Source organism: Lissotriton helveticus, chromosome 2_1 (assembly GCF_964261635.1).
Source record: "Lissotriton helveticus chromosome 2_1, aLisHel1.1, whole genome shotgun sequence".
NCBI lineage: Eukaryota > Metazoa > Chordata > Amphibia > Caudata > Salamandridae > Lissotriton > Lissotriton helveticus.
Window position 1 is genome coordinate 451046389 of NC_136059.1, and position 72089 is coordinate 451118477.

At 48.1% G+C, this 72089-nt stretch overlaps 1 protein-coding gene across 2 annotated transcripts; it reads right to left on the reverse strand.

Moving 5' to 3' along the window:
• Nucleotides 1-6571: 6571 nt before the first annotated feature.
• Nucleotides 6572-44399, reverse strand: MCIDAS (multiciliate differentiation and DNA synthesis associated cell cycle protein). 2 transcript variants are annotated; one of them, XM_078675084.1, is made up of 7 exons: nucleotides 44254-44399; nucleotides 43745-43829; nucleotides 42728-42813; nucleotides 28442-28514; nucleotides 17051-17262; nucleotides 13524-13634; nucleotides 6572-12287 (listed from the first exon to the last, which is right to left on the reverse strand). In XM_078675084.1, exons 1-7 carry the CDS (start codon nucleotides 44350-44352, stop codon nucleotides 11823-11825), a joined length of 1131 nt encoding a protein of 376 aa, XP_078531210.1. In that variant the 5' UTR covers nucleotides 44353-44399; the 3' UTR covers nucleotides 6572-11822. The 2 variants fall into 2 exon arrangements, with proteins under 2 accessions (XP_078531210.1, XP_078531209.1); XM_078675083.1 differs by lacking the exons at nucleotides 42728-42813; nucleotides 43745-43829; nucleotides 44254-44399 and adding an exon at nucleotides 34497-34609.
• Nucleotides 44400-72089: the final 27690 nt, after the last annotated feature.

Here is a 72089-nt window from a genome sequence, read left to right on the forward strand (position 1 = left end):
AACGTATTGTTTGTTAAGGTTGCTTAATTTTATGGATGGAAAGGATAATGTAGTGTTCTAAGGCATGATGTCCTGGTATTCCTTACTAAAATGCTAGGGGTCAGTTGTCTGAGCAACTGCAGTTGTGGTTGAGCAGTTGCCAGATCCAGTCCTTCCTCCTTGTGTTGTCTGTATTTACAGTAAATTGTACGTAAATCATCAAAGGGGCTCTTCATGCTTACTACAGCATCCTTAATATATTCTGGCATCATTAACATTTTGGGGGCGATTCCTGCCATAATGTTGGGTCCTGGCAATACGCTGACTATCCATGGCATACTGAGGACACCTTTGATATTATGGGCTCCATCCCTCACATAATCCAAGTGCTCACGTGATTGGTGTCACTCTGAGTATACAGTGCGGTTCCATGACATGAGGGTGCTTATACCTGGCATAATGCTGGTCATACTTGACATATTGTGGGTATCAAGGCCTGATTGAACTCAACCCTATCATAATGGTGGGCATGGTGTAACTATGTCTATCCTTGGGCTTTTGTGGCCATTTTTGGGATAGTTTGGCTACCCCCAGTAAAATAGTAGTGAATTATATATAATCCCATACGGCGTGGTTGTATATGGACATGAAAGGCAGAATCTGCCCATAGCTGACAGTAGTGCACATGCGTACTTAATGAAAAAGACATGCTAATATTGGAGGGAAAATGTATATAAATTAAAATTTATAAACTTGTATTTTGAAACAAAGATTGAATCCTTTTTGGCCCAAAAATCAGCATAATTTTGATATCGAATACAAGCTTTCATTTTGAATAAATAAACTCGAATCTCTTAAAGAAAAGCTTATTTTTAGGAAAAACGAAGTATATCTCAAAATGCCAGGTTTTCGTTTTTAAGGTCAATTAAGTTGTAACTCATAATGCTATTTGATAAAATAGATGCAATGCACTAAAATAGATTTTTATTGTGTTGGAAACATGAGGGTTCCTCCATGAGAGCCCCAACTTCAATGGCTCTGCAATGGCCAAATAACGGATTAATCAATCCTTTCATGGTAAAGACCACAATGATGCTTTATTGATTCACATTTCCTGCCAATAGTTGCCGTAACAATTGCAGCTTTAGGTATGTGGTAATCTGGTAAATCATACCTTCAATGCAGGTAATCAACTGAAAATCGGACTATTGAATGCTAAGAAAATAATTCTTCGTATTGCTCTAAGTGCATCTTAGAAATCTGGTCATATGCTAAGGGAGAACCAAGCCATGACCCTAAGCCCTGGACAGGAGCATTCCTTCTCTGATATTTAATCACCATATGTGGGCCTAGATATACTATGATTTTGCACCAGGGTTGCGTCATTTTTGTGATGCAGCCCGAAGCAAAATACTTATTGGCATTTACTAATCCATGCAAAGCTATGCTGCCTTGCTCTTGCATCGGATAAATGTTACATAGGTGGGGCACAGGAGTTCCCATGCATCTACCTATATATTTTGATGTAAACCCAGATTTACAAAGAATTGCAAACCTAGGTGTGCGGCAAAGTGGTATGACTATCCAACTGAGGTGTAATGAGGGGAAATATCTTTGGGGCACATTATCAAGGGGGTTTATCTCCGCTTTTTTTGGCTTTAAAAGCCAAGAAAGCGGAGATAAAATTATCTCCCTATTACCTAGCTGTCGCTAACACCAGTTAGCGACACCTAGTAGGAGATAGCGACCATCTTGGGCCCCACTTTGCATGTCAGTGATATTGATCACTAATGATATGCAAAGTGGGAGTGCCAAGATGTTAGCGACTGGAAACAGTCGCTAACATCGCTATCTCCTATTACCAACTTTTGGAGATATTCACGCTAGGCGCGAATATCTCCAAAAGCTAACACCTGCCCTGAGTAGTTCTTAGCCATGTTATCCAATGGGAGGTGGATAACATGGCTAAGAGCATTAGCTCGGTAATGCATGAATATTGCTGACTTTTCAGCGATATTCATGCATTGCGGCCGTTTTTTATCGCATTTGCGATAAACCTTGGTAATACCAAGGTTTATCTGCGGTAAAAATCGCCGTAGCTCAGCGGTAAAATTTTCTCTCTAACCAAGCAATAGCGATAATTATCGCTATTGCTTGGTAATATGCCCCTTTATTTCTCCAATTTTCTTTCTATTTCTATGTGTGATGCATTGGGCAGCACACATAGAAAGAGATATATGCCTCTATGGATTGTTTTTGTGCAGGAAATCATCCCTTTCTCTAAACAAGCATTGGCATAGCCAATAGGTCTCGCCTTTGGGACCTTATAGTGTTTAGTTATGCAGCACAATATCCTTGGTGCAACAACATTAACTGTTGCATGGCTAAGCACTTATAAGGTTACAAAGGCAAGACCTATTGGCTAAGCCAATGCTTGTGTTTGTTTGTCTGGCAGACTTGCCGCAATACTGCAGAAAGTACAGAGGGGCATATTATCAACAACTAGCGATAATTATTGCTATGTTGGTTTAGCGGCGATATTTTTATCGCCGAGCTGCGGCGATTTTTATCGCTTAGGAACCTTGCTATTATCAAGGTTTATCTCCTAAGCGATAAAAATTGGCCGAAATGCATGAATATCGCTGAAAAGTCAGCGATATTCATGCATTACCGAGCTAATGCTCTTAGCCATGTTATCCACCTACCATTGGATAACATGACTAAGAACTGCTCAGGGGCAGGTGTTAGCTTTTGGAGATATTTGCGGTTAGTGCGAATATCTCCAAAAGTTGGTAATAGGAGATAGCGATGTTAGCGACTGTTTCCAGTCGCTAACATCTTGGCACGCCCACTTTGCATGTCATTAGTGATAAATATCACTGACATGCAAAGCGGGGCCCAAGTTGGTCGCTATCTCCTACTAGCTGTCGCTAACTGGTGTTAGCGACAGCTAGGTAATAGGGAGATAATTTTATCTCCGCTTTCTTGGCTTTTAAAGCCAAAAAAGCGGAGATAAACCCCCTTGATAATATGCCCCATAGTTTCCCACCGAAGCTGGGCTCGTGTAAACTAAGAAATATCACCTTTGCAGATAATCTCCTCCTAATCTCAACGACCTGCATCGAACTGCAAAGGCCGTTAGAGAATTTACAGGCATACAACTGACAACATTTTGTCGATACACCGCCCTAAAACTAAGGGGTATATTATCAAGGGGTTTTATCTCCGCTTTTTTGGCTTTAAAAGCCAAGAAAGCGGAGATAAAATTATCTCCCTATTACCAAGCTGTCGCTAACACCAGTTAGCGACAGCTAATAGGAGATAGCGACCATCATGGGCCCCACTTTGCATGTCAGTGATATTTATCACTAATGATATGCAAAGTGGGCGTGCCAAGATGTTAGCGACTGGAAACAGTCGCTAACATCGCTATCTCCTATTACCAACTTTTGGAGATATTTGCGCTAAGGGCGAATATCTCCAAAAGCTAACACCTGCCCTGAGCAGTTCTTAGCCATGTTATCCAATGGGAGGTGGATAACATGGCTAAGAGCATTTGCTCGATAATGCATGAATATCGCAGACTTTTCAGCGATATTCATGCATTGCGGGCGTTTTTTATCGCATTTGCGATAAACCTTGCTAATAGCAAGGTTTATCTGCGATAAAAATCGCCGATGTGCGGCGATAATTTTTGTCTCTAAACAAGTTAGAGACAAACATTATCGCTAGTTGTTGATAATATACCCCTAAAATAATAGCTTTCTCTAGGTCATTGTCTATGTTTATATGCGCCATTAACAATGTGGAAACAGATGTTGTTACGGAATGTCTTCATCTTGGGGAAGTGATCACCATGAAGGTGGACTAGCCAGCAGATTTTGCACCAGTAACAACGTGCTGTATTGGTGTAGTTGCTGGTTTGAAAAATGTTTTGTCCATTTATCAAGGAAGAGCTTATAGAGGAAACTTTTGGAAAATTCATTAACGGACTAGACCTCTTAAACATATATAGTATGTGCTTATATGTGTGACCCTGTGCCTCCTATAGTATAATCATACTACAATTTATCCTTGTGGCTTTATCTAAATCTACAACTAAATACCTTTTGATATACGCATACACCCAAATCAGTTCTTAAACAGATAAATCAGATTTGTAATAACAAACATGGGTTTATATTTAAAATCTAAATTGCAAAACTCTAAATTTGACTTGTGTGGTATGTTATGCTCACTAACTTGCAATTGATTCTTCCCCCCTTTAAAATTACTTTTTGGGACTGGTAATTTACAGAAGACGAATAGAATGCAAGTTACACTAATGAATCTTCTAGTGCAAGCTACACTGAAGTACGGATTTCAGCTCATCTTTGACCTTATACTTAGGTTTGGGTAGCAGGGAGTCGCACCCTAAATAAGGACCATGCTTGCTGACTCTTTGGCCTATATGCCATACCCTGTTGGATATATTCAGTGTGCTTGTCCTAAGTTGTATGGCTTTCATTTGAAGAGTCTGTGGTCAGTTTTTAACAAGGCTAGGTGCAATTTGCAATCTATAGACCATGTTAGTAAATTGTATTTCTATACAGAGACTCCTGAAGTGATCATTTTTGTACTTTCGTAAAGAAGGAACAACTGCTTCTACTAGTTGTTTTAAGGGAAGAGACTTTCTACCCAACAAGTGAATCCATGCTGGAATTTGTTGGCAGCTTCCCGTTTGATGAAATTGATATCCGTTTTTAAATACCTGTTAATTTCTTTGTTGTCCATTATTGCTTGAGCTAAGGTCATTGTATTGTGACTATCTTAAATATTCTACATGGATAGCTTCACAAGCATTAGATATTAACTAAACAAACATAAAATGCATGTATTTGGGAGGTCTCTAACTACGAGGACGCCCGACCTTTAGAATGGGTGAAAACAGTAAGTGGGCAATTCACCTTTTCATAAAATATTAGGCACCGGCAAGGACTGAAGAAAACTCGAGTGACTCTACTGCATGCGATGGTTGAGGGGTGGTGGTCTGGGTTTGACTGTCCTCATACTCCAGACCTTTGTGCTGCATGCTGCACTCGAATGAACTGAAGTACACATGTGCTAGGCCAGTAATGTCGATGTTAATCTGCTAACTTCACAAAAGCATTGCAGTTGTTTGCGTGGTAACTTCAAATATCTCTCCCAATATACGGAGCTCATCAGTGTTAGTGTGTTATCCGAATACTTCAGTACCTGTGCTGCGAGGTGCAGTCTCCCCTGCAGCCTACCCGAAGCAGAGACTGCAATCCGTGTGTGTTGTGACTGCACTTCAGAAACTAAGGTGGCCTTCTGTGCTGCACCAGCGCGCGGGCAGCAGGGGCGCATGGGAACAGTAGCAGAGCCCTGCAGCCATCCTCTCTGCCAGACCCTGATGCCAGGCCCTGTAATCAGATTGTGGTAAGCGCCAGTCGTCAGTTCAGCTAAAAGGAAAAACAAAACGAGTACTTAAAGGGAAGCGTGTGGGAAGGGCAAGGCCGGGCTTCAGCTTGGGCAGCTCTGGAAACAAGCATTGGCGGTGGCGAAATAAACAAAAACCAAAAAGAGTACTTAAAGGGAAGCGTGTGGGAAGGGCAAGGCCGGGCTTCAGCGTGGGCAGCTCTGGAAACAAGCATTGGCGGTGGCGAAATTAAATAAAAAATAAAAGAAACGAGTGGTGACGCTCGTGGTGTGCACGCACGTCACCGCAAGTGCTCCTTTCCCGGCGATCAGCTTGCTATTACCTGCGCGCTCTTGTGCGCGTTCTAGCGAGCTGATCGCCGGCAAAGTAGCATTTCCCAGAGCCCCAAAATGTCTCGGCAGATCAGCGCATGCGCTGGATCCGGCCGAGACCTAAAAACAATCCTGCTGTAATACAGTCACCCGTCCACTATGGTGCAAGTGTGTCTGCGTTGCACAAAATGCACCAGGGCAAGGAGAGAGAAGAAATGCTACATATCTTTGTAAGTATAGAGCATTTCTGTTCTCTCCCTTTCATGCAAAACAGTGCAGCAAGTTACCATGCTGCGCCGCATTGCGTGAAATAATAGTAAATTTCCCCTTAGTTATTCTGTGATGACTGGTGCTGCCTAACATTAATCCACGTAAATCACCCCATTTTGTGTTCATAGACAGAGACAAAATACTGCCTCTTAGCACAACTGTAAATGAAAGAGGAGGAGTTGGGTTTGGTGCCCTCCCCATAACGTATGCTAACTCTGGCCTAGCACATGAAACATGCACTATTATGAAAGAGAGGTAGGGCCGGAAGGAAGCTGTAATAAAGGGAGTTATGCAAAGATTTGAAGCTTTTTCTAGATGACAGCGTGGCATCACAGAGCGGACTAAGAGACGGTCAAGACATGGCCCAATGTTTCTCAATATAAAAGGACTCAGTACAGAAACCTGTGAATACCAGATTAGGATCAGGTATAAGTAGTGTTTTTACTGTGTTAAAGGTGAACACAGATTACTTCAACCACATGAGAAGAAACAGGGTTCCTCATACACTTCCAGAACCATCTGCTAACATAATCCCACAAATAAAGTGAACGACACAGAGTTTAGCCAAATAGAAATCTTTAAATTACATATTTTAAGAAACATTCAACATATTTACATAATGTGCGGAAATATTTTGTTATTTACAGTGAGGTTAACAGAAAACAACATAACCTACAAATTTTAGATGGTATTAACTTATGCCATTTCGTGCCATTGTAGCATTGTTGTTCGGTAATAATCTCAAGTCTCCACGTACCCATTTACTTCATTCCAGCTTCTCTTTCAAAACATGCAAAACTTTTTCGACTGGCCTATTTTCGATTAACTTGCAGGTTTCATTTTTGTTGTATCAAATTACATTATTTCGTTGATGTTCCTGTTTTTTTTAAACACAATAGAGGGTAATCCATCAGTGTGAGGGTCTGTGCCTGCATTAAGAAATACACCAGTCCCACCCTCATTTTGAACTTTTTGAACCATAAAACACTTCCTGGTTGGTTTGAACAATACATACACTTCCTGGTTGAAAATACAGCCTGAAAACTACACGCTCATCACCTGGAAGTATTGTGCAGTAATGAGTGGTAGTAGCATGGATCCTCAAGTTGTCCAAGGTGTGAACTATTCCTTCCGTTTCAGCTTCTAGATCATATTACTTTGTACGCTAGTAATTTCAGTTTTACTTTTCCTCTGGAAGTAATTGATTAATAAAAGTACCAGAATACACCGGAGCTCATTGTGAGTTCCAAAGTAATAATTATGCGATAATATCACATGGGGAATTATTTGTACCATAGAGTGCAGAATGTCCTCAGTGCAATATTGCAGCATCATTACGGATTTGGTAGGTCTGTACTTGGCAGTATATGCGATCTAGGAGTAAACAACCCCGATTACTGCATTTTTTGCCTCTTTCAAATCGCTTCCACAAATTTTACTAGGTTTTTACTGGTGAAATGTGCGAAGTAAAAACGAAACAGAATCGGGATTTGAACAGGACTCAGAATAAAATGAAAGTGATACAAACAACTAAGCTGGGACTGTGTGTACCTTTAAAACCTGGTATGGCGCTTGATAGATCTACATTCATAGGGCCTCGTTTACAAGTCCATTGCACCGCCGGTGCGTCACTTTTTTAGAAGCACCGGTGGCGTTGTGTGCCTGCCCATATTTTTATAGGCCATGTAAAGGAACGCAGCTTGACTTTTGATGGCCTTGTAATTATGGACCCCTTTTACGCATTACTCTGCGTGAAAGCGGCTTTCTATGGGTGTTGCTGTGGGGGGCATATTTACAAGGGCATTGTGCCACCAGAGCATCACTTTTTACGTCGCCCTGGTTGCACAATGCCCTGCTCCATATTTACAATGCAGTGCAAAGCCACTTAGCGCAGCTTAACTCTGCATTGTAAATATTGTACCCTTGCGCGCAGTTTTCTGCATCAAAAGGGACGTGCAATAGGCGCTGCTGTGGTTGTTCCCCCATAACCCCATTGCTTTTTGACGCTGCCTCAGATTTACAAGGATCTGTAAATCTGAGGCAGCGCCAAAAACTAACACCATTGAGGAGTAGGCATTAGAGTGGTGCAACAAGGAGAAATACTTTTATTTCTCCTTGTTTTTGCTCTTTCTGTGTGTACTTCATTCTGCAGCACACATAGAAGGAGCAAATTGCCTTTCATGATTGTTTATGTGCAGGAAGGTGTTCCTTCCTGCACATAAAACAATCATCTCTGTAACGCAGGCACCTTTGCACCATGGTGCAAGGGTGTCTGCATTGACGCTAGGCAGCTTTTTTAGCGTCGGTGCAAGGGAAAATACAGGGGTGTGGCGTATTCTTGTGAATACGGTGCATCCCTGTTTTTTAAATGGCGCGGCACTGCTAAATTACTTGCAGCACCACACTGCGTCATTTCTTTGTAAATGTGCCCCTGGGTGTTCCCATGCAACATCCATGTACTCTGGCACATTCCCAGATTTACAAAGTGTCGTAAACCTGGGAATGCCTCAGAATCCTACGCCTCCCCAGGGGAGGCATGGTAGTGGCTTAACGAGGAGAAATACTTTTTTTCTCCTCGTTTTTTGCTCATTTGCAGCACACATAGAAGGAGCAAAGTGCCATTAATGATTGTTTTTGTGCAGGAAGGTGTCCTGATGTTGCTCTTGCTTACCCTTGTCTGAGGGGTCATGAAGGTATCAGCAGAAATGGGAAGTACACCAGGGTTAGAAAGATGTGTTTAATTTCTTCAATGTTCACCCTAGCACGTCCACAGCACACAGGGGGCTGCTGAGGGGGCTAATGGTTGGATAAGAGTTAACCTTGTAATGCCAGCATGGGTCAAATGAAATTGTGATGAGGAGACAATATTATAATATCACCAGGTATCAGAGTGGGCACACAGTCACATCAGCTGAACCTGGCATTTTGGTACATCAACATTCAAGGACAGTACTGCTCTTCCCACCAAACCTACTATAATATTATGGGACAGTAACGCCACTTCTGAGCGTCTCTGTGGGTTTGATGCGACAGTGCCAGCTCTTATCGGATGGTCTGTTATACATTTAATGGGGCAGTCATGGCATTTCTTAGAAGATCTGACATACTGTTAATGGGACAGCACCAGCACTTTTTGGACGGTTATACTTTTAATGGCACTTCTTACCAGATCACCTGTATTTTGATTCTGACTGCACTAGGTCTTGCTAACAGGTCTGCTATACTTCTAATAGGACAATGCTGACCAGTGTATTTTAAAGGGACAGAACCAGCACTTCTCAAATGGCATTTAATACTTTTAATGGGACAATATTGGCACTCTTTAGCAGATCAGCTGAATAAGGAATTGGACTTAATTTGCATTTGCTATCAGGTCTGCTATACCTTTTTTGGGACAGTAATGGCACTTCAATGCAGATTATCTGTATGTTGAATAACTTGTTACAATGTCTGGTATACTTTTACTTCATCAGCACCATGATGCAAGGGTGTCTGCGTTGGCGCTAGGCAGCTTTTTTTAGCACTGATGCAAGGGAAAACACAGGGGTGCGCTGTATTCTTGTGAATACGGTGCATCCCTCTGTTTTTCAAATGGTGCGGAGCTGCTAAATTACTTGCAGCACCGGACTGCATCATTTCTTTGTAAATGTGCCCCTGGGTGTTCACATGCAACATCCATGGAACCTGACACATTCCCAGATTTACAAAGTGTTGTAAACCTGGGAATGCGTCAGAATCCTACGCCTCCCCAGGGGAAGCATGGTAGTGGCGCATCGAGGAGAAAGACTTTTTTTTCATCCTTTTTTGCTCCTTCTATGTGAGGATGACTATTTTAATGGACAGAACCAGCACTAAACAGTACGTGTGATCAAATATAATAGAGCATAAGTGCAAATCTCAATGCAAAGTGGCAAGTCCTGAGAAATGCAGAGTACACTGCTTGCCCTTCTAGTTTCCGACTCCTCATTCAGTTTTTGACGTTACCTGCCTGTTCGTTTATTTCTGTTTGGCACCTGCTGCCAGGCCCGGACTGGCCGTTGTGGGCACCGGGCAATCCCCCGGTCGGCCGCAAGCGTGGGGGCCGGTTTTGGGCCCTGGGGGCCGTTTTTCTTGCAGAGCCGTTTTCGGCCCTGTAACAAAATTGGCTGAAAAGCGGACCTGGCAAAGCGCTCGCCCCCCTCCCGCCGGGGGGCGGGGGGGCGGCCGAGCACTTTGCCAGGGCCGGTTTTGGTTCCCAGTCCGGCCCTGCCTGCTGCCCTTATCTCCTCCCTTTGTTAACCTCCAGCAACAAAGGCAAGGGTTAACAAAGGGCCACCTCTCGTAGATTATAGCTCAATTCTCTAGTATAAAGTGCACACGCCCTGGAAGGGTGACACAGCATAAGTCATAGCCTTATATTCTGCTAGAGATGGTAGACCTACGCAGAGTTGTCTGGGCTGTTTTGCTGAAGGCTGGACTCTCTTTAATACTGATTTCTGTTTGAGATGGCTGAAAACAGCTGAAATGGCTGCCCTATGTTGGAGGCTGCAGAACTCTGTTGTTGGTGTGGGATCTCTATTAGACATGAGTGCGGACAGGCTGTTCCAGAGATCACTTAGCTCTGTCCAAGGTGGCCGAGTTTTCTTGAAGAGTGTTGTACTCTGATGGAGATGGCTTATGTCTGATGGTAGTGGCTGGGTTATGTTAGGAATGGAGGAACTCTGTTGTTGGCTGAATTCTGTTAGTGGCAGCATAACTACTCTAGAAATTGGAGAGATCAGTTAAATGTGCACAGGTAATTGTGGAGATAGTTATGTTATTTCCACGGCGGCAGAACAGAATTAGAAATGCCTGAGTGCCTTTGGAAATGACGAACTTCTGTGGTTGGCAGTTGAGTAAACAGGAGGTAGTTGAGGCATGGGGGAGGTGGAGGGGCGCTGTTGTAGATGATTGAACATTGTTGGTGATGGATGAACTCTTTTGGAAGTGGCTGAGGTCAGTTAAAGATGTTCGAGTAATAAGAGGCTGACAAATTCTGTTTAAGGTGACTCAGTGAGACCTAGGTGTGCTCTGTTTGAGATAACTGGGCCCTACTGGCGATGGCAGAGCCTGTTAAAGAAAGCTGATCTTTGCTGGTGGCTGTGTGGGCTCGGTCACAATGTTCAGAAAGAGTGAGGTAGATGGTAAGGGGCATATTTATGAAATTGTAAGACAACGCAGCAAGTCGCCTCACTGTGCTTTATTACAGGGAAAGGGCACGAATGACCGGCATTTATTACAATGCGGAACATTCCTGTCCTTTCCCAGCGTTGGTGCACAATGGGCTGCCTAGCGCCAACGCAGGCAGCCTTGCACCATCTTGCAAGCGTGCCTGTGTTGCATGCAGGATTGTTTTGGGGCAGTAAGTGGCACCTTTCTGCATACAAAAAACAATCCTGAGAGGCTTACACCAACACAACACCTATGGAATGCTTTCCCAGGGCAGAGTAACACAACGCAGTGATTCGCGCTGGGTTGCGTCACTGCCCATTCATGAAGCCACTCCGGCTTCATCAATCGAATTTTGGACTTGTGTCGCGGAAGAGCGACGCAACTCCCCTTATAAATAAGCACTTCACTGTTTAGTTTAGCTGAGCTGTACTTTTGCACCGAAGGCCTCATGACCCTCTCCGCAGGGGCTGGCGGAGGCCTCTAGCAGTGGACTGGCCGAGTGGCTCCACGAGGTGGTGGCGGCCTGCCTCCGAGGGCAGTGAAGCTACAGTTCATGGAGTCCTCCGCCGGCCCGGTTTGGAGGCCCACACGGGTAGGCATGGCTAGTGTAGTTAGCTGAACCTACATCTGGCTCAGCTGGGGACCCACCGGAACTTGTACCCGCCCGTGGGCGTCCTAAAGGTGAAGGCGTTGCCCTGGGGGAAGGCAAGTGTCCGGATGGTGCAGTGCTCCCTGATGGAGGTCCGGAAGCACATGCCCTCCTCCTGCAGGGCGCTGCCGCTCATGGCCAGCGCGCGCTGCCCGGTGCAGGTCTGCAGCCCGTGGAAGGCCCCGTGCAGGCTGACGCCTGGGCCCTGGCCCTCGGCGGCTCCCCGCTCCTCCTGCTGAGGCTTGAAGCGCTTGTGCTCGCTGCTCGGGTCCATGGTCTGCAGGGCCGCGTTGCACTTTTCAGAAATGTCCCGCAGTATCTCATCGACCTGGGGGTCATCCGTGCTGCTGGCCCCGTACAGTGCTTCCAGGTTTCTTTTGGCCGAGGTTCTAGGGGGAAAGCCGTCAACTAAAAGGCCGTCTTCAGTTGATCGATGAATCATCAGCTTCTGTAAAGAAAACAAAAAGAACACACTTTTCAATCCAATGTTATGCCACTAAAATGTTGACATGCCGGCCGGTCCCCTGAAATAGCGGCTTGTTATAGTTTAAGAAAAGCAGTGCAGACAGACTTGTGAAATACCGCCATCTAGCGGCAGATAAAATGCATGTTCAATCGTGCAACAGTGTTATTTCAAAAGAATTTTATTGTTATAAAGAAGCAAATGAAGATACAGAATACAAGTATAAGTGTTATGAGACTTTATTAAGTACGAGTTTAAGCTTGCAATTATGGAAATGTGTTTGGTGGTCTAGATGCCTGCTGTGGGTGACTGTGTCTGTGTATAAGTGCGTGCCCTATCGAAAAATATTCACTCCACCAAAATGGTGCAAATGGAACACCGCGCCTGCATTTCTCAAGCACCCTGATATGGTGTTGCAGGGACAGAAAGAACGCTTCTTAACTCATCTACTAGTCTTTTATGTATAAACTGGGTCTATAAGGAGGAGGTATCAGGTACTGAGGTTTACACATTACCTCAGTTACCCAATGCTTATGTTTTTCGGCCGTTGCCTGGTACAGCCCCGTGGTTACACTGGCTCATATAAGGGGACGGTACGCCCCAGGAATGCTTTATGTTTGCCCAATTATGTGTGCCTCAGTGAGACATACGCCCCAGCTCGGGATTGGCGCCATAAATATGAGAAGGAGCCTAATATTTCATCAGAAAATAGACGGCTTTTGTAAACAAGCACAAACACAAGCAGACTTGCGGGGGAGATAACTTTATTAGTCTGTAACCCTTCTGGATGGGCAGCTTTTCGAACTACAAGGAGCCGCATCCAGGTGATTTGACATAGCAGTGAAGGAGACTGGGCAGTCGCCGCGCTAAAGTCAGTTCATATATGAACCTGCTTGTGCAACTTACTTGTAACTCTCAACTCTTCCACCTTTTTTAGGAAACCCCTCATTCCCCCACTTGCTGAAGATGTATTGTTTTCTTCTCAATATTAAGGGATTCTTATTTTCCAGAAATGTTATTCGTCAGTTGCATTTTAATGGCGTCAGTGTGTACCTGATACTGCATACAACCTCTCTGGGTGCAGTGCTCCCTGATGGGCTGCCGGTCACCCTCCCCTGGGTGCCTCCCCCGTGATGTGTATGGGCGTGGGTGGGTCCAGGTCCAGGTCCCCTGGGATCCAGTGTCCCAGGGTCAGAGGGCACCCGGAGGTGCAGTACTCACATCAAGCACGGAGGCCAGGTGCTTGGCCTGGCTCGCCAGCTCCTTCAGTTGGATGTTCCTCTCCTTGAGCGTCGAGATCTCCTCTTGCTTCTCGTTCAGCGTCATGTGCAGCTGCCGGGGTTAAAAACAAGCCCTGCTGGTCAGAGATGAGCGTGGCAGTGAATGGTCAGCGCCCTAAGCCTGGCAGTAACACTGCTTCCCGTGGGGACAATAGGGCTGCCTCGTGGCAAAGATGAGAGGCATCTGAGACCACCAGGGATTCAGGAAGCAGTAAAGACCCTGCCTTTCCCCAACAGATGAGACCCCTGCCGCAAAGAACCGCCAGCCCCCATCTAATCCACGCAGTACATTCAGCCACCCTCAGAAGGATGGGTATGAGTCTTACTCCGCTACGTAGCTGACGTTTTAAAGACCCTCTAGTCATCGCATACAATATGAAAACAGATCCCACAAAGACCTAACAAAAAATCTGCAATCTACCAACCAAACACAACAATGGTATGTATAAGTGTTAATGCACTTCAGTGACTCATCAGAGTTATGACATGCTACGCAAATACAAACTATAGTACAATACAACACAATACAAATTAGTCACAAGAAGAGATACCACAGCACTCAAATGGAAGTCTGAAAAAGTAAAAGCCCATGAGGTAAGGTTCGTAGACAATAAGGGGCAGATTTATGAGGCACTTGCGCCACGTTTACGCCGCTGTTGCGTCACGCAAGGCGGCGTAAACGTGGCGCATCCCTACGAACGATTTACAACGTGACGCATCTAGGCAGATGCGTCACGTTGTAAAGCCCTGCGCCGCTTGTGGGCGTTCCGGCGCAGGGTGGGCGTTCCGGGGCAGGTGCGCCTCGCAAAAGTGGCTGAGTGAAATCTATAAGATTTCACTCAGTCACTTTCAGGCCAATGCTGCGTCAAAAGCCTGCGCCTGCTTGAAGCAGGCGTAGGTCTTGACGCAGCATTGTGGAGATGGGGCACCCCCGAGCCTTGCTGGAGCTGCGTCGCGCATGCGACGCAACTCCAGCAATGCGTCACCTTTACGGCACAGATGCGTCACGCATCTGTGCCGTTTTTGCCCCATGGTGCGCCGCTTCCTAAATGCGGCGCACCATGGGTGGCGGAGCTGTGGCGCACTGTGGCGCATGTTAACTGGCGCATCCCTGGGGATGCGCCAGTTAACATAAATCTGCCCCTAAGTCCAGTAATGTGAGTTTATGAATTTGTGAAGAGTTTTGTAACCCACAATGCATACGTCATTACAACAACAGCTGACATGTGTTTCGTCACCATAAGTGATTTTCTCAAGGCTAATAGTAGTTGGATATCAGACACTTGATGTGATGTATATAGGACTCTCAATCAGGAAAACCATGATAAGTAAGGTATTTCGGGGCAGATTTATGATGACTGGCGCATCCCCAGGGATGCGCCAGTCATCCTGCGCCGCTGCTCCGCCACCCATGGTGCGCCGCATTTACAATGCGGCGCACCATGGGGCAAAAACGGCACAGATGCGTGACGCATCTGTGCCGAAAAGGTGTCGCAGTGCTGGAGCTGTGTCGCAAGCGCGACGCAGCTCCAGCAAGGCTCGGGGGTGCCCCATCTCCACAATGCTGCGTCAAGACCTACGCCTGCTTCAAGCAGGCGCAGGCTTTTGACGCAGCATTGTCCTGAAAGTGACTGAGTGAAATCTTATAGATTTCACTCAGCCACTTTTGCGAGGCGCACCTGCCCCGGAACGCCCACCTTGCGCCGGAACGCCTCCTGATGGCGCAGGGCTTTACAACGTGACGCATCTCCTAGATGCGTCACGTTGTAAATAGGGCGCATTGTTTGCGCCGCCATTGCGTCAAATAAAGTGACGCACCGGCGGCGCAAGGCCGTCATAAATCTGCCCCTTCGTCAGCATCGATAGATACTGGCTATTTGTACCCTTGGTAGTAGGATGCATGATACCGGAATAGCACCCATCACACGTTTTTTTGCTTAATACACTTCACCCACAACTACTTTTGTTAATAGGAGGGGCAGTTTGTATACCACTGCTACCTCATTGTACTCATACAACACAATAGAATACCAATAATGTTCTCAGAAATATAGAAGCCTGGAGAGAAGGCCCACCAGGCCTATCCAGTCTGCTCACCATCTACCTAGTTCAATTTACAGGGTCTGCGGGATCTCACTTCTGATGGTGTAAAGTTATGTACACGGTAAACATCTAGTTATATTTACAAAGCTCTTAGCTTTCGAAGAAATCTGATTTTTTTTCAGGTAAGTGAGTTAAATCACAGGGAGGTAGATGCATTTTCACAGAATTGCACAATTTGGTTTACAGATCAAACAAAGATTAGTCCCTTGTTGTGGAAAAAGCTAAGTAAGAAAGACGTGAGTCACACCAATCTTTTAAAAAAAGGGGGATTATACTGGGAACTAGTCACCCAGATTTCCGAAATCATTGTCAAGAGCCTGTTGGTGTCTTATCATGACCCTCTGTCCCCCAATGCGCCAGTGTGCATCAATAGATAACTCCAGTGATGGGCGCCTTAGTCAGCACTAGGCTTCATAGAGCAGATCCCAGCGTAAGCAGAAAAACAACTCTGCATTATCTCTCACCTTCTATGTTAGTAGCACTTGTAGGAGTTTGTCATAGACCCGAAAGTACAATGCAGCCCCGAAGGAAGGGGCATATTATCAAGGCGGGCGATATGAGATTATCGCTGCTTTTGCAGCTGTTTTCGGCCGCAAAGCAGCAATAATTTCATCGCCCTATTAGCAAGCTGTCACTAACATCAGGTAGCGACAGCTTTTAGGTGATAGCGAGCAGTTTGGGGCCCGCTTTGCATGTCGGCGATATCTATCGCTAATGACATGCAAAGTGGGCGTACCCAACCTGTTAGCGACTAAAAGCAGTCGCTAACATCGCTTACGCCTATTATCAGCGCAGGCGTAGCGATAAAGAAATGTGCGCTAAGCGCGAATATCGTCAAAACCTAACGCCTGCTCAGACCACTTCTTAACCTGTATATCCAAGGGGAGGTGGATATTCAGGTTAAGACCCTATTAGCAATAATGCCTGAATATTGCTGGATTTCCAGCGATATTCACGCATTTCGCCGCTATCGCCGGATATTTTATCGCATTTGAGATAAACGTTGCTAATAGCACGTTATCTCTGCGATAAAATCTGGCAATGCACGGCGATAGAAAAAATGTCGCTAAGCTTATTTAGCGATAAATATCGCTAGTTGTTGATAATATGCCCGAAGTTCGTTCAAAGTTTAAGGCCGTGAACTTGAGAATCCATTCTCTACAGATTCAACTTCCAATGTTATCATGACTATTTCTTTTCTAGTCATGTTCCCCTTTAGCTGGCTATATCTTATTTCACTGCACTGCAGGTGTGTTATTCGCATAGCTCATCACAAGAGATGGAGGCAGCTTGTGGCCTCAGTACATTCTAGAAGGCCAGGGCTGCCAGGCGCGCACGCGCATACGCACACTCTCTCACACTCACCTGCGTATTCTGCACCAGCGCGTCCCCCAGCGCCTTCTCATTCTGGTCGGCCACGCCCCTCCAGTAGTGCTCTGCGAAAGGTACCTGCAGCCCCAGGTGCAGCAGCGAGTCCGGGGCTGTGTTCAGGGAGCTGGGCTCAAAGGCTTGGCCGGTGCAGTGCTGCAGCTGGAAGTTCACGTCCTCAAGGCCCGGCGGCATCATGGAGGCCGGGTCTATGGAGAGAAGCAAGGGAAGGAGGGGAGCTTGTCAGGGTGTGACCAGAAATGGGAAAGTGCTACCATACTAGGTAAAACTCTGCATACGGAAAACATTGGAGCGACCTATTTTGCTGCGTATGTGCTCAGTAATGAGTCAGATACAGTGGATGAATCATAACACAACGATTTTACACAGAAAAACAGAGAAAACAAAGAAAACTGAGGGGCATATTAGCAAGGAATAATTATATTTATCGCAAAATGCACTTAGCGTATTTTTTTATTGCTGCATATCTCTGGATATGTTAGCGGTGAAAACATGCTGTTAGCAACGTTTTTCTCCATTGTGCTAAAATATCCAGCAATAGCGGCGAAATGTGTGACTATCACTGGAAATCCAGCGATATTCATGTATTAACGCCAATGGGGACTTAAACTGACAATCTACCTCACAGGCGTCAGATTATAGCGATAATCGCGATTAGCATGATTTTTTTTATCACTTTGCCTGAATGCTAATAGGCAATAGCTGTGTTAGCGACTGTTTTCAGCCGCTAACAGTTTGGGTACACCTACTTTGCATGTCAGTAGCGAAAAATATCGCTGACATGCAAAGCGGGCCCCAAACTGGTCGCTATCACCTGAAAGCTGTCGCTAACTGCTTGCTGATAGGGCGATAAAAATATTGCCGCTTTAGCAGGAAAAAGGGCCGCTAAAGCGGCGATATTGCCCTTGCTAATATGCCCCAGAGTTTGACGGTGTGCTACTTTGCTGCTAAAATTTGATCATTTTTTGTTAAACTTAAGCCCTAATATACCATCCTTTACAGGACGGTGCGCGCCTAAAAAAAAAAGTAACACTGCTTTGCGTGCGCGATAGAAAACTGCGTAAAACTAGATTTACAGAGCCGTCTGCTAATAATGTCATTGGTGATGCACAAAAAACTGCTAAGCATACACAATCTTGTTCCACAACACAAAAGCATTCCAGCGATGTTACGCGTAGGATGTGTTTTCCCAAGTGGCACCCCATGGTACAACTTTTGAGGAAAACCCTCTTGTAAAATTTCCCTCTGGTACAATTTGCGCTAGATGGTAAATCCTAATTTAAGACCTTGCACGAGTTTGCGTCACCTCTGTGACACTGCACCAGCGCAGAGCCGTGATAACATCTGCTCCCTAATGCCAAGTGAAACCAGGTGCGAGCGAGCAGGCATGCGGCTGTTTGCGTGGAATGCAGACGCACTGCACACATATAACACGGCGTGATCTTCTATTTCTAAAGGACACAAACTGACTGTATCATAAAGAGTATGATTGATATGAAGGATCTAAAGGGAAAACGGGGTTTACATATATGTATTTGGCTGAATAGTTATTGATGAGTCTTGTGTGGATGTAGAGTGACTTCCAAACTATATGAACACCAAGCTCACGGTTGTCGATAAACACATGCCATAACAAAAAAAACGAACATCCCCATACCTGCCAACTTAAAGAACAATCTCACCCTGTGAGGAGGGGGCAGGGCCTTGAAGGGGGCAGTGCCTGGAGCCGAGAAGTACCTACCAGGCACTTTTGAACCCTTCCCAGAAACTCCCTCCTCCCAAAAATACAACTTGCTAAGGCTGGTGCTAATGTCCTTGGGCGTTTTCACACCCCCATCATGGAGGTTGGCAGTTCAAAACCTCGGAAAAAGGTCTGCTTGTTTTACCTGTCACCTTGTCATATCGGCCCCTCACCGGGAGGAGAAGTGATGGAAGGAGCTGAACAGAACAGAGAGGGGGGGCAGTGTGAAGAGAGAGAGGGGAGATAAACGGGAAACAGATGGGGGCGCGGAACAGGGGAGAGCAAAGGGAAACGATACAGAGGGAAACTGAGGAGAGAGGCAGTGGGAGGCTGAGGGGAAGAGGAAGTGACACAGGCAGGACAGAGGGGGCCGTGGAGGCTTCTCTCAGGCACGTGAAGGAAAAGGACAGAGAAAGAGGGGCAGAGACAGTGCTTAATTTGTGCCGGTGCTTAGCACCGGCACTTATTATTCAGGGCCGGGTCTATGAAATACCTGCCAATTCATGTGATCATTGCCTCGCATTTAAGACCTGCAAAGCGTGACAACAAACCCCCTAATGTTTTTCACCTGCGCCTAAACTGCTGTGCCGCTGCTGCTCTCCTTATCATGAGGCACACACACAACCAGAAACCGCGTGGGTCCCTGCCTCAGCGTTACAAATGACCACTCACAAAACAAAATTAGCCAGTACCTCGTTGGCGTTGAAGCGTCAAGTCAGGTGTCCTTACTTGGACCAATACAGACTGTGTCTACACTTTTCCCATCCCGAGCATACTGCACAGCCGCAGCTCAGTTGCATAAAGGAAGCAGTGTGGCGGACTCGGGACTCTTAACTTGTGTAGCTGCAGCAGACTTCATGCCTCAGATTAATTAAATTCAACATTTGTACGGGTAGGATGCACACAGATTATTCTTTCTATCTTTCAAAAAGTGCGTGCAGATTGGTGAAGTGCCCCGCCCACGTGGCACCTGGGTAGTCAAACTGTAAGGGGAAGAGGGGTACCTGCTGTGTGTGTTAAAAACATCAAGCCTGCTCGTTCTTTCCAGAAAGTGATTATTCACCCCCTAGAACCTGCCTCTATTTAACCATCATTAACCACCCACCTACTTCCTAATTGGCCCTCTTTTCCCGCCATCAATGCTGATTACGATATAGTATTCAAATCCAAACACTGCATCTCCCATAATGCAATAGAATTATCGAAGCCAAAACTCAACCGTCATTATCATGTTAACTCTGTGGCCCGCATTAAATGATCAGTAATCAAATCAGTAAAAAACGAGCAGGCTTGATGTTTTTTAACACCCACGGCAGGTACGGCAGCAGTAGTAATGATTATTGGGGTAGAGGGAGATGGTTGCAGGATGAAATAGTAAGAAAGGAGTATGAGGGAGGTGGGAAAGGTTCGAGTGACCTGTCAATACAATGTTGGGCATGTAGGTGCGGAGAAGGAAGGGAAAGGAGATTGTTTTGTAGAACCAGGGTGATTTATGGGTAAAGAGCATTGAAAAACTGGTTTATATCGAGAATGGTGGCAATAATTAAGAAAGGATTTATTTTGGGGGGATATGAGAGGGTTACACTGTTATACGATATTGTAGAATGGGGATTAACCCGCAGTGAATGTTTAAACAAAAAACATGATGCTGGTCTAGAAGGTAACTGTTACTATTTTTATTGTTGTATTTTAGAATTGACCTTGACGAAGGGCGCTTGTAGCCCGAAGTGCAATGGGTATTTTTAATAAATAGACTGCCTTGGACGAATTCTGCATCAGTCTTGTTCTTGCAAGAGGTCCTGATAGACACAGCATGAACATAAGAATTTTGGAAAATGGCACTTAAGTTAGAGTGTGGATTCAAGTATGAAGTTGGGACTAAAAATATGTTTAAAAATGATGAATAATGAAGAAAATATGGTTTGAAATGGTGAAATACATGATCACCACGTTGGTGCTATTAGCAGAGCGATTGGTTGGGGCGAGAGGACGCCCCCATCCCTTACAGTCAAATTAATTAAAGGCAATATTATACCAGTAAGTATTGATTTTGGTTTTTGTAACACACTGCTAGTAGTGTAAAGTAATGGAACGTAAGATGTACCATGACTATCTTCTGTGAGATCACTGGGTGGAAACGTGGGTCATTCTCACTGTATAAAACTTGTTAAAATGTGTTTTGAGTGTGATTTCCAAAGAGCCTGTCATTTGCGATTAATGTCTCCCTCTCCCTTGATCAAAGCTCTGAGATGCTGAAGGGAATAACGCAGCATGGCCCCCACCTTGAATGTTATCTTTGCTGCCATATTGAGAAATTACAATCAGGTTTGGAAAAAAGAAAGCAAACCTAATTTCCCATATATTGCTCTGCACTTCAACCTCCAAGAAAATATCCCATGTGGATCACCTCTCATCCTAGAAGTGCATAGTTTGGGCAATTTTCCGCACAAATGGGTGACATTCTCATTTGTATATAACAGCAGTGACCATGTGCGCCGCAAACTTTTCAAATTTCGATGCCTCAACACAGCTTCCTGCCTTATGAGTCGCGCACACACACAGACTGCCTGTCCCACAAGTTTATGTAGTGCTACCTCAATACCAGCTGAAATTTAATTAGAGGCAGTGAGACACCCTTAGACAATTCTTAAAAATGCCTTGAAGGACCCGCAAAACAGTCAAATGGCAGTAGTAACCTTAGAGGGAGTTTGGCTGTTACGTTCCCCTTCTTTATGTTACTGTATCACTGTATCTTATAAACATATCTAGAATCTGCAATGGGTATATGTTTGCACCTGGCTCAGTAAATATTTGCAACAGGCACCTTACACATGCCTGCTCAGGGCCAGCTCTAGGGCAGAGTGACCAGCACTACAGCACTGGGCGTTGACTTTGGGGGGGGGGGGAGGAAAGGGGGGTTTAGGGGGACACCCTTTTCTCAAAAATATATATTGGCGTTAAAAGCACCTGCTGCAGTGTTCCTTGCCACCAGCACTTTTTTGGAAAAAATAAAAATGTCAATATAACTGGTGATTAATGGAGCTGATGGACAGAGAATCGAGCTTTGTCTAGTGGACGTTTACTTTTGACTTATCATAAGGTAGCACAGAGGGTTTATGCTTCAAAGCATGTGCACCATGCAGATCACAATGTGCGTGTAACATAAATAGTTCAGTGAGATACTGTATTTGTGGGGGAGATCATTTTCTTACTTGCAGTCTATAAGTTAAAATACTAATATAGAATATTGAGCTACTACCTGTCACCAAGAGCTGCATGTACAAATGCATGTGAGAGGGGGCGTTATGGAGATGTGGGGGGACAATAGAGTAAGTGGCTGGAGCCAGAGGTGGAAGTGGGTGGAGCTAAGGAAGTGGGTGTGGCTTCTCCCCAGAAAATTAAGCACCTGCACCTAATATCTTACAAATTAAGCACTGCTGGTAGGATGTTGTGGCTACTCAGTCTCAGGTTCTCCACAAGCAGGCAGCTCATTGGCGGGGAGCAAGTGGGCAGACATTTCTTCGGCAGGAGGTACTCTATGGAGGGTATGTTCACAGACTGGAAGCAGGGCAGACCCAGCAGTGAAGGAAAACCCAGTGAACTGCCCAAGTCTTTGTGCTGCCCTCAGACAACATGGGTGAGAAATAAAAGACAAACAAATGATGGACTGAATGCAGAACAGATCAAACATTCACCTCCAATCAAGCGATCTGGGTTAAACCCATCCTTCTTTTGCTCACCATGCCACCCCAGTTTAGACCCAGCCATTTGCAAATCAGTTCCCATGGGGAGCAGGGTCAAGACTGATATGCGTATGGCTGGGTTTAAACTGGAATGGCATGGTGGGTAAAAAAAGAATGGATTTAGGCCGAGATCTCTACTGGTGGCCAATGTTTGACATTGTTCAGCATTCCTTCCATCAATTATTGTTTTGTATTTGTTACCCTGAGTGGGACGGGTATGCCCAGACGTGGGTCCCCTGCTCACTATGACATAGTATTAAAGCTAGCCTGGCTGATATGAGGTGATACCTGAAACTTGTACCAGGATGCTTGTCTCCGGTTCAGGGCAGTTCGGGCTGGACTGTTCCTATTGGGAGCAGGGTCAAGACTGATTTACATATCGCTGGGTCTAAATTGGAATGGCATGGTGGGCAAAAAAAACAATTTATTTAGGCCTAGATCTCTGTATTGGGGGTGAATGTTTGATATCGTTCAGCATTCCGTCCATCAATTGTTCTTTTTGCAGTAGTCAACATGTGAGAAGGGGACAATGTCACAGGGCACGGTGAACGATGGGAGAATGGAAACCAAGGGCTCTCTTTCCAGCACACCAGTGCTGCACAACGGCTGTGTCAGACTGCTGTGCAGCTGTCGGGTAGCTGTTGACACAGCAGAGGGTGGAAAATGAAAGGCTTGTGTGATGTACAGCTTGGATGCCCTGTGAAAGAGGACTCTGCCAAGATAGGCCCAATCACACCAAGGAAGCTCTACCGTGCATTCAGTGGTTTACGGCAAAATGACTGTGCCCCCTTTAATATGAGATGAGAGGCCCCTGAGTCTCCCCTATCTTGGAAGGAATGTAGACGTCACTGGAATTCAATAGTAATCTCTCGAAGCTCGAACAATGTTTCTTCAGTGCCTGTGTAACCCCCTGAGTACCCCGGGGTTGAGAAAACAGCAAGTACACAAATGGTTTGATACTTGGTAGGTTTAATAGCACCACTGAACAAACGAGCACCACAAAACCCCGAAGGGCAAATGACTTGGGGTGTAGCCGATGGTATGAGCGTCCAACCGTCCTCTGCACAACTGCCGGTCCCGACAGTCACCCAACAGAGGACACCGTGCTAAGCAGTGGCCGAAAATGCCACTCGAACTAAGGAATAGTGGTTTTGAGAACGAGTACTCACTAATTCGTCCTCTGCATAGATGCCGGTCCCGACATCTCCCAACAGAGGGCAAAAGAAGGATAAACGGAGAACAAAGGTAGAGCCCCACCGTTCGAATACCTTCGAGCGGGAACTGGGGCGTGCTGGCGCTTCAATGCGCTCTGTATTCTGCTCGAACCCTCGAGCGGGGACTGGGGCGTGATGGCGCTTCAATGCGCTTACAGTTTAGCTCGAACCCTCGAGCGGGGACTGGGGCGTGCTGGCGCTTCAATGCGCTTAAAGTTTAACTCGAACCCTCGAGCGGGGACTGGGGCGTGCTGGCGCTTCAATGCGCTTAAAGTTTAGCTCGAACCCTCGAGCGGGGACTGGGGCGTGCCTATTCTTCAATGCGCTCTGTATCCTGCTCGAACCCTCGAGCGGGGACTGGGGCGTGCTGGCGCTTAAATGCGCTCTGTATCTTGCTCGAACCCTCGAGCAGGGACTGGGGTGTGGAGGCGCTTCAAGGCGCTCTGTATCCTGCTCGAACCCTCGAGCGGGGACTGGGGCGTGCTGGCGCTTAAATGCGCTCTGTATCTTGCTCGAACCCTCGAGCGGGGACTGGGGTGTGGAGGCGCTTCAAGGCGCTCTGTATCCTGCTCGAACCCTCGAGCGGGGACTGGGGCGTGCTGGCGCTTAAATGCGCTCTGTATCTTGCTCGAACCCTCGAGCGGGGACTGGGGTGTGGAGGCGCTTCAAGGCGCTCTGTATCCTGCTCGAACCCTCGAGCGGGGACTGGGGCGTGCTGGCGCTCCAAGTGCGTGGAACAAAAGACGAGAGTTTCCTCTCCAGAGGAACAGCTCACCTGGTACTTTAAACCCGAACTCCTCGGTGGACGCGATACTATCCGACAGCTTCCTCCTGCTCCCGGTCCGTTTTAAACTGTTCCTTCCGTGTGCGAGGTTCGCGCATGCGCAGCGCGCAGCATGACGGGAGTCGTAGTTCCCACCGGTTTGACTGTGGGGGTTGTAGTCTGGACACGGCTGTGACTGCGCAGTCAGTTCACCGATCTGTGTCCTAACAGCCTGGACTGTGTGTATGTGACAGGACTGCACCATCTTCTGCGCATGATAAAAGCGCTCTGCATATGGCGTGCGAACAGCATAAATATTGAAGGCTGCAGTCTGGGAAAGCTAGGAGATTTCCTTGTATGAAAGCTTGTGAAGGTGTTTGGCATTTGTCCAAACCGGTGAACCCTTGATTGTCACAACCCAATACTCTGTAAATTGCTGGTTTTATTGTTTTATTGTTGGGAAGTCAAATTGTGAGCTGGATGTGTTCCTCCCTGGTGATTGCATCCTGCTGGAGTGTGTAGAGTGAAAATAAAGGGAAAGGCGAAAGCTGGTCTGAAGTGACGTTCACATTTGTAGTAATTAAGTTGCTTTTTGTGAGCTTTTAAGCCTTTTAATTGCTAATTGGTGATCTGACAGTCAAAGTGTTTATTTACAGCTGCCAAGACTTCAGATTGCTTACTTGTGACAGTTCCAGAGTTTCGGTGTACTTATGTCCACTTGTACAAGTGGCTCACTCCAGAAACTGTTGAATGTTTTTAATGCAGTAAGGTATGGGGCAGTTCTGATGTACCAAGTCAGACCCAGACCAGTCCCCACAGTTGCTCCGGATTAAGGGACATTGTCATGTCATCTCAGGCGCGATGTAAAGACTCCCAGTGAGCTGAGGACTCTTTTGGCTCAAGAACCAACTAGCTGGAGACCCTTGTGGTTGTTTAAAGATTTAAGATCAGCCTGTAACTCAGTCTTGAGCTGGGTGGGTGACCTCGATTACAAAGTGGCTGTGCCAGATGTCCCATTATGACCCCTTTTGCCTGTCTCCCCTTCAGGCGCACAGGGCATAAAACTGGGGGGTGCTCAACCCTGCCAAAAAACTGAGAGGTGACCCTGAGAGCACAGCTGCCATCCTATCAGGGGTGGGATGCTTTGGTGTGCTGGTCTGGTTTTCTGGGTGCATTGGCTCAAGTTTTTTTCCATGTAATTGATTGGGTGTCTTGGTAAGTTGCTTTTATGTAAATTTCTGACTTATGACTGCGCATTCCTTTCAGTGTGCACTTGCTTCAGTTTACTTTTTGAGTCACTGTCTAGTTTGCTGGATGTATTGCTTTCATTTTTCTTTCATTAAACTGTTTGACTTGCTTGGTGATTTTATGTTGGTGCCTGCATGCTGAGGTGTACTCTTCTTCAGTTTAAATGTATGTGACTGGCCTGTTGACTAGCACCCTGCTTTCAAAGGGAAGGTTCACAGGTTCACACTTGCTTTAGTTTACTTTTGTATGGTTGACTGCATGCACTGTTTTGCTGGATGCATTGCTTTAAGTTACTACTTGATGCATTGCTTTCAGTTTGCTTTCAAGTAATTGCCTCTCATTTCCCCAATGCTTTGTGAAGGTTGTTTCCCAACTGCCGTGCAACTTCTTCTACTCTTAGAGCTGAGATTTTCATGAAAGTCTTATAGTCTGTATTCAGCACCTGAGCGTAATAGGACGGAATGTATGAAGCTCTGCGGTTATCCTGAATAAGCTGCTACCTATGTTATGCCATCTATTAATGTAATAACTGCACTTTCACAATTGCTTTATTAACCTTCCTGCTTTCTCAAATTTGCTTGAAAATGCACGATTTTTCTTCTTTTTTTTCAAAATTTTCTAGGGGGGGGTAATCCCCCCAAACCCCCCTTTTGGGGTTCGGGCTCGCTCGCTGCGCTCGCTCGCTATGGTGCTGTTTGTACATCACTTTGCGCCCCACCACTTTCAAATGTCACCCACCGCCCCTGGTAATGTAATGTAAATGTGTTTGTATTTATATAGCGCCTTCTACCCTGAGGTCTCGTAGCGCTGTATTCATACCGCTGTGGAACCCTTCCTGGCTTTTCTGTGAAATGTCCACTCCTGGGCACCCCCAAGGTGAAGCCAGGCATCCAAGCGCTGCTGGGGCCGTTGTGGAGATTAAGCAAGCTATTGCCCAGAGTCACAGAGTGGGACACATGATTAGACTAGGCACCGAGGCGAGAATTATCAGGTCTGGGAAAATTGTGTCCAGGAGCCGCCGAGGCGGGAATTGAACCCTGGTCCCGGGCCAGACCTCTGCATCAGGGTCTGCCGCTCTAACCATTGAGCCACGCATCTCCCACGGTGTGTACCGTATGAGTTGGCAGGTATGCATCCCAGCATGTCTCGTTTCTACTCTTTGATATCTTCTTGAAGTACAGTCACTCAGAATTCCTAGCTGCAAGGAGTGCAAGGTGCATTGCAAACACTGCTTCTGGGTCACTGAAAGAGCGCCACCATGTGGCTCTCAGGTGCAGAGCAAAGAACGAATTTAAGAATTCAAGTAATGGATCCGACTGAAGTATTTATTGCTAGTGTCCACCCTCTCGACCTGCTATGGCTACTCCAGGCCTTAAGAGAAGAACACAAAAAAATTACCCCGACCCTGAGCCCTTTGGAGACGTTAAGTGTGTTTGATAAGTTTTAGTGGGAAAATGTCTCTTATGGAAAATCAGATACGTAACGTCAAACAGTAATACGATTCAACCAAGCATGCATTAATTGATATGTATTTGTTTATTTAATTTATTTGCAGACGATGATGAAGATAATGAAAATATTAATATGCTTCCAACTAATATTTACAAAACTATGGGCAGATGTGTTAATTTTTAGCGCAGTGCAACAATGAAAGTTATTGTGCTGCGTTGTGCAAGGGGAGGGAAGCTGCGTATAGCCTTGGGGGCATATTACCAAGCCTGGCGATATTAGATTATCGCCGCGTTTTCGGCCGCTAAGCAGCGATAATTATATCGCCCTATTATCAAGCTGTTGCTAGCTGATGTTAGCGACAGCTTTGAGGAGATAGCGAGTAGTTTGGGGTCCGCTTTGCATGTCAGCGATATTTATCGCTAATGACATGCAAAGTGGGCGTACCCAACCTGTTAGAGACTAAAAACAATAGCTAACATCGCTATCGCCTATTATCAACGCAGGCGTAGCGATGGAAATATTCGCGCTCGCTTCCAGTAGGAGAAATAGTTTGATGCAAAGCTGATCTGACTATCTTAGTAGATCAGTCTTTGCGTCAAAAACTATGGGTGACTGCAGTGATCTGCCCATTACGCTCCCACGCAACACCCTCTACATGCAAAGTGGCACAGGCAGCTATTTTCACCAAGGAAAGGGCACCATTCTAATGGAAAGTATATTTTATGCTGGACAGTACCCTTCCAAGACTTTGCGATGCTGCATCATTTTGCGTGACTTTGCACCAGCACAGAGTCTTCGTAAACCTTCCCTGTTGTCTGTTTTAGCCTTATTTATTTATTTGGAAGTTTATAGAGCGCACAGCTACCCCCGACGAGGGTGTCCTGGCGGTATGACAGACGGCAGAAGTGCAAACCAAGAGGGATCTAGGTGCTGGGAAAAAAACAGGTCTTTAGGAGACATCGAAACATGGTTTCTGACTCAGTAGTGCGAAGGGAGAGAGGCAGGATGTTCCAAAGTTTGGCAGTGATCACTGCAAAGGCTCTGCCACCCATTCTAGAACACCGAAAGCGGGGGGTCATCAGGAGGCGAAGGGAGTTAGATCTAAGGGTGTGACTGTGTTGCCTTGATGAAATGATGCAGGAATCCAGCGACTGATACTCTCTATACCCTGAGGGGGAGTTAGGTTGTTGAGTCACTCATCCTTACCAGATATGAAACTGTCCACCGCATCGCGGAACTCCTGCAAGTCAAACTCGGGCTCAGTCTGCAGGCACTGCCCCTGAAATTCAGAAGAGAGAGAGAGAGAGAGAGAAGGCTGTGAGAGGGGCCGGGGCACAGAGGAACTGCATGTGAAATGATAGCTCTGACAACAAAAGCAAGCACATGATGGAATCCTGCATGCACTCCCAGAACTGGCCAATCATACTAGAAACAAAGAGCACAGCTGCATGGAGCGCTATATAAATGCTACAGTGCACTACAACTGAGCCCTGGCACACAATGGAAGGCTGTGTGTACCCTTAGTACTGCCCATCATACCAGAAACAATAAGCAAAGCTAAATGGAGCGCTATATAAATGATCAAATCCAATACAGTTATCCCTAATCCTGACCATCCAAACCAGGCAGAAGAAATAAGGATAAATGCACCCAGGTGAACCATCCAAGCCAGGCACGAGATGGAAGACAGCATTTACCCATCTGGGGACAAGGTGTAAGGATTCATGCAGCCCATACACAGGATGTAAAGCTACATGCACGCCCAGTACAAAACCAGAGTAGGGATAAAATGTGGGGATGAATGTAACCACTGTACTGCTCATTGCAATCAAAACACTTCACAATCACGTAATATATAAAAACAGCAGAACTCAATACATCAAATATTATTAATGATTGGACCATGCATTCATAAATATCCCAAAAAACAAAACATAAACCAGCTCATACAATAAAACAGTTTCCAAAGAGAAACGAATTCATTTTTAAATATCAATGATTATTATAGCAAGATATTGCACATATGTCATATTAAAGTGCATAAATGGTTAATCCATAGCTCAATAACAATGATAAAGTGCATAAATTATGTCAGACCATGGGTTATTTTAATAAAAAAATTCCACAAATACTATAACAAGATATAGCACCTCTTTTTTTTTTAAGTGTCAACGTGTCATTGGTTAACATTTCACAGGACACTAGTAAAGTGCAACAAGTATATCCGTCCCGAAATAGGTATAATAGGTTCAGTTTGTTCTACTAGGTGTCTACATCTCACTGTACTGACCACTAAATCACGCAGATGTAAAGCTGCATGTGTCCACGGTGGTACTCATCCAAACTAGGGACATGGTACAAGAATGCGGCTACCATCTATGCCAGGAAAAAGAAGCAAAGCTGCATGTAAGCCCAGGACTGCCCACCCAAAAGACGCAAGCTATAATGATGCATGAAACCCTAGTATTGTCTACCCAAAGCACACGGATGCATACACCCAATGATATTGACCACCCAAAGCAGGTGAGGGACTTATAAATGTTGTACCTACAGTAGTGAGCACTCACACCAGGCAGAAGATGTAAGGAGTTGTGTACCCCCAGCACTGACAACCCAAAGCAAGCACAGTAGACAACGCTACATCTACATGTACTATCAGTAATGACCACCAAAGCCATGCACATGATATAAGGATGCATTAACGGTATTACGGAAATCCCAAGCCAAGTACATGCGGTAAGGAGGCATGAACCTACCATGTACTGATCCCTCCAGCCAAGCATACTGTACAGAGCTGCAGGAAACACTTCTGACCACCCAAACTCGGGTGCGGTTCACTGAGCTGCATGTACCTTCAGTAGTGGCCAACCAAACACTGGTGTAGTCTGCAGAGCAGCAGGGACCACCCAGGACCCACCGCCCAAATCAGGCACAAAACTTAAAGATGAACGTCCTCCAGTACTGGCACCTCAAATCAAGCTCAGTATGCAGAGCGGAAATCAGTCCCAGTACTAGCCACCTAAACTGGTCACAGGATACAACTCTGCAAGTACCCTGCCCCCGGCGCTGATCAACCATTCGAATTACAGTCTGCAGAGCTACATATACCACCCGCACTACAGACACAGCGCAAACAAAAGAATGAAAGGTGCATATTCCTGCCAATGCTAACCACCCAAAGCAGGCACCTGGTGCTGAACACCAAGTAACCCCTACTACTGTCCTACGCACACCACAGACCACTCAAAGCAAGTACAGAATGTACAGGTGGACATACCACCCCCGAGGACTGACCACCCAAAGCAAGCACCTGGTACAGAACAGCAAGTAGCCCCTACTACTGGCCAAAACACACCACAGACCACCCAAATCAAGTACAGAATGTACAGGTGGACATACCACCCCCGATGACTGACCACCCAAGGCAAAAGCACCTGGTGCAGAAAACCAAGTAACCCTACGACTGACCAACACACACTAAGAACCACTCAAAGCAAGTACAGAATGTACAGGTGGACATACCACCCCCGAGGACTGACCACCCAAGGCAAGCACCTGGTGCAGAACACCAATTAATCCTACTACTGGCCAACACACACCAGAGACCACCCAAAGCAAGTACAGAATGTACAGGTGGACGTACCACCTCAGTAGACTGCCCACCCAAAACAAGCACCTGACGCAGAACACCAAGTAACCCCTACTACTGGCCAACTCACACTAGAGACCACAAGTATAGAATAGGCAAGCACCTGGTGCAGAACACCAAGTAACCCCTACTACTGGCCAACACACACCACAGACCACCCAAAGCAAGTATAGAATGTACAGATGGACATACCACCCCCGAGGACTGACCACCCAAGGCAAGCACCTGATGCAGAACACCAAGGAACCCCTACCACTGGCCAACACACACCACAGACCACTCAAAGCAAGTACAGAATGTACAGATGGACATACCACCCCCGAGGACTGACCACCCAAGACAAGCACCTGGTGCAGAACACAAATTAATCCTACTACTGGCCAACCCGCACCACAGACCACTCAAAGCAAGTATAGAATGCACAGATGGACATACTACCCCCGAGGACTGACCACCCAAGGCAAGCACCTGGTGCAGAACACCAATTAATCCTACTACTGGCCAACACACACCACAGACCACTCAAAGCAAGTATAGAATGTACAGATGGACATACCACCTCAGAGGACTGATCACCCAAGGCAAGCACCAGATGCAGAACACCAATTAATCCTATTACTGGCCAACACACACCACAGACCACTCAAAGCAAGTATAGAATGTACAGATGGACATACCACCTCAGAGGACTGATCACCCAAGGCAAGCACCAGATGCAGAACACCAATTAATCCTACTACTGGCCAACACACACCAGAGACCACCCAAAGCAAGTACAGAATGTACAGATGGACATACCACCCCCGAGGACTGACCACCCAAGGCAAGCACCTGGTGCAGAACACCAATTAATCCTACTACTGGCCAACACACACCACAGACCACTCAAAGCAAGTATAGAATGTACAGATGGACATACCACCTCAGAGGACTGATCACCCAAGGCAAGCACCAGATGCAGAACACCAATTAATCCTACTACTGGCCAACACACACCACAGACCACTCAAAGCAAGTATAGAATGTACAGATGGACATACCACCTCAGAGGACTGATCACCCAAGGCAAGCACCAGATGCTGAACACCAATTAATCCTACTACTGGCCAACACACACCAGAGACCACCCAAAGCAAGTACAGAATGTACAGATGGACGTACCACCCCCGAGGACTGACCACCCAAGGCAAGCACCTGGTGCAGAACACCAATTAATCCTACTACTGGCCAACACACACCACAGACCACTCAAAGCAAGTATAGAATGTACAGATGGACGTACCACCCCTGAGGACTGACCACCCAAGACAAGCACCAGATGCAGAACACCAATTAATCCTACTACTGGCCAACACACACCAGAGACCACTCAAAGAATGTACAGGTGGACATACCACCCCCGAGGACTGACCACCCAAAGCAAGCACCTGGTGCAGAACACCAAGTAACCCCTACCACTGGCCAACACACACCAGAGACCACCCAAAGCAGGTACAGAATGTACAGATGGACGTACCACTCCAGAGGACTAGTCACCCAAGGCAAGCACCAGATGCAGAGATGAGCATTTGATCCACGTTCTGACCACCCAAAGGAAGCACACAATACAGAGATATGCATGTACCAGCCAAGCACCGATCGCTCAAACCAAGCACAGGGTTCAGATGTCCAGAACTGACCAACCATTGTAAGCACAAGATGCAGGGAGACAGACATGTAAAACCCTAGTACTGAGCACCCAAAGGAAGCACACAATACAGATACGCATGTACCAGCAAAACAATGATCACTTAAAGCAAACACAGGATTCATATATATGTATATATCTATATATATATCTACATACCACCCCAGAACTGACCAACCATTGCAAGCACAAGATGCAGGGAGGCAGACATGTAAACCCTAGTACTGAGCACCCAAAGAAAGCACACAATACAGATACGCATGTACCAGCAAAACAATGATCACTTAAAGCAAACACAGGATTCATATATATGTATATATGTATATATATATCTACATACCACCCCAGAACTGACCAACCATTGTAAGCACAAGATGCAGGGAGACAGACATGTAAACCCTAGTACTGAGCACCCAAAGAAAGCACACAATACAGATACGCATGTACCAGCAAAACAATGATCACTTAAAGCAAACACAGGATTCATATATATGTATATATCTATATATATATCTACATACCACCCCAGAACTGACCAACCATTGCAAGCACAAGATGCAGGGAGGCAGACATGTAAACCCTAGTACTGAGCACCCAAAGAAAGCACACAATACAGATACGCATGTACCAGCAAAACAATGATCACTTAAAGCAAACACAGGATTCATATATATGTATATATCTATATATATATCTACATACCACCCCAGAACTGACCAACCATTGCAAGCACAAGATGCAGGGAGGCAGACATGTAAACCCTAGTACTGAGCACCCAAAGAAAGCACACAATACAGATACGCATGTACCAGCAAAACAATGATCACTTAAAGCAAACACAGGATTCATATATATGTATATATGTATATATATATCTACATACCACCCCAGAACTGACCAACCATTGCAAGCACAAGATGCAGGGAGACAGACATGTAAACCCTAGTACTGAGCACCCAAAGAAAGCACACAATACAGATACGCATGTACCAGCAAAACAATGATCACTTAAAGCAAACACAGGATTCATATATATGTATATATGTATATATATATCTACATACCACCCCAGAACTGACCAACCATTGCAAGCACAAGATGCAGGGAGACAGACATGTAAACCCTAGTACTGAGCACCCAAAGGAAGCACACAATACAGATACGCATGTACCAGCAAAACAATGATCACTTAAAGCAAACACAGGATTCATATATATGTATATATGTATATATATATATCTACATACCACCCCAGAACTGACCAACCATTGCAAGCACAAGATGCAGGGAGACAGACATGTAAACCCTAGTACTGAGCACCCAAAGAAAGCACACAATACAGATACGCATGTACCAGCAAAACAATGATCACTTAAAGCAAACACAGGATTCGGATATAAATACACCACCCCAGAAGTGACCCCCCATTGCAAGCCCAGGGTGCAGGGCGACAGGCATGTACCACCCTAGTACTGAGCACATAAAGGAAGCACAAGATGCAGATATGCAGGTACCAGCCGAGCACTGATCACTCAAACCAAGCACAGGATTCAAATATACGTATAGCACCCCAGAAGTGACCACCCATTGCAAGCACAGGGAGCGTGGTGGCCACTCATACTTAGATACAGGATGCCGGGCTACTTGTAAACCAGTACTGACTACCCGAGTAGAGACTGCGCAGCTGCATATAACCTGAGAGAGAGCTGCGTGCGTCTCTGCTGCAACGAAGCACGCAGTATGCAGAACCTTACGTGCCCCCCGTAGTGCCCCACCACAAGCAGCCATGCAGTATCTCTGAGGGCAACGCGTGGAAGTGGTACAAGAGGAAGTCTGGATGTGGAGTAGGGTCGGAGATCCATGCCCCGTATGTTGGCGCCCAGGGGCTGCGCATTCAGACTCCTGGCACCAACGCCGGCACTTACCTGCGCCTCGCAGGACCACCATGGGAAGTGGAGCTGGCACGCCTGCACTGCCATCCCGAGAGAGAGCCTGCGACTGGAGCGGCTCGGCTGCTGCCTGCAGGGTCAGGGCTGATCACTCACCGACCTGGCGTGGCGAGCGTGGGGGCGGGCAGAGGCGTGTGCCTCACCCACCTCCGCCGTGTGTCCCACCCACCCCCGAGGCGTGTCCCACCCACCCCCGAGGCGTGTCTCACCCACCCCCGCCGTGTGTCCCGCCACCCACCTCCACCGTGTGTCCCACTCACCCGGCGTGGCCATAGAAAGGGCGTCCCGTGTGCTGACAGCCAGGGCACAGTTGCATCGGAGGTTGGCTCTGCATGCTGGCACAGCCAGAGGACGGAGCTGCACACTGGCATCCGACACCGGTACTGCAGTCAGACTCAGAACTAGCCTACCACTCCCCAGCGGCAGTGCGACGACACGCTCCCGGATGTCACCGTACCCGAGCAGAAGCCTTTAAGATTTCTTGCAAGCTCTGCATTCCGGAACACTTGAAGAGCCCAAGATACAATTCGAAAATACACAACAATTAAACGGGGGTAGAACTAGGCTACCCTGGAATTGCCAAAGCCGAGAATCATGCAGCCAGCCTCGGCTGTACTACCATAGGGATGCGGATGCGAGTTTTCTCCACACCTTGCGACAGAGTGTGCACGTGCCACCTCTGCACTCTGCACACACCTCTCGGCTCTTCTACAGTATGCAGGTGTGCATCCTCCACACGTTGTGACAAAGTGTGCACCTCTGCACTATGCACCCGGGCATCGGCTCTTCTACAGTATGCAGGTGTGCATCCTCCACACATTGTGACAAAGTGTGCACCTCTGCACTATGCACACACCTCTCGGCTGTAGCTGTACTACAGTATGCAGGTGTGCGTCCTCTACACCTTGTGACAGAGTGTGCACCTCTGCACTATGCACACACCTCTCGGCTGTACTACAGTATGCAGGTGTGCGTCCTCCACACCTTGTGACAGAGTGTGCACCTCTGCACTATGCACACACCTCTCGGCTGTAGCTGTACTACAGTATGCAGGTGTGCTTCCTCCACACCTTGCGACTGAGTGTGCACCTCTGCACTATGCACACACCTCTCGGCTGTACTACAGTATGCAGGTGTGCGTCCTCCACACCTTGTGATAGAGTGTGCACCTCTGCACTATGCACACACTTCTCGGCTGTACTACAGTATGCAGGTGTGCGTCCTCCACACCTTGTGACAGAGTGTGCACCTCTGCACTATGCACACATCTCTCGGCTGTAGCTGTACTACAGTATGGAGGTGCGCCCCCTCCACGCCTTGTGACAGAGTGTGCACCTCTGCACTATGCACACACCTCTCGGCTCTTCTACAGTACGCAGGTGTGCGTCCTCTACACCTTGTGACAGAGTGTGCACCTCTGCACTATGCACACACCTCTCGGCTCTTCTACAGTACGCAGGTGTGCGTCCTCTACACCTTGTGACAGAGTGTGCACCTCTGCACTATGCACACATCTCTCGGCTGTAGCTGTACTACAGTATGCAGGTGTGCGTCCTCCACACCTTGTGACAGAGTGTGCACCTCTGCACTATGCACACACCTCTCGGCTGTACTACAGTATGCAGGTGTGCGTCCTCCACACCTTGTGACAGAGTGTGCACCTCTGCACTATGCACACACCTCTCGGCTGTACTACAGTAGGCAGGTGTGCGTCCTCCACACCTTGTGACAGAGTGTGCACCTCTGCACTATGCACACACCTCTCGGCTCTTCTACAGTACGCAGGTGTGCGTCCTCTACACCTTGTGACAGAGTGTGCACCTCTGCACTATGCACACATCTCTCGGCTGTAGCTGTACTACAGTATGGAGGTGCGCCCCCTCCACGCCTTGTGACAGAGTGTGCACCTCTGCACTATGCACACACCTCTCGGCTCTTCTACAGTACGCAGGTGTGCGTCCTCCACACCTTGTGACAGAGTGTGCACCTCTGCACTATGCACACACCTCTCGGCTGTACTACAGTATGCAGGTGTGCGTCCTCCACACCTTGTGATAGAGTGTGCACCTCTGCACTATGCACACACCTCTCGGCTGTACTACAGTACGCAGGTGTGCGTCCTCTACACCTTGTGACAGAGTGTGCACCTCTGCACTATGCACACACCTCTCGGCTGTACTACAGTATGCAGGTGTGCGTCCTCCACACCTTGTGATAGAGTGTGTACCTCTGCACTATGCACACACCTCTCGGCTGTACTACAGTACGCAGGTGTGCGTCCTCTACACCTTGTGACAGAGTGTGCACCTCTGCACTATGCACACATCTCTCGGCTGTAGCTGTACTACAGTATGGAGGTGCGCCCCCTCCACGCCTTGTGACAGAGTGTGCACCTCTGCACTATGCACACACCTCTCGGCTCTTCTACAGTACGCAGGTGTGCGTCCTCTACACCTTGTGACAGAGTGTGCACCTCTGCACTATGCACACACCTCTCGGCTCTTCTACAGTACGCAGGTGTGCGTCCTCTACACCTTGTGACAGAGTGTGCACCTCTGCACTATGCACACATCTCTCGGCTGTAGCTGTACTACAGTATGCAGGTGTGCGTCCTCCACACCTTGTGACAGAGTGTGCACCTCTGCACTATGCACACACCTCTCGGCTGTACTACAGTATGCAGGTGTGCGTCCTCCACACCTTGTGACAGAGTGTGCACCTCTGCACTATGCACACACCTCTCGGCTGTACTACAGTAGGCAGGTGTGCGTCCTCCACACCTTGTGACAGAGTGTGCACCTCTGCACTATGCACACACCTCTCGGCTCTTCTACAGTACGCAGGTGTGCGTCCTCTACACCTTGTGACAGAGTGTGCACCTCTGCACTATGCACACATCTCTCGGCTGTAGCTGTACTACAGTATGGAGGTGCGCCCCCTCCACGCCTTGTGACAGAGTGTGCACCTCTGCACTATGCACACACCTCTCGGCTCTTCTACAGTACGCAGGTGTGCGTCCTCCACACCTTGTGACAGAGTGTGCACCTCTGCACTATGCACACACCTCTCGGCTGTACTACAGTATGCAGGTGTGCGTCCTCCACACCTTGTGATAGAGTGTGCACCTCTGCACTATGCACACACCTCTCGGCTGTACTACAGTACGCAGGTGTGCGTCCTCTACACCTTGTGACAGAGTGTGCACCTCTGCACTATGCACACATCTCTCGGCTGTAGCTGTACTACAGTATGGAGGTGCGCCCCCTCCACGCCTTGTGACAGAGTGTGCACCTCTGCACTATGCACACACCTCTCGGCTCTTCTACAGTACGCAGGTGTGCGTCCTCTACACCTTGTGACAGAGTGTGCACCTCTGCACTATGCACACACCTCTCGGCTCTTCTACAGTACGCAGGTGTGCGTCCTCTACACCTTGTGACAGAGTGTGCACCTCTGCACTATGCACACATCTCTCGGCTGTAGCTGTACTACAGTATGCAGGTGTGCGTCCTCCACACCTTGTGACAGAGTGTGCACCTCTGCACTATGCACACACCTCTCGGCTGTACTACAGTATGCAGGTGTGCGTCCTCCACACCTTGTGACAGAGTGTGCCCCTCTGCACTATGCACACACCTCTCGGCTCTTCTACAGTACGCAGGTGTGCGTCTTCTACACCTTGTGACAGAGTGTGCACCTCTGCACTATGCACACACCTCTCGGCTCTTCTACAGTACGCAGGTGTGCGTCCTCTACACCTTGTGACAGAGTGTGCACCTCTGCACTATGCACACATCTCTCGGCTGTAGCTGTACTACAGTATGGAGGTGCGCCCCCTCCACGCCTTGTGACAGAGTGTGCACCTCTGCACTATGCACACACCTCTCGGCTCTTCTACAGTACGCAGGTGTGCGTCCTCCACACCTTGTGACAGAGTGTGCACCTCTGCACTATGCACACACCTCTCGGCTGTACTACAGTATGCAGGTGTGCGTCCTCCACACCTTGTGATAGTGTGCACCTCTGCACTATGCACACACCTCTCGGCTGTACTACAGTACGCAGGTGTGCGTCCTCTACACCTTGTGACAGAGTGTGCACCTCTGCACTATGCACACATCTCTCGGCTGTAGCTGTACTACAGTATGGAGGTGCGCCCCCTCCACGCCTTGTGACAGAGTGTGCACCTCTGCACTATGCACACACCTCTCGGCTCTTCTACAGTACGCAGGTGTGCGTCCTCTACACCTTGTGACAGAGTGTGCACCTCTGCACTATGCACACACCTCTCGGCTGTACTACAGTATGCAGGTGTGCGTCCTCCACACCTTGTGACAGAGTGTGCACCTCTGCACTATGCACACACCTCTCGGCTCTTCTACAGTACGCAGGTGTGCGTCCTCTACACCTTGTGACAGAGTGTGCACCTCTGCACTATGCACACACCTCTCGGCTGTACTACAGTATGCAGGTGTGCGTCCTCCACACCTTGTGACAGAGTGTGCACCTCTGCACTATGCACACACCTCTCGGCTGTACTACAGTATGCAGGTGTGCGTCCTCTACACCTTGTGACAGAGTGTGCACTTCTGCACTATGCACACACCCCTCGGCTGTACTACAGTATGCAGGTGTGCGTCCTCTACACCTTGTGACAGAGTGTGCACCTCTGCACTATGCACACACCTCTCGGCTGTACTACAGTATGCAGGTGTGCGTCCTCCACACCTTGTGACAGAGTGTGCACCTCTGCACTATGCACACACCTCTCGGCTGTACTACAGTAGGCAGGTGTGCGTCCTCCACACCTTGTGACAGAGTGTGCCCCTCTGCACTATGCACACACCTCTCGGCTCTTCTACAGTACGCAGGTGTGCGTCCTCTACACCTTGTGACAGAGTGTGCACCTCTGCACTATGCACACATCTCTCGGCTGTAGCTGTACTACAGTATGGAGGTGCGCCCCCTCCACGCCTTGTGACAGAGTGTGCCCCTCTGCACTATGCACACACCTCTCGGCTGTACTACAGTATGGAGGTGCGCCCCCTCCACACCTTGTGACAGAGTGTGCACCTCTGCACTATGCACACACCTCTCGGCTGTACTACAGTAGGCAGGTGTGCGTCCTCCACACCTTGTGACAGAGTGTGCACCACTGCACTATGCGCACAGGCCTCGGCTCTTCTACAGTAGCGATGTGTTCTTTCTCCACGTGTGTGACGTGTAGCGCCATGACGCCCTTTGGGCATGCGAGCGCTTTACAAAACTTCCTAACATAACATGACTGAGCTTGCACCTCTGCACTATGCACACAGGCCTCGACTCTTCTGCAGTATGCAGGCGTGCTTCCTCCACACCTTGCGAGAGAGCGTGTACCTCTGCACTATGGAATCATGCCTCGGCTTTTCTACAGCAGGCAAGTGTGTGCTTCCTCCTCCACACCTGTTGACAGAACGTGCACATCTGCACTATGCACACAGGCCTCGACTCTTGAACAGTGGGTAGCTGTGCCTCCCCCACACCTTGCGGCAGAGTGTGCAACTCGGCACTATGCGCACACGCCTCGGCTCTTCTACAATAGACAAGTGTGGGTCCTCCACACATTGTGGCAGAACGTACACCTCTGCACTATGCACCCGAGCTTTGGGGCTTCCACAGTGGAGATGTCTCCTAAGCAGCGCTGGAAATGGATGAATTATTCAGAAACTGACAGTTACAATGGATGGAGAATAACATACAGGTCACAAATTTGAGAACGTTGTTTTATTACTGATAACTTAGTGGGTTACTTCTTTGGTTGCAGATAACCTTCTGTTCGTGCAGGGGTGGGCTTTTGATTTCTGTAGAGTTGACTACAGCTGGTAATTGCCAGATGTTCTAAAGTCTGTTGCCGATGTTAGATTTTAGCAAGTCACACCTGGCAGAATTTAATAGAAGAAAAACGTTTAGGATTTATAGTGACATACGGATTTGGGTGCATTATTTTACAGCATAAAATGCATGAGTTAAGTACCACTGAGGATCTAGCCTTCCTCAGAATATTGAGGAATAATTTGAATGACTACGTGGAAAACCAGTTCTTCGGCTTTCTATTGCAGAATGACCTTACTTCCCTTGGGTCTTATTTAAGCAGAGGCATGCAGAGAGATTGTGTAAAGCTTTTGGGGTGTTGTATAAGCTAGTTGGAACAGTGGTTTGATTTTGCTCCAGTTACCATCATTAGTGATATGTGGGCAGAACCTATTTGCAACTGTTCCTTATTCCGGCTGTCGAATTTTGCTTTGTGTGTGTACATCTGGCAGTTCTTTTAATCTTTGAGTAAGCCCAATTAAATATGAATGTTTGCTCAGTACTGCTACGTATTATACAGACCTAAGAACATAAACCTAGTTTGACCTGTATTTGTTTTGAGCATCCATTCACTTACTTTTTTGTAATTGCTCGACCTCCTCTGTGTCTGTAAAACAGAACTTTTCCTCGAATTTTTGTCGTGAACTTTGACCCATAGTCCTGAATTTTTACAGTCACTGTCCAGTATTTGCCCGCACACCGGGTGGCCACCCTATGTGTGGTGTGATGCCAGCTGGATGGGAGTTTCGAATGGCTGAGTTGGCTGAGATGAGAACTCCTCGGTGTTTCCCTAGTCACCCTCGGCTGGCAGCAGCCCCTAGGCTGTCCTTACAGTGTGACGCAATGTGCTGCTTCCTGACACCCTCTGCACAGGTGAAGTCAGCTGCACGCCTGTAGGGCCGACCGGAGTATGAGTGGCTGAGGTCAGGAGCTTCACATGTGACACATGTTCAGTCCATCAATGGCCAGTGCACACATGCATGACCCATGTATACACCATGCACTGTACACTCCTGCACACAGTCAAACCTACACGTGTGGAGTGGAGACGTGCACACATAGATGCTGCATGCATGCCTACACGGAGACATGCACATTGCACATACAAACACGTACTTGCAATGTACTCATACGCAAATGAACGAGTGCACCTGCATGTAAACATACGCACACATGCAGCTGAATTACTATGCCTGTGCTGACTTCCCGGTGATGTGACTGAAGGAATATGATGGTGCAAAGCAGTGATGGAAAGCGTCTGGATGAGCGGGTCATTCTCAGTGGATCAGTGCCAGGGACCCTGAGAGTGCTAGGGACCCCGAGAGTGCCAGGGTGTATGGAGCCCAGACCCAGAACACGCTTCTGTCCCAACTTTTCACTGTGCATCGGGAGGTGGGGGAAGTCAGTCCCCAAACACTGCCCTAAAAGATCTGTTTCCTCCTTCTGGAACTACAAACACGCAGAAAAAAATTACAGCTTCCTGTCACCCCACGAATGCAGTTCAGTCGCCTACAACAGGGTCTGCTCCCTTAATTGTCCTTTTTTTTGGTTCAACATCCCTAATCAATAAATACTCTTCAAGATTTCGTCGCTGTGCCTTGCCATGTGGCTCTGCACATTGTGTCCCTTCAGCTGCAGTGCGATGTCAGCGGTGACGACAGACAGGGGTTCTAGGCCTTGGTCTGTCGAGCAGCACTGACCTTTGATATTGGTTACAAGTTCTTATATATCACCGTAGTGATATGCGATGGGTGCACTTTGCAGTCCTGCCAACACACGCCCCACCTATTTGCATGAAAATCCCGGCGTGCAGACGTCTTTATAAGATTTACATCACACATGACATGACGATGCTGTGTGTGGGTGGCGGTCAGAATGGGGGCCTTTGGCTGCTGGCACTGTTTGTCTATTTTATATTCCTCCTAGAGTGAGCTCTCAAATGAACATATTTACATCGGTGGCATTCTTCCGAGTATCAATTGATGGCAAAAAGCTTGTAAGACCCAGTATTGCACTTGCACTTTTTTTTATAGAGTAGAGACTACAGCCAAGGGTAATATGCGCCATACATGCACCCTTTCCCTGGTAGTTTTCAGACCTCATAAAAGTAAAACGTACAGAAGAATACACTTGAAAATCAAAAGGTTTGCTTAAAACACTACATTATATCTCCAGTATTGGTTTATGTGTATATGGGATCCATGCACTGCGGGTTTACATAGTGGTCCATTTTAATCACAAGCAAATATCAACCCAGGTGAAACAAACGTCCCCATCCCACGACACCTCATAAACCACGTGTGATCTCGGGCAGAGTCTGTCAGTTGCAGAGTATCAGGGACAGTGTTCTTTCTTACCTGCTGCTCAGGGCCATTGTTCGCGGAGTCTTGTTCAATGACAGAAGAACAGTCTGCCAAGTCCTGCCAATCGATGGTGGCAAGAGCTAAAAAAGAAATGCGAGCGGTCAGTGAGCACAAAGCGAAACCAGGGAGTCTTTCGGGTGACTGACTTCTGCACAGTAGCACCGCCATGAGGCAATTAATGCCGGTCAAGATTTCGTTTTTAAAAAAGTTCAATTAAGAAGTGGATACCAACCTATTATGGGCGCACTACCTTAACATCAGGGTACAAAATATAATTATTAGTAGTAATCACTAAGGTGCTTCAAGAGGAATGATGCGTATCCAACATCAACTGGCTTCATGTGAAGCAATACTGAAAACAATATCCTCTGAGCACACCCACAGTTCAATCAAGTAATTCCAACGTGTATATGGCAAGTAACTCCAATCCTCAGGAGTCGGTTCAAAATAATATAATCTCCAAAGTCAATGCAAACAAAAGTCCACTTTCTGTATAAGAAGTCCTTATAATTTATTTCACAAGTTGATTACACCAGCCAACACGTGTTTCGTCGTGTATATATTGTACCTCGACTTCTTCAGGGCTCTGTATCTTTCCGTAATCTCTCTTTTATATTATAGTCCTCATAACACGAACAAGTCAATCAATCTTCAAAATTCTCCTCGTAACTCATCCAGCAATATGTCAACAGTGTCTGTCTCTCCAAACACCTATAATTATCCAGTAAAAATCATCTGGTGTGTTCTAATATATTATCATTTAGACTCCAAACATCCAAAGTCTCCAACGGTAACTATAAATTATATATTATGCACAGGGTCGTCTTCTCTTGGTCAATATACGGTTATCAAACGTCGTTATCTTCAAATATCTCGACTGCCTGTGTTCTGCTTATAAGCATTTCCTTCTAAGTCAAACGTTCACATCCAAGTATTTTTACTTCTAAAAAACGAGTTGGTGACGAGGAAGGCGGGTCATCAGAACGTGTCGTTTCTATTCGAGGAACTTACCGGCATCTACCGTGTCAGGACACGGGTCAGTGTAGATTGTCACCGGGCCGCTGACGCCGATAGGGAATATTTTTCTTTGTACATGCTGCAAAAAGGAAAATGCATATTTTAAGATGGAATAATCGAATGCTAGGACCAATAACTTAAAAGAGTCTCTGAACTGTGCGAATCTATGGGCAAATAATATGTGTATAGATGAAGATATCATATGAGAGACATTGGTGCAAAACATTAGAGCAATTAATTGAATTATGCAAGGACAGAGGCTATTTTTAATGAACACACCAGTAACGAAGATGTTCAGGAAGTCGTGCTCTAGTCGTTCATACTTTGGAAAAATTGCTCAAAGATGTAAGCGAACCGAGTTAGACTCTGAGTATCACTGTAGCGATGGGTTAAAATTATTACTAACACAAGGTTTGAGCATGCACAAATGTGGCCCTATGACTCAGACCATAAGCGTACGCGTGAAAACGGCCAAGTGGGTCTCTCCATGAATGCACTCTTACCTTCCTCTCTGGTTTCACTTGCTTCTTAATGAGCCTGTTGGACAGATCCTGTATTCTGTTAGGACACAGCCTGTCGAATGCTTTTCTCCTGTTTTGCATGGCGGTGTTTGCGTGTTCACTGTTCCCTCCGGTGATTCGGGCTTAAACAGTGGCGACGGTGCATCTCCATGATAGTGCATCCCGGCGACCCTTATACACTGACAGCTGTGGCAGTTGTTTACATTCTGGGCCAATCAAAAGGCGCGGGCGAAGGTGGGGGGACGCCGTCTCCAAGCAGAGAGCGTCCCTGACGCCGGATTCCAAAAGAACTGCGCGTGCGCGAAGTAGCCCGGCGGATGAGCCCGGGAATCCAAACTGTCAGAATTGTATTTCATACACGCATGCGCGAATCCAGGCATAGGCGGAGGTGCAGGGGGAAAGGAGCTTGATACATTCTCCAGAAGCGCTTCACTGCATATCACGCCCACCACTGTTTACGGAGGTTGGTAGAATTAGCGAGGGGAGGGTCACTTGTAAGGTAGGGAAAGTCAGTTGGTCAGTGGCCGCCACAAAAGGCGCCCTTCCGACTTACCACCAGCATCGCATCCGAGCCTTAGGAATGGCCTCGGGGAGTGTTAGCAGGGCCGGGCGGGAGCCTTCTAAGCGCTCTTTCCGTTTGCGTTGCCGCCGCCAGCTTTGTTTCAGCAATTGCTAATGCTACGGGACATACATACCAGTGCCACTGCCCCCACCCACCACGGCAGCAACTGCCATTGTCTTGTGAGCACTTGCCAACATCCAAAAGGGAACTATTGAGATAACATCGTCAGATTTGTGCTATCTGTTTGACCTATCAACGGTGAACCAATGTACAGGACGGATGTTGAAAGAAGTAACGCTTATAAACATTTCTGGCTGAGAAAACGGACCTCTCAGTACTTATTGAAGATTTGGCATGTAGACAGAGTCTGCTCTCAGAGGTTTTAGTTCCAGCCTTTGTTAAATAAACCACGAGACCAGACCAATGGTCACAAATCACAATACCGGCGTAAAACAGTCACTTTAAACCCTTCCATTCTGTATTTACCCAGTGTCAGCTTACTTTGTAAAATATTTGCCACTCAGTTTATCTGTATTTTCTTTATATATATAAAACTTTATTTTTAATTGTTTTCTTTGTTTTGATATCTGTCTTTGCAGTTTCATGCATTCTGCACTGATCTCTCTACGTACATTTACGTTTTGGAAACTAGCTGAAATGAAGTGTTGTAAGCAGGGCCGGTTTCAGAATTTGGAATCTGGGATGGCTATGAAGAAGCATGGGTGGGCCATAAAGATGAATGGGGTTATCCAGTGATCCACGTAGAGCTGGGCCAAGACATTGTTGATGGTTTTGTACGGGTGTGAGCATACGCTATCAACTGTCAGGTTCTGTATACTAGTTTAGACTGTATGAGGCATATTTACATGCTCCGCCGAGCTGCGTCATTTTTAAAGTACAGGAATGCGCCATATTTACAAAAATACGGCACATTGCTATACTCACTTCTGTGCCGGGGAGAGAATAAATGCATATTCACCAGTGCCCCATAAGGGTTCTATATTCTTTAAATTCCTTCTAATTATATTAGCGTGCTCCAATGCTTAATCAGAGCCAATGATTTCGGGTGCTTGGCACCAGCACTTTATTGTCAACACTGGCACTTGTAACAGCCTACCACAAGGTGGCGATGTCAGGCTAATTTAAAGATGACCGTACCAACAGATGATTATTAATTTGCTATACATTAAAATGACTTCTTACCTGCTGCCCAACTCATTCTTATAGCTTTGGGGGCCTGGAATATTCCGAATTGTCACATTTGTAGGAGTGTGATGATTAGTAGTTGTGTTGTTACCATCGTTGGCAGCATGGCACTGGCAAGGGCAATGTGTGGTGGAAGCTGCAGTGGCCTTGTGACGAGAGGCCTGGCACTTATGTTTTTTTTACAAATTAAGCACCGACGAGCTCTGCCTTCAGGGAGCACCTCAGGAGATTGGGACGAGGCAGGATAGTGACAGCACATGTCCAGTGCTGTCATGGGATTTTTGCCAGTGATCCTCTTTGCATAATAGACACTTGCGTTGCTCTTTTCCATTCTGTATCAGTGTTGTGTTAGTGAAGCTTGACAAGCCTTTTCACTTAAGAAGAGTCACAACTTTGCCAGCAGGGCAACTAGAATTCTGCGACTGCAGGGTATTTTGCATGATTACAGATTTGTCACATAATCCATCATCTGCTGCATAATTTTCAGAGTTTAATAAAAAATAGTTTCTAGCTCAAAGGGATCAAAAGTTCTTAAAAACACAGGGGCATATTATCAAGAAAGGGCGTTACATTATCGCCGCTTTTATCGGCAGGAAACTGCCGATAAAGCGGCGATAATGTGCTTGATAATATGCTCTATGAATTCCAATCGAAGCCCATGTTAGATGTCTTCACATCTAACATGGGCTTCGATTGGAATTGATAGAGCATATTATCAAGCACATTATCGCCGCTTTATCGGCAGTTTCCTGCCGATAAAAGCGGCTGTTAGACCTGGCATCTTTGGCGTGGTTTTCCCCTATCTTTTTGCCTCTACCTCCTGTATTTTTGATGCTGTGCTGGATTTCGTTTTTGCTGGTTTAGATGCTTTGGACAATCTGCCACTGCTGATCAGTGCCAGAGTGTACGTGCTCCCTATGTAAAGTGGTATTCTGATTGGATATACATGTTTGGCATATTTGTATCACCATGAAGTCCCTAGTAAAGTGCACTGGGTGTGCCAGGGCTGGTGATGACAAATGCTACTAGTGGGCCTGCAGCACTGATTGTGCCACCCACAGGAGTAGCTCTAAAATGGTGTCTCAGGCCTGCCACTGCAGTGCCTATGGACAGTTTAGAACTGCCATGTCCTCCTGGTCAGTGTCCCCACTGACCAGGCCTACCCTTCCCTTTTTGTGCACATCAGTCACCCCTATGGAAGGCCCAAGGTACCCCCCTGGGCAGGGTGCAGTGTATGTAAAAGGTAGAGCATGTACTAGTGCAGGTGACATGCTCTGATAGTGAATGGCAGCCATTTTCGTTTTTCACTATTGTAAGACTATCTCGCTCCATAGATTAACATGGGGGATGCTGGCTACAGTGGTTAACAGCATTTCTTCCCATAGGAACAAGATAAGACATAAGTATCTAGTATCCCTGAACTCAGAATTTGATAACACATCTTTTAGGAAAGGTTGTTTTTAAATCCTGTGTTTGAGAACAGCACTTTTAGAAAGTTGCTGTTCTCTTGTCTGACCCTTCTGTGTGCTGTTGGACCTGGCCTCGTGGCGTGGTTCCCCCCGTTCCTCAGCACCCCGTTAGCCCAGCCCCGTACCCAGAGAACCCTGGTCGTCCTGTCCATGTCCGCCCAAACACCGACGACCAGCCCCGGCCTGTCCCCGTCCTCCTTCCCAGCCCCGAACCCGCAAGGCCCCATAGGCCCACCGGCAGCCATTTTCCCTTCCCGAGATCCCTGACTCCCTGGGCCTAGCCGGACCCCAGCCCCAGCGAAACTTAGGCTCCAGACGCGCCAGCCCCCGTTGGGAGGGTGAGGGCTCTCCAAGCGAGATAAGACAGGGAGTTTCGATCGCACCTCTGGCCTCCCCGAGTGCTGGCTCCAGACCCTGCTGGGCATCTGGGAATTCCCGGACGCATCCTCAAGGAGACCAAAGGGCCAACCGCCGGACCTCGCCAACGGCCAGCCCCCAAGGCCTAAGACCTCCGCCTGCGAGGGTCCGGACATCAAAGGGCCACTGGACTATATCAAGGCTCGCCCAAGAACTAGCGGGCAGTTGTATCCTGGACAAGAAAGCCCTGCTGATCTGATCGCGGCTGACCCTTGGAGAAAACTGAACTTTGGAACTCTTCGAGCCCTGCTGACGCTGACGCGGCTCCTCCTTGGAACTACGGAACTAGAACATCGGAGCCCTGCTGACCTCGTCGCGGCTCAAACTTGAACCTTAAAGATCTTCATCTACCATCCTGAGCCCTGCTGACGTGGTCGCGGCTCCTCACGAACTATCCTCCGGATCGAGCCTTGCTGAGTTCGTCGCGGCTCGAGGAGTACTTTGGTCCGGCTGGACCATCGACGCTGCCAACACGAACTGAGTCGACCTCAAGCGAGTAGGATATCCAGTGCGACCACCATCTTCCATATCCCCCGGCTCGAGGATTGAGAGCTGTGCGCAGAGTACGCCTCGTACTGGCCTAAAGACAGACTGTCCCGCTACTTCTTCCCAAGAGCTTTGAGACTTTACGATCCCTCGATCGCTTGTACATAAGAGTCCTGATTCTTTTATCCGTTCATAAAGAACCTGATACTGAAATCCTACCGTGTGGTGTCCGTTCGTAAGTGTGGGGTGGTCTTCGTGTGTACGATTCAATACTGGAAGTCCTCCCCGGTGGGGATCTCTCGTTAAGGCTCGGCATTATTTGTGGGAGAGGTGGGTCACGGAGTAGTCGGGTAGACACAATCTGGCCTCTGGGATCGCCCCTTCTAACATGTGTCTTGGCCTGTTTGTGTATTGACTGTCTGGTTTGAGAGTGACAGGGGCTGGGGATTCCCCAGGAGGCTGGCTGAGTCAGCCCTAGGCTAAATGACTGCATTTGCAACTGGAGTGGTGGGAGGAGTTAGCACCTGGGCCTGAATAGGGCTGTGCCTGCCATCCACAATGCTGGCTTCACCTCCTGCTGGGCGGCTGACGACCCTGCCCCTCACTCTGAAAGGAAAGAAGAAGCCAGAAAAACAAAGTACTCAGGAAACACCCAGAACTGATTCAGACCGGGCTCAGGGCCCACATGCACAGAGAGAACAAAGGCTTTAGGGGTATAAGTACAGGACCCCTAACAACAGAAAATTAGATCATCCTGGAATCAAGAAGGAACCTCTGCCAAGGAGAAAGCTGAAACTGAAGAAGGAAGACTGTCCTGCTGTTGCTCTGCTGGACTGACCTGCTGTTGCTTTGCTGCAGAAGAGCTGGCTCCCTGTTCTGAAGTCCCAGGAACAAAAGGACTTCACCCCCAGCTTCCCTGAACTCTGCTGAGAGAGTTCTGTCCTTCCTAGAGTGCTTGATCCAGTTGTGGGGCCTCTGGAAGTTGTACCTGTGCTGGGAAGCTTGAAACTAAGCTTGAGAGACTTTTGCAATCGAAAAGTGTCGCATCGCTCGCTTGCGGAGCGCATCCCCAACAGTGCGAGAACTTTCCCGCCGCTACGAAGGTCGAGATCGTCGCAGCGCCGTCGCATCCTTCGTTTGCAGGACGCACCAGACCGGTGCGGCAAAGTCGAACATCGCTGCGAGTGTCGTCGCAGAGCCTGTCGTCGCTGGGTGAGATCGCCGCACCGCTTGCTTGCGGACCGCATCACGTCGCTGCGAGCATCGTCGCAGAATCATCGCATCGAGGAGCTGCGAGAGAGAGGATCACCGCTGGACCGCGCATCGTCGCCCCGGAGATCGTCGCAGCCCCTATGAGATCGTCGCATTGTGCCTTTGCGAGAACAAACTTCCTACGGAAGCTACGCACCGGAATCCATACAAGTGGCCTTCCTCCCCATACAAACCGGATTCGTCGCAACACGCCCGCTGCTGCAGCGGGGCTGTCGCATCGCCTCCCCAGGGTCTCAGGAGCAACGCATCGCTTGTTTTCCACCGCACCAGCTTCTGCTTTTGGAACTTTGTTGCAACTAAAAGGTACTGTGAGTAAACGTGACGCAACTGTGAACTTTTCATGCATCTGTAGAGAATTCTATCGCAACGTAGAGAATTCTATCGCAAACCTTAAGAACTCTTTTGAAACCATATTCTTGAACTGTGTATGTTGGAGTTTTGTTGTTTTGGTCTTGTGTAGTTTAGATTAAATACCTTTATTTTTCTAAACTGTTGTGGAGTCAGTTTGTAGTGTTTTCACTGTGTTACTGTGAGTGTTGGTACAAATACTTTACGCATTGCCTCTGGTTAGCCTAGACTGCTCGTGCCAAGCTACCTAGAGGGTGAGCAGGGGTTATCTCAGAGGGTTATCTCCTTGCTCTGACTAGAAGCAAGGGTCCCTGTTTGGACAGTGGTACCTACCTCTGCCAACTAGAGACCCCCAGTTCTAACATTGGTGGTCAGGCGGTGGAATTTGAACTTGTATTTGTACTTGACCCACACTAATTGGTGTACATCACTAGTGAGTGCAGACCACTACGCCACCGCATACTACTGGTTTTTGATTTTTGATTCTATTTTTGAGTAACTCTTCAAAGCATCATGTCTGCGAAAGGAAAGGCACTCAGTGAGGGGGCAGAAGTAGAGTTGGAGTTTTCCATTGAGGATTTGTACTCCTACCAAGGAAAACATCTTAGAAAATTCTGCCTTGAGTTTGGGTGACCCATAAAGAGTGCCTACAGAAAGGAGGAGTTGCAGAAAATCTTGAAGGCCCATTGGGAGGCACAAGAGGGAAATGATGTGAATGGAGAAAATGCCTTTCAAGGCGCAGGTCTGCCAGTGGGCAGAGTAGGCTCAGGAGCTGGCAGCAACCATTCCAGCAGGGGCCTCACCCCAGAAGAGTTACAAGAGAATCAGAGAGTGAGAGAACATGACTTGGAGGTCTTGAAAATAAAAATGAAGCAATTGGAAATAGAGAAAGAAAACCAAAGAGCTGAGAGAGAAAGGGCAGCGGAGGAGAGTAAAAATGCCCGTGCCCTAGAAGAGAAGAAATTGCTTCTGGCTCATGAGTTGAGCATGAGAGAACTGGATCTTAAAGCCAAGGAGGTGGATGCCAGTTCAAATGGTGGCAGCGCGCAGCCAGTGCAAGGGGGTAAAGTATATATTCCCAAGGACCTGGTGCAGAATTACCATAGGAGTGAGGATATTTATGCCTGGTTCACTTTGTATGAGATTGCATTGAGAATGAACGGTGTGCCTGAACAGCATTGGGGGGTGGGCCTGTGGAAACATTTTGAGGCTTCTGGGAGGAGTGCTCTAGAGCCCTTAGAGTTGGCAGGTACCATGACCTACCCCAATATGAAGGAGGCCTTATGTCTCAGGTATGGCCTTACTCCAGAGCAGTATAGACTGCAGTTTAGAAACTCCAAGAAGAGAGAGTCTGAGACTTGGATGGAGTGTGTGAATTTGTACTCGCGTGCACTGGAAGGTTGGATGAAGGGCAGTAAAGTAACTGATTTTAAGGGGTTGTTGCATTTAATCAGTTGGGAGCACTTGAGTAGTCTTTGTGTTCCAGAGCTGCGCCAGCATCTTTTAGACAGCAAGCTGACAGACCCCATTGAGCTTGCTAAGGAGGCGGACCGCTGGACCAGTACCAGGGTCCACAGAGGAATTGTGGGTACCACAGCCAAAGGTGGGCAGGGTCCCCAGCAGAAGAGTGGGGGGGACAGGGTAACCAAAAGGAGTTCTCACAAGGGCCCCAAAATAGTTCCCAGGGAAAGGAATCCCAACCCCCCAAACCTAGACAGCAATGGCCCCCTAAGGGCAGGCGGGACAATAGAGACAGAAGAGATAACCAAGGTCCCCCTACCTGCTATCACTGCAATGAGGTGGGCCACATTGCTCCAAGCTGTCCCAAGAAGAAGCCAACACCCACTGGTGCTCCAGCCCCAGGGTTAGCAAGTGTAGCTTTGGGCGGGGATTTGATTTCTAATGGGGAGGTGGGCTTAGCAGTTATGTCCCTTGTCTCTCTAGGAGACCGAGAGATGGTCCAGGAAACCTTACTGCCCTCTAACACTAAGAAGTATGGGCAGAAGGTGACCATCAATGGGAGGGAGATTAAGGCTCTGAGAGACACAGGAGCCAGAGCAAATCATCCCTGATGTACTCCGCCCTGTAGTGGCAGCTGACAGCTCAGTGCGCCTCTGCAAGCTGGCGAGGGTTCCCTTTGAATGTGGGGGGAGTCTCTGGTCTTTTGGAAGTAGTTGTCAGTGATGCCTTGCCTGTAGACTGTCTGTTAGGTAACGACCTGGAGAGTTCTCCATGGAAGGATGTAGAACACAGAACTCACTTGGAGATGTTGGGTCTGCCTGCGTGGATCTGTGTGACCACGTGTGCTATGGCAGCCAGTAAGGGTGATTCAGCAGAACTGGAGCCTGAAACAGTGGCCCAGAGACCTGCCAGGAGAGGAAGAGGCAGAGGGCGCGGGAAACCAGCCCCAGCCGTTCCCACGGTCCAGGAGGAAGCAGAACCTGAGGGGGATGCCCTGGAACCTACAGGGGAACAGGTGGCCGAACTGGGAGACCTACCTGAGCTGACCCATTGGCAGCAAGAAGGTGGTCCCTCCAGGGAGGAATTCTGCCAGGCGCAGAAAGAATGCCCTTCCCTCATTGGTCTGCGGCAACAGGCTGTGGTTCAGGCAGCAGGTGGAGCAGCCAGAGATCACTTTATATACTGGGAAGATGACTTATTGTATAGTGAGCCTAAGTTTGCTGAGCTGTGCTGGTGGTACCCGAGCACTTCAGAAACTTCCTAATGGGTCTGGCTCATGACGTGCCTCTTGCAGGACATCTGGGGCAAGACAAGACCCTAAACAGGCTTGTCACCCACTTCCACTGGCCCCAGATGAGAAAGCACGTTGGTTCCTTTTGCAGATCTTGCCAAACCTGTCAAGCCAGTGGCAAGACTGGAATGAAGTTGAAGGCACCCCTCCAACCCTTCCCAGTGGTGAGCACCCCTTTCGAGCGGGTTGGCATAGACATAGTAGGGCCCCTGGACCCCAAGACAGCCTTAGGCAACAGGTTCATCCTGGTCTTGGTGGACCATGCCCCCCGGTACCCGAAAGCAGTACCTCTCAGGACAATCACAGCACCCGTGGTGGGCCGTGCATTGATGGGGATCTTTTCCCGTGTGGGGTTCGCCAGAGAGGTGGTCTCCGACCGGGGTACCAACTTCATCTCTAAGTACATGAAGTCTCTGTGGGAGGTGTGTGGGGTAACTTATAAGTTCACCACTCCTTACCACCCTCAAGGGAATGGGCTGGTCGAAAGGTTCAACCGGACACTTAAAGGTATGATTATGGGCCTAACGGAGCCCATGAGACGGAAGTGGGACGTCTTGTTACCATGCCTGTTGTTTGCCTACAGGGAGGTGCCTCAGAAGTCCTTAGGGTTCAGTCCCTTTGAACTCCTGTATGGCCACCCTGTTAGAGGACCTCTCTCACTGGTGAAGGAGGGTTGGGAAAACTCCCGTGGGAAAACCCCCCAGGATGTGGTCAGCTATGTGCTGGCCATCCGCAACCAGACACAACGCTTCAGGAAGCTCGCTCAGGCGAACCTGGAAGCAAGCCAGGAAGAAATGAAAAGATGGTACGACCAGAATACCACTCTGGTCGAATTTCAACCTGGGCAGAAAGTGTGGGTAATGGCGCCAGTGGAGCCTTGTGCGCTCCAAGACAAGTGGACTGAGCCATATGAGGTGGTGGAAAGGAAGAGTGAGGTAACCTACCTGGTTAACCTGAGGACTCACAGGCAACCCCTGAGAGTCTTGCATGTGAACCGCCTCAAACCACACTTTGAGAGGACTGAAGTGACAATGCTCATGGCTACAGATGCAGGAATGTAAGAGGATAGTGATCCTCTCCCTGACCTCCTGGCAGTTAAGGAGCAAGATGGGTCAGTGGATGGTGTGGTCCTCTCGCCCACCCTGACCCCAGAACAGCAGAGTGACTGTCGCTAAGTGTTGGGTCAGTTCTCCACCCTGTTCTCCCTGACCCCAGGAGTCACCAACTGGTGCGTCCATGATGTGGACACTGGAGACAGTCTGCCTGTGAAACAAACATTTTACAGGGTAGCTGACAAGGTCAGGGCCAGCAAGATGTTGGCGCTAAGGGTGATTGAGCCCTCCAGCAGCCCCTGGGCTAGCCCAGTAGTCTTGGTGCCCAAAAAAGCTGCTACACCCGGTGGCCCTCCAGAACTCTGGTTTTGCGTGGACTACCGTGGGCTCAATGCGGTCACGAAGACTGACGCACACCCCATCCCCAGAACTGATGAGCTTGTGGATCGGTTGGGAGCTGCCAAGTACCTCAGTACCTTTGATTTGAGTTCTGGGTACTGGCAGATTGCCTTAACTGATGGGGCCAAAGAGAGGTCAGCATTTTCAACGCCAGAGGGCCACTTCCAGTTCCGAGTCATGCCCTTTGGGTTGAAGAATGCCCCTGCCACATTCCAGAGACTGGTTAACCAGGTACTGACTGGGCTGGAGGAATTCAGCGCCGCATACCTGGATGACATTGCTGTGTTCAGCTTCACGTGGGAGGAACACTTGCAACACCTCTGCGAAGTGTTGAAGGCTCTGCAAAGGGCAGGCCTCACTATCAAGGCCAGCAAGTGCCAGATAGGTCAGGGATCTGTGGTGTATTTGGAACACCAGGTAGGAAGCGGCGAGTTGGCGCCCCTACAGGCAAAGATTGATACCATTCTGGCTTGGGAGCCCCCCAAGACCCAGACAGAGGTGAGAGCCTTTTTAGGACTCACCGGGTATTACAGACGGTTTGTCAAGGGATATGGCACCATTGTCACCCCCTTGACAGAACTCACTTCCAAGAAGTTGCCCAAAAGAGTTGACTGGACTGACGCCTGCCAAACTGCTTTTGATGCCCTGAAAACTGCACTGTGCACAGCACCGGTGCTCAAGGCACCTGACTTTTCCAGTGAGTTCATAGTACAGACAGACGCTTCAGAGCATGGGGTGGGAGCAGTACTCTCACAAGTCACTGAGGAGAATGGAGACCAGCCAGTAGCTTTCATTAGTAGGAGGCTACTCCCCAGGGAACAGAGGTGGAGTGCGATTGAGAGAGAAACATTTGCTGTGGTCTGGGCTCTGAAAAAGTTGAGGCCCTACCTGTTTGGTACTCCCTTCCGTGTTCAGACCGACCACAGGCCCCTCAGATGGTTAATGCAAATGAGGGGTGAGAACCCAAAACTGTTGAGGTGGTCCATCTCCCTACAGGGAATGGACTTTATGGTAAAACACCGTCCTGGCACAGAGCACGCCAATGCTGATGGTCTGTCCAGGTTTTTCCGCCTTAGTGAAGAGAACTCCCAAGAGGGTGGGTAGTTCTCCCCACTTTCAGCTAGAGGGGACACGTGTTAGACCTGGCATCTTTGGCGTGGTTTTCCCCTATCTTTTTGCCTCTACCTCCTGTATTTTTGATGCTGTGCTGGATTTCGTTTTTCCTGGTTTACATGCTTTGGACACTCTGCCACTGCTGATCAGTGCCAGAGTGTAAGTGCTCCCTATGTAAAGTGTTATTCTGATTGGATATACATGTTTGGCATATTTGTATCACCATGAAGTCCCTAGTAAAGTGCACTGGGTGTGCCAGGGCTGGTGATGACAAATGCTACTAGTGGGCCTGCAGCACTGATTGTGCCACCCACAGGAGTAGCTCTAAAATGGTGTCTCAGGCCTGCCACAACAGTGCCTATGGGCAGTTTAGAACTGCCATGTCCGACCAGGACTACCCTTCCCTTTTTGTGCACATCAGTCACCCCTATGGAAGGCCCAAGGTACCCCCCTGGGCAGGGTGCAGTGTATGTAAAAGGTAGAGCATGTACTAGTGCAGGTGACATGATCTGATAGTGAATGGCAGCCATTTTTGTTTTTCACTATTGTAAGGCTATCTCGCTCTATAGATTAACATGGGGGATGCTGGCTACAGTGGTTAACAGCATTTCTTCCCATAGAAACAAGATAAGACATAAGTATCTAGTATTCCTGAACTCAGAATTTAATAACACATCTTTTAGGAAAGGTTTTTTTTAAATCCTGTGTTTGAGAACAGCACTTTTAGAAAGTTGCTGTTCTCTTGTCTGACCCTTCTGTGTGCCAGCGCTGCCGCCATTCCCGGCGTTCTTTGAGGCCACGCCCCCTTTGTGAGGCCACGCCCCCTTATTTAGGCCACGCCCACCACCGAACATACTTAAGGCGCTGAATACTAGCGCCGGTTGATGTATGTAAGGTCTCCTGAGGCGGAAAGCCGGGAGCTGTGTTTGTGTAACTTTTAAATATCTTTTAAACTTTGAGAGTCACTTAACTTTGTGGACTATTCTCCCCACTCCCCCTCCTGGCACTTTGTCTCTGGGCATTGTCTCACCTGCTCAGGCTGTGCAGCGGAGTTCAGCGCTGCCGCCATTCCTGGCGTTCTTTGAGGCCACGCCCCCCTTCGTGAGGCCATGCCCCTACATCTACCACCCGCCACTATAAATCATGTGCATACCTCGGAAGCGCAGCGGACGAGCGCAGCGAGCGCGTCGTTGGCGCGCCGGAGGTGCGCCAGAGGTAAGCCCGTCTGCGCTGAGGAAGCGCCAGACGCCAGACACCCTGACATTTACCAAAACGGTAAGATAATGTATTCTAAAGTAGAGCTTCTTAAACTACATCATCCCAAGCAAGGATGCTCCAACTTCAACCTGGCCAACTCTAATGCGCCCCAAGCTTGCTTATGTGGGTTCTCTCTTACAAATCCAGATCGACAAACATCCCATACCGTTGCCAAGCCCTCAGTGATTAAAATTGGTCAGTTGAATGTTCGATCTATGTCGAAACATCACGCCGAAATCCACGATCTAGTCACTAACCATGCCCTCGACATTCTTTTTCTCACCGAGACGTGGCTTCAAGATGACATGGACACTGTCCTTAATCTGGCCACCCCTACAGGATACACCACCCACACGGTCAATAGAAACTCCAGAGGTGGTGGAATTGCCATAATGACCAGATCACATCTTACGTGCCAGCTAACTAAAGCAGATATTAAAGACAGTGAGTGTGCACGCTATAACATCAAAATCAATCCCCAGCTTAGCATGGTAGGACTCCTGATATATAGGCCACCAGGAACGGATGTCAAATTCACTAACTCACTCCTCGAGTACCTATGCTCACAGATCACTGAAACTGCCAACTTCACGATTATTGGAGATTTGAACATCCACTTCGACTGTAAGGGAGACTCAAAGATCAATACTCTACTAGCTGATCTGGAGGCCCTTCAACTAGACCAACTTATACAGGGCCCTACCCATAGTGGCGGCCATCTCCTGGACCCCATTTTTACGAACATAATTATTGCGCAGGTCGAAACGCCCAACCCTATGACCTGGACTGACCACTGTCTAGTAACTATGTTAATACCCTGCAAGAACATCCTGTTTATTAAGCCCACTCAGCAGGTTCGAAAAAGACCCTGGAGAAAGCTCCATATAGAGGACTTCCATGCACTCCTCACCACTCATCCCCCCCCACCTAGCGGAGATCCCGATCATGAATACGACAAATTTTGCGATTGGATTAACCAAGCCCTAGACATCCTTATCCCAACTAAATGGATCAAAGCTCGCGCCCACGATTCCAGTCCCTGGTACAACAAGGAACACTCCGCACTAAAAAAAGAGTGCAAGAAAGCCGAAAGATGCTGGAGGAAAAACTATGACCCCGCCCTTAAAACTCTGTACACACAATCGCAAAAAATCTACCACCGTAACATATGCAGGACCAGGGCAGCCTACTACACCACTGAGATTAAGAACAGCCATAATGCCTCTAAAACTATCTTTAAAATTCTTAAAGAACTCAGGGCCCGATGTAGGTAAAACGCATTTACCGATTTTAAAATACCGATCCGTACCGAATCGGTATTTCAAAATCGGAAAATGATATGTAGGAAATAATCATCGGAAAAATACCGAATCGGTAGCATTCGGTATCGAGAGTCGATACGTACCGATTCGCCAACTACCGATTCGCTATAGGCCGGGTCGGACAAGTCCGAATCGGAAAAAAAAAAATGCCGAACCAACCGAATCGGTAAACGCCGAATCGGAATTATAAATACGCCCCATGGGCCAAAAGGCCAATAGGAAGGCATTATACATTCCGAATCGGTATTTACCGAACACATTCGGAAAATACCGAATCGGAAAATACCGATTCGGAGAATGCCGTTTTGCCGAGCAGGTTGAGTGACACTGAAGACATCAGCCAATGAGCTGTAAGCACCCTCCCCCACAGGGTGTGGCAACCCAGGCAGGTGCAACTCATCAGAACTTTCTGGAAAGCTGCCTGAGCTGAGCAAACACAGAGAGAGCAGCATTGTGAGCAGGATCCCTGTGAGACATGGACACCAGCACAGAGAGCCAGAAGGCAGCGCGTAAGCGCAATCCAAAATTCAGCACCATGGAGCTGCAAACTTTGGTGGAGGAGGTGGTGAGGGTTCACACCCAGCTATATGGCAGGCAGTCCCTCACTGTTCCGGAGAGCACCAAGAGGAGGCTGTGGATCGACATCGGGGAGAAAGTGAATGCAGTTGGTGTCACCCACAGGAGCCTAGACGACCTCAAGAAGAGGTTTTATGACATCCGTGGCGTGACCAAGCGCAAACTGGCCGACCTGCACAAGCAGGCTGGACTCACTGGAGGAGGAACAAACCGTGCGCCACCCCTCACTCAGCTGGAGGAACTAGTGGCGACCACCATCGAGAGGGCCAGTGTCGTGGGAATTGGGGACCTGGATAGCTCATCCCGAGCTACAGCTACAGGTAAGAAGCATGCGCAACTTGACACACCATACCAGACACCTCCCCTACAGACCCAATGCACAGCCAAACCCCAGGCCAGTACTGCTAGCAACAGACATGAGCAATGCATCTTGCTAAATGTACTCTGCAAAAGTTACCAAAAATGCCACAGCAGAAGCATGAGAAAAATAACTGTAATACAGCATCAACGTGTTTGTAATGAGATGTGCAATGCTTTAATAGTTGTGACTGGAACACATTAGCACCCACTTGACAAATACTTCTTTGTACCTAGGGGCACCATCAGGCGGGGGAGCAGCATCAGCTCCAGCACCAGCTCCAGCACCAACAGCCAGTGCGGCGGTGGCAAGCACCAGTGCAGCAGCACAGGAGGAGGAGGACAACAGCTGTGCCCTGGCACATGAGGAGGACACTGGACATTCCCTCACAACTCCACACTCCCCCTGACTGTCTCAGTCTCAGTCGCCCTCATTGGTATTCTCCCCGGAGAACACACCACCACAGAGCCACCCTGCACCTGCCACTTCCCCGGCCCGGAGGAGAATAGTAGCTCCATTAGTCATCATGGAGGGGGCAGCGGGTCAGGCTCCTGCACAAGACCCCGTGACACCAGCGTCACCAGAGCACACACAGCAGGGCAGCAGAATTCCGCGTAGGCCACGTGCTACCAGCAGCCCAATACCAGCACCGGGAGGCAGCGTCTTCGCAGGGCTGGAGACCAGCATGGTCACGATACAGAGGATGCAGGCGAAATCCATCCTGGCCTGCCATCGCCAGTTGCGCCTGCACAACCTGCAGATGGGTGAGATGACACAGGGCTTCAAGACCTTCGTTGACAGCAACAAGGACATAGCGACATCAATTGGCCGAATGACCACTGCCATCACCCAGCTCTGCAACAGGTTGGATGACCATGAGCTGAGTCGTCGCAGGGATGCACGAGTCACGAACAGGTCACTCAACCGCCTTGCGGCTGCGACTGCCCAGCTTTGCCAACGTGGGGCAAACATGGAGGCCAGCCTCACACAGAACATGTCCGAGGTCACTAGGGGCATGGGCCGTATTACAACCGCCATGGAGACACTACTCATCTCCAACACCGTAGTGAATCCCGTCCTGGGCGAGGCTGGGGACAGCAGCAGCCGCAGCAGCCTGGCCAGCGCTGCGTCAGAGCCGCGCCGGAGCAGCAGGCGCTCAGCTGAGGCTGCAGGGCATTCAGAAGGGGGTGAGGCGCATCCCAGTGGGCCTGCTAAGCGCAGCAAAAAATAGGACTGCCACTGCGGGTGAGGCAACCCGGACATTGGACATTCCTACCCCTTGTTGTTTAACTTTTCTTTTGTTGCACATCAGTGCAGTAACGTTGATGCAACATTATTAAATTTAATTTCTGAAAACATACATTGACCTGTTTGTGCATCTGTACTCACTCAGAAATAGTTGTCTGTGATCTCCTGACGCCTGTATCTGCCGTCAGATGGTGCAGAGACTCCAGCAGGTAGTGGTAGTGGCACAGCATTGTCATCGTCAGGGTCCTCGTAGTCGGATAACTCTACCTCAGTGCCTTTCCTGACTGCAAGGTTGTGCAACATTGCACAGACAGCAATAATCTTGCAGCAGGTGATGGGGGTATATTGCCTTGCACCTCCGCTCTTGTGCAGACATCTGAACCTGCTCTTCCAGATGCCAAAGGTCCTTTCCACTACGTTCCTCGTGCTTTTGTGGGCACGGTTGTACCTCCTTTGGCTGGGTGTTGAGGGGTTGAGGTAAGGTGTGAGAATGAACGAGCGTAGGGCATATGCACTGTCGCCTAGAAGGAGAAGGGGTAACATTACTCACATGCATACATGTATTTCACACTGCAATTTTGGTTATGGGGGTCTGACACTGTGTCTTACCTAGGAGGTATCCTTCGCCAAATTCCCCTGCCATCAGCCGTGCATAAATTCCGCTACTCTGGAAGATATAGGAGTCATGGGTACTCCCCGGAAACTTTGCAACCAGGTCAGTGATCACACACTTGGCATTGCATATCACTTGCACATTTATGGTGTGCCGTGACTTCCGATTGCGGTATACGTATTCGGTGTCAGCAGGGGGGCAAATCGGTATGTGTGTGCCATCTATGCAGCCAATGATGTGGGGGAATCTTGCCATCTGATAGAATTCAGCTTTTGTCTGTGCCAGTTCTGCATGGGTGGAAGGGAAGGAAATGTAGTGGTCCATCCTCTGGATCATGGCATCAAGGAACTTGTGGAAGAACCTTGACAGGCTGCTCTGGGTCACCCCTCCTGCCACAGCAACTACACTTTGATAGCTGCCAGACGCCAGCAGGTGTAGGCAGCATAGCACCTGCACCTGCACAGGGATTGCGTGTGCCCTTGGGGTGGGGTGCTGCAACAGGGGTTGGAGGTCCCTGATGAGGTCTCTGATGGTGTCTGCCTCCAGCCTGTACCTCTGTAGGATCTCTGGATCTGTCAGCATGCACAGGGTCACCCTCTGCCTGTACACCTGCTCCTCTCTCTGCCATTCCCTCTCTCCTTCCTGCTGTAGCCGTAGCCGTCTTGCTATGACATAGAAAGCTGCCATGTTGCAAGTAGAACTGCATTTTGGGTCATTTTTTATAGGTTGCACCTGGTTACCACCTGATTCCAATCCATGGTAATTTCCGACTCTGAAATACCGAATTTGGAGCAAAATCGGTATTTCAGTGCTTACCTACATCTCAATCTTAGGGTTTTCGCATGGAATCGGATTTTCACCGAATCGGAATATTTACCAAATCGGCGATTTTACCGATTCGGAAAGTCACCGAGTCGGTCGGATTCCGATTCGGAAAAGAGTAGGAATCGGAAAAATCTCCGATTAGGTAATCTACCGAATCGGAGATTTTTTCCGATTCCTACTTTTTTCCGATTTGGAATCCGACCGACTCGGTGACTTTCCGAATCGGTAAAATCGCCGATTTCGCTGGATTTCGGCCTCCTACATCCCGTTGTCTCTATTCCGATCGGTAACGGCCGAAAATACCGATTTTCGGCCGTTACCGACCGACCTACATAGGGCCCCCAGTGCTAAAAAAACAGTGGCTAATCCTAACACCTCATCCGCATTATGCGATAACATGGCCTCTTTTTTCTTAGAAATAATTCGGAAAATTTATATTACCTTTCCCTCCACCTCTGACCTCATCCCTTCCAATGACCCCAGCAGACCCAACCTCGCTAACATCCCGGCCCTAAGCTTAGAAGATTTTACTAAAATCTGTAATAAAATCAAGTCTGGCTCACCGGCAGACCTTCTCAAACCTGAAACCTTCAGAGAAGCTGACATAACTGTCCTAGGCCCCCTGCGAGACATCATTAACAAATCTTTCTCTACAGCTATAATCCCCTCCAAGTGGAAACAAGCCTGGATATCACCAATCATCAAAAAACCTACGCTGGACTCTAACATTGCCGAAAACTTTAGACCTATATCCCTCCTACCATGGCCAGCCAAGGTAGCAGAAGCCCATGTAAATACCATCCTGATCAAATACTTGTCATCTAATAAAATCTTAGATTGGTCACAACATGGCTTCCGGGCGGGACATAGCACAGAGACAGCCCTACTAAGTGTGACAGAACACCTCCGCACCATTTTAGATTCTGGTGGAACGGCAGCACTGATTCTACTTGATCTCAGTGCTGCCTTCGACACGGTGTCACACAAAGTTTTGCTGTTCAGGCTAAAAGAGGTCGGGATATCAGGACTCGCTCTTGATTGGTTTAGAGACTTTCTTTCTGGCCGATCATTTCGAGTCTCCACCCCCCCCTACCTCTCCAGGGAATGTCCCATTGAACAGGGCGTACCCCAGGGGTCAGCTCTTAGCCCCACCCTTTTCAATGTGTATGTCCAGCCCCTGGCAGAGGTAGCTAGGAGACACGGAATGTCTCTTGTATCCTACGCTGATGATACGCAGCTGGTGGTGGCATTAAACGATGAAAGTGGTCACTGCGCCCAAAAATTCCAACAAACCCTCATTGACATCACAGAATGGATGACAGCAAACTACCTCCAGCTCAATGCCGGTAAAACAGAGGTGTTGTTGGTGGGAAAAAATACAAGCACTTGGGGGAACAACTGGTGGCCAGAAAACCTGGGACAACCACCTGAGCCCAAGGACTGTGTCAAAAACCTAGGAGTCTGGGTAGACTCTGCCCTCAAATTTACTCACCATACTAAAAAAGTGGCAGCAACCTGCTTCGGCATTTTACGGAACCTTAGGCCCATCCTGGGATTCTTTGACAACCAAACCCGTCAGACGATAGTCCAAGCAGCCATCCTTTCCAGGCTGGACTACGCCAGCTCCCTTCTGCTAGGAACGAACGTTGCAGAAAAAGCTAGACTCCAGCGAGTCCAGAACGCTGCCGCAGGGCTCTGGTAGGTCTCCCTCGCCACACGTCTGTGGCTAGCGTCCTTATCAAGCTCCACTGGCTCCCAATGGAGAAAAGGATACACTTCAAAACGCTATGCCTAGCTTTTAAAATCCTAAAAACGGCCTCCCCCCCCATGCTTTGCCCACTCTTGTCAATCTACGTCCCTCGGCGCGCCCTACGGTCGGAAGGCCAAAATCTCGCAACGGTTCCTCGTATCAAACTATCCAGGATGGGTGGCCGTTCCTTCAAATACCTGGCCGCCAAACTCTGGAACGGCCTCCCAGACCAGATCCGAGGGATACAAAATCTATTGACCTTTAGGAAAGCAATAAAAACACACCTCTTCGGTTAACATCTCCCTCCCCACCTACTTTCCTATCCTCTGTCCCCTTTCATACAGTAAGCGCCGGGACGCCCCTTTGCTGGGGCAGCTGCGCGCTATACAAGCACATATAACATTAACATTAACATTAACCTTGGCCTGTTTGTGTATTGACTGCCTGGTTTGAGAGTGACAGGGGATGGGGATTCCCCAGGAGGCTGGCTGAGTCAGCCCTAGGCTGAATGACTGCATTTGCAACTGGAGTGGTGGGAGGAGGTAGCACCTGTGCCTGAATAGGGCTGTGCCTGCCTTCCACAATGCTGGCTCCACCTCCTGCTGGGCGGCTGACGACCCTGCCCCTCACTCTGAAAGGAAAGAAGAAGCCAGCAAAACAAAGTACTCAGGAAACACCCAGAACTGGTTCAGACCGGGCTCAGGGCCCACATGCACAGAGAGAACAAAGACTTTAGGGGTATAAGTATATAGATCATTGTCTCGGCAACTCAGTCGGGGCAAGACTGTGCTGCAAAATTCAAGACCTGTATGGAATCAGTATCATCATGGATGATAAGGAACTTTCTCAAGCTTAACGGTGAAAAGACCGAGGTTCTGGTATTTGGTGGGAATCAAGATCTGTGGAGTGAGGAATGGTGGCCTACCTCCTTGGGCGAATGCCCTCGCCCGGCCAAATTCGCTAAGAATTTAGGCGTAATTATAGATCCTACCCTGTCATTTGATCTACAGGTCAATAAAATGGTTAGCACCTGCTGCTCCATCATTCGGACCCTAAAGAAGATAGCCCCTTTCTTGTCCCCAGAGGCGCGTGAACAATCTATGGTCGCCCTGGTATTGTCCAGGATCGACTATTGTAACGCTCTTTACAATGGTATAAACAAGAAAGCGATCCAAAAGCTACAGGTAACTCAGAATGCGGCCGCCAGGCTAGTTTTGAATCTGCCTAGGCGATCGTCAGCGACGACGGCTAGGAGAGAACTGCACTGGTTGCCTATTCAGGCGATAATATCATTTAAGATTCTCTGTCTTGCCCATAGTGTGTTTTTTGGATCAGGTCCAGACGGGGTTAAATCCCTATTGTCATCTTACACACCCAGCAGATGCCTTCGATCTGCCTCGAAAAATCTGCTCACAGTTCCGAGGGTTAACAAGGCGAGATGGGGCGGAAGAGCATTTTCCTTGTTGGCTCCTAAATTATGGAATTCGCTCCCGCCGGAAATTGCTAGACAACCTTCTCTGATAACCTTCCGCAAACTTATAAAAACATGGCTGTTCTCCTTAGCTCATTAATTTTGAACTATCAGCGCCTCCATTCTTTCCTCTGATGTTCTGCCTCATGTTATGTCTCAGTCGTTTCCATCTGATAGCGCCTTGATGCCCTTGGGGGCTAAGTTCCTTTGCGCGATAGAAATAAACACTCATTCATTCATTCATAAGTACAGGACCCCTGACAACAGAAAATTAGATCATCCTGGAAACAAGAATGAACCTCTGCCAAGGAGAAAGCTGAAACTGAAGAAGGAAGACTGTCCTGCTGTTGCTCTGCTGGACTGACCTGCTGTTGCTTTGCTGCCAAGGAGAGGACTTTGCTGTTGAGCTGTGTCCCCTGTCTTGAGGGAATCTCCAAGGGCCTGAGAAGAGCTAGCTCCCTGTTCTGAAGTCCCAGGAACAAAAGGACTTCACCCCCAGCTTCCCTGAACTCTGCTGAGAGAGTTCTGTCCTTCCTAGAGTGCTTGATCCAGTTGTGGGGCCTCTGGAAGTTGTACCTGTGCTGGGAAGCTTGAAACAGCTTGAGAGGCTTTTGCAATCGAAAAGTGTTGCATCGCTCGCTTGCGGAGCGCATCCCCGACAGTGCGATAAGTTTCCCGCCGCTACGAAGGTCGAGATCGTCGCAGCGCCGTCGCATCCTTCGTTTGCAGGACGCACCGGACCGGTGCAGGAAAGTCGAACATCGCTGCGAGTGACGTCGCAGAGCCTGTCGTCGCTGGGTGAGATCGCCGCACCGCTTGCTTGCGGACCGCATCACGTCGCTGCGAGCATCGTCGCAGAATCATCGCATCGAGGAGCTGCGAGAGAGAGGATCACCGCTGGACCACGCATCGTCGCCCCGGAGATCGTCCCAGCCCCTACGAGATTGTCGCATCGTGCCTTTGCGAGAACAAACTTCCTACGGAACCTACGCACCGGAATCCATACAAGTGACCTTCCTCCCCATACAGACCGGATTCGTCGCAACACGCCCGCTGCTGCAGCGGGGCTGTCACATCGCCTCCCCAGGGTCTCAGGAGCAACGCATCGCTTGTTTTCCACCGCACCAGCTTCTGCTTTTGGAACTTTGTTGCAACTAAAAGGTACTGTGAGTAAACATGACGCAACTGTGAACTTTTCACGCATCTGTAGAGAATTCTATCGCAACGTAGAGAATTCTATCGCAAACCTTAAGAACTCTTTTGAAGTTAGCCTGGTTAGCCTAGACTGCTCGTGCCAAGCTACCTAGAGGGTGAGAAGGGGTTATCTCAGAGGGTTATCTCCTTGCCCTGACTAGTAGCAAGGGTCCCTATTTGGACAGTGGTACCTACCTCTGCCAACTAGAGACCCCCAGTTCTAACAGCGGCGATAATGTAACACCCGTTCTTGATAATATGCCCCACAGTGACACGTTTTGTTGCGCAGTGGAAGGCCCTTCACAAAGGTTGACTAATCACCTTTCATTGCCTATTGCTGTAGTTTGGTGTTACATTGTACTAGCCAGGTGTAATCTTTGCCAAGACAATGTTAAAGTATAAACATGTAAAAATAATGAAGTAATACTATCACAAAATATGCTTTTTCTGCCACATAATTTAGCCAATCCTGCTGTGTAATGTGGTTTCCCCTGGCTGTATAATTCCAGTGGCCCCAGCCATAAGTTAGAAATACCATCACAGTAGAACGAAAAATAAAACACTACTTAGATATATCTCCTGCTTGTATGCACATTTGCACTCACTTTTCTTGAAATGGCAAAATCCTTCACACTGTTTCTCCCAGGAAACTGTTTTCATCTCTTAACCCCTTCAGTGCTAATGACAAGGGTAACTCGTCATGGAGTTTCCATTGATTTCAATGGAAAGTCAATGGAAGTGCCTCAGGTGCCTTAGCAGCCAAGTGGTTAATTACATTGTCAGCTTGTGGCCTTGATATGGAGGGGGTGGCTCAGGTATATCTATTTACATTTGCACGGTAACAGCAGTCACCCCCTGTGACCTCACCCTTGTCCCCAGGCTCTTAGAAGCCTATGGCATTAGCCGTTGAAAGCGAGGCTGCAGTCCCATGTTATTTTTTTTCATTAAGTAAAAGAATAAATGATTGTTTTCTAATTATGAATGGGCTTAGGGTGAGCCACGGAGTTACTACCCCTGACGAGGCGTTGAAGCAGTTTGTGGCAAGTAGCGCGCTATTCCGGAACCCAAATTAAGAGGTTAATCGTTAGTAGTTTAGTATTTTTTTCTTCTATCTGTATTAGTTGCATTACATTTGTGCGATTGATTTCTCGTGTATTTAGTAGCTTTCATTTCGCCATTGCAAGTCACCGAGCAGAATTAGGGGCATATATACCAAAAAGTCACAGAGCGTAGCAAGTCACCTTGCTGCATTGCATGACAGGGAATGGGCTGGAAAGCGCTCTTTTTGACATGATACTGCGTATTCCTGTCATTTCTCAGCACTGTAGCACAATGCTGCCTAGCGCCAACACAGGCACCCTTGCGCCGTGGTGCAAGGGTGCTTGCTTTGTACGCAGGATTGTTTTTGTGCAGAAAGGGACACCTTCCTACACAAAATCAGTCCCGAGGCATTATTGTTTTCTATGTGTGTTGCAGAATGCAGCACTCATAGAAAGAGGAAGTAACAAGGAGAAATAAAGATATTTGTCCTTGTTATACCTCCCCTGGGAATGCATTGAATTCTGATGCATTCCCAGGTCTACCGATATTGGTAAATCTGGGAATGCTTCTGAATCAATGAGTGGATGTATGTGAACATCCACGCCCCACCCATGGAAGGCCTTCCCAGGGCAGATGAACGCAATGCAGCGATTTGCGCTGCCTTGCGTTACTCTGGATTTATCAAGCCACATAAGGTGGCATTGTGTGCTTTGATACATCAAATTTAAGGGTGCGTCCCTTTTCAACTGAGTATTCTGAACCATTGTGACCCTCAAGCGCCTGGATAGTCTCTTGGGTGATTAACGGCGCTATAAAAATCCACTTGATTGATTGCACCTCAATGCGTGCCACAAAAGCAATGCAACACTTTGATAAATATGCCCCAAGATTTTTAAAAGGCACAAAAATTAAAATTGTAACAAACAGGTACATTTCCTAAAATCAATAGTGCTTTCCACTTTTTTTTTAGACTTATATAGCAAAGGTATCAGAGTGCTTTACGTGAGCACCAGTTGCTTACAGACAGACACATTCATTTTTTTGTTAGGCACAGGAGATTAAGTGATTTGCCCAGAATCACAGGATGTTGAGCGTCCCTGCCGAGACTCGAACCTGGTTCCCCGCGTCTAGGCACGGTCATAAGGCTACATCCTCTCCCCTTTCTTAGTTTTTTAATGACGTACAGGCTCAATGTCAGAGCAGAGATCCCTTACTGTATTCACTATTGTTGCACGTTTACAAGAACTACAAAAAGTTCATTATTACAGTTAGATGGTAATGTAAAATCTTCCAACATTTGGAGAAAATGCTTAAATGCAGGGGATCCCATTAGCAGATTTCCCTTCACTATACTATCAGATGGTGAAAAAAAGTCCCTCAATCGACCTAATGACACGAGTGAAGGCCAGCATTATGCAAGCAAATGTTGAAGGTGCACACTTTTCTATGCCTATTGCCTGAGAAAGACCACCATATGTTTAGTTCCGGCCTTTAGCCCACATCTTGCCATTTTTTGGAGGTGTTAAAGCCTGTGGTGGCATATTTAAAGGAATGTGGAGGGTGCATTATTGCGAATTTAAATGACATTCTCATCCCACCACGGAAAATCAATGGGGAATATTCACAAGAACGTGTGATAATTACCACAAAATTAGCTTAAAGCAACTCTTCACATCGCAGTCTTTCGTGGGAAAATAACGCTGTGCTACCGTATTCTCAACACGGCGGTACCATGCAATAGGCTCATGATAACGCGTCAGATGTCCACGATAAAGTCAACGTGACGCTGCAAAAATGCAAAACACGAACGCAAAGTTACGATGAGGCCACTCGCTGTACAAAAATCTGCGAAAACCAGCGACAGACCTTCAATTCCCACTCGTCATGCGGGAAAATGCACTATAAAAGCAACAAAAAAAGGGAGAAAAAAAACTGCTTAGCACAATGGATGCACCCGGACCGAGTGCAGAGGCCAACGCGAACCCCACAAGCCCCACACACCACCAGCAAGGAACCTTGGGGTCGGGGAAGGGCAAGGAGAAGAGGAAGACGAGGTGCAGTCCACAGGAAAACCAGATCATCGTCACAGAGGTGACAGCACACTACCATCAACTGAACACCAATTTGACAAACGTGAATGCAGTCGGAGTGTCGAGGAGGTCAGTGGAGGAGGCCAAGAGGCGCTGGCATGATGTGAAAAGCAAAATCAAGCACAAGCCCACTGCCAAAAGGAAGGCAGCAACGGCGCCATGAGGTGGGAGTCCTGCGCCACAGGAGGACCTGGAGGAAATGGAGGCCGCAGTCATCAGTGTGGAGACTGTGCAAGGAATTAGGAGTATGAACACAGCTCGATAGGACCTGACACAATATCAACAGGGTGAGTAATGACCAGGGACTGTGGGGGAGGTGGGGACAATGGCACACAAGCACAACGATGTGTAGCACACTGCACACCCACAATGACCAGGATCATGTCCCTGATCCCCGTGGCACACTGCAGCACATGCACATAGCAATAACAGCACATCCCAAGACAATGTGATACAAAGTGCAACACCGACACAGCAGAACAGAGGACGCAACTGGGCCGGCTCATGTGCAGAAACAGGCCAATCACATCTAACATAGCAGGAAACTGTGATATTGAAATGTACATGTACAACCTCACATCTGTCATGTAGTCCAAATGTCCACTGTCCCGTCTGTCAAATATCCAGCACTTCCCAAACAGTCACAATGTACATTGTCATACAGTCTGCATGTAAACTGGAACAATACGCCAACATACTTGTCAACACAATGTCAACATGCATCTCCCCTTCACATTGCAGAGAGACAAACAACACCTCCAGCAGAGTATACCAGACAACCCATCAGTGATGCTGGAGAGGACCACCACACCTTAGACACCGATGCACTACAACAGCTCATAGACATCTTGGCTACCCACCCCCAGGAACAGGGACTTCCAAGCTATATAGAGGAGACCCCAGCCCAGACCACACAGCAGGAAGCACCCGCCACCATGGCTGGCCCCCAACACTTCACTGAGGCTCACATCGCATTCCAATGCCAGGTGACAGAATGCCAAAAGAAGGTGGCCGAACAGGTGTGGGTGTGGTTAGAGCTCATGGAAGTCAAACTACATCACATACATGGGTGTCTAAGTCCCATCAGGGACCACCTACACCCCACAAAGGAGACCCAAACTGTGACAGAGACACACATTTGCACATTTCCTGTGATGAACCACGCCAAGAGCCCCGGAATTATTATTCACACATCCATGCTGGACCTCCATACGACAGCCCAGTCCACTTCTCTTACGCATTGAGTGGGTGACGACAAAGCTACATGTCCAGGGTCTTACCCGCTGCCAGCGGTGACATGGTTGTGTCCGCTGTACGCAGCTCAATGTAATGTTGTTGGGCCCGGGGCCCTTATGCTTACATACTGACCACGCGGACACACGCAGATAGTTTGTGGAACTGGCTACGGGCACGTGGGCCCGGCCCCTTTACTGGCAGGGTCACATGTACAGTGACACCTGTGCTGGATGTGTGTGGGGTGAGTGTAAGCCAGCCAGCAAGGAGTGGTTGGTGCCTGCAACAACTTGAACAGTGAACACTATTAAAACGAAAACAGAAAACACGAGCATTACAGAGACAACTGCGGAGCATCATGGTGGTAGCCGGAGCAAGTACAGAGGTCACCCAATATGCAAACAGAAGTGTCCGTGAGTTGCACTGCACTGAGGTTGGGGCACTAGAGCTGAGCACGCTCATGTGAAGAAAAGGTCTAGGATTGTGTCCCTTTGGGATATGCCTGCTGCAGTGGGGTGTGTTACACCTGCATCATCTTCCTCATCATCGTCCCAGGTCTCCCATACTGCCTGAGGTGACATTGCTGCATGAGCTCTCCACAGCACACAACTCAATCAGAAATAGTCCATGAGTCGTGGTGCACTGAGTTAGCAGCACCTGGAGTGCTGAGTAGGGTATCAGGCAGATGATGGCATCCACGACTGGTGTGAGCAACTCTGTTAGTCTGCCAGTACGACTGTTTTGACTCTGGCAGTTGGCGTTTGGAGGTGGTCCTGGTGGTGGTGGCGTGTGCCTCCTGAGGTGATGCATGTTAAGGTAGGGTCCCCGCAAGGGAGGCGTGTTGTATGCTACACACGCTGACACTATTTGAAACTAAAAACTAAGAGTGCAAGGAAATTCACAGGTATTGTATTTTATTTTTCAACACCAGGTATTAAACTCTACGTGATTACTTACAATATCTGGCCCCAAACAAGGGAAGGAAAGGAAAGGGAGGGGTAGTGCTCAGAGGAGTGTAAAGTCAAAAAGAATAAACACAGTCAAAGCATCATGTGATATGTACAAATACTTAAACAGAATTTTTCAATTCAAATACATAAGCCAAGGATCAAGGCATCAATTGATAAACTGTTAGCTGATGACATTCAACGGTCACATAGTACAATTAGAAATATTGGGGGCATGTGCCGGAAGTCTTCATGGAAAAACCGTCGACGTTTCGACCCCTATCTGTAGGCTACATTAAATCCTTAGGCAGGGTCTTCATCAGGACAAAAAGCCGGAAGGGCGTAGAAAAGGGGCAATCCTATCTGTGAAGTTAAAACAAGGGGAAATCAAAATTCTAGGTGGTAAAATTAAATGACATCCATCTTGTTAGACAGTGATACATTAGTTATAATTATTACCATGGAGTCAAGGCCCAACTGAGCTCTAGACGTTGGAATTTGAGGCAACCACGCAGTTCGTCGTGATCCGTCTCAGTGATATTAATTCGCAAAACTACAGAGGGGAAGAGATGAAATAAAACCAGTTGAGTGGTTACTTATCATTAAACGTGAGCTACTTAATTAAAAACCAGCAACAGGACTTACAAAATTCTTCAACCATTTGGCCGAATGGTAAGTTTAGTGTTGTTACCCAGTAATCAATTGCAGTGTGACGGTGTCTGGGGTAAACTAAAAGGACCAGAATGGAAAGAGTGCTTAATTTACATTGAATTGTGGCTTGCGCTGTATCTGAAAACACATAATAGGCTAAAGAGGC

What these genes read in the sequence shown, in the direction of transcription:
- MCIDAS (XM_078675084.1), bottom strand. Translation starts at nt 44,352, where the DNA reads ATGCAAAACAGGAGAAAAGCATTCGACAGGCTGTGTCCTAACAGAATA. An exon ending in TCCTGACACGGTAGATGCCG is followed by an intron (nt 42,814 to 43,744) that starts GTAAGTTCCTCG and finishes TTTCTTTTTTAG; the next exon opens with CTCTTGCCACCATCGATTGG. An exon ending in GGTGGACAGTTTCATATCTG is followed by an intron (nt 17,263 to 28,441) that starts GTAAGGATGAGT and finishes TTCTCTCCATAG; the next exon opens with ACCCGGCCTCCATGATGCCG.